Source organism: Rhipicephalus microplus, chromosome 1, assembly GCF_043290135.1.
Source record: "Rhipicephalus microplus isolate Deutch F79 chromosome 1, USDA_Rmic, whole genome shotgun sequence".
Lineage (NCBI taxonomy): Eukaryota > Metazoa > Arthropoda > Arachnida > Ixodida > Ixodidae > Rhipicephalus > Rhipicephalus microplus.
This window is the reverse complement of record NC_134700.1, coordinates 257988940-258061028: the sequence shown is the minus strand read 5'-3', so window position 1 is coordinate 258061028 and position 72089 is coordinate 257988940. Positions and strand designations below refer to the sequence as shown.

Genomic DNA, 72089 nt, shown 5'->3' with positions numbered 1-72089 from the left:
GGAATCATTATACACGAAAGTTAACTTCTCCTTTTCTTCTTACCTTTTTTTTACTGTAAAGCGTGCTCTGCCTTTCAACCACCTATATAAAGGCAAAGCAAACTTGTGAAAATTTTGCCATTTCTATGGATTGTTTTCGCCTGCATTGCGGCCAGTGATATAGAGAGATAAAAAAAGAAAAAAAAGGAGGTTAACCTGATAGAAAAATTAGTGCCTGAATCTCCCCACGGTGGGTACTCGAGTAATGTCCCCTGACCAAGAGTTGGCTTTTCCTGCCAGACGAGAACTTTTTCACTTGCATTCTAGTGACTGTATAGTATAGTTACCAAGGCACCTTTCAGAGTGAACAAAAGGTGCCGTTTGCGATAGCCGGCACTAAAATTACTGCACATTTGGAACAATTTCTTTAATGCTGTCTAATTTGATCATGTCCTAACGGCCCCAACCTTTGTCATATGGGATCATGTGGCTTCATCCAAACAAGCTGTGGGTACGTGAGGTTTAAGCCCGAAAGACCATAAAAGAATACGCAACCACACTGAAAAACTTTTTCGTCACTTAGTTGCGTTAATGTGGAAGCGTTTTGCACGAAAATTGATTCCCCTTTTCTTCTTTTTTTTCTTTGTTTGCTGTAAAGCGCTTTTTGCCTTTTAACTACTTGTATAAAGGTGAAGCAAACTTGCAAAAATTGCGTTTTATATGTTTTTGTTTGTATTTTGGCGAGTGAAAGAGCAAGAGAGATAGAAAGAAAGAAAAGACAGGAAGGTTAGCCTGGTAGGAAAATTGGCGCCAGCATCTTCCCATGATGGAAGCTCGAGTAAATGTCTCACAAAATAGTGGGAGGGCTATCTAGTGAATGTTGCGATGTGGGCATGTTTTGTGATTCGGGAATGCTTAATTCCTATTTCGTCTTTGTTATTCTTATATATTCAGTGAAGGAGAAGTGAAGGCAAGGAGAGCAAAGGTAAAGCGTGTCTTTATTGCTTGGGGCCGCCGTTGTATATTGGACGAAGATGAGACCCCCTTTACTGAATTTTGAACGCGCGCTTCAACACCTATATACAGACCACCTGCGTTCGAGCGAAACGAGATGAGGCACGAGGCACGAGGTATGAGACGAGACGAGTATGCGCAGTGGGGTTTGGACGGGGCCGACGCCCTAGACTGAGAAAATCTTCGCGTTTGAAACTAGTTTCTACTCTGTACAGGGGATAAAATATGGGTCTGGTTCTGGTGAATGAACGGGGTGACTACGAAAACACCTCTCAGAGCGAATGGAAGCTTTTATTTGCAATCGCCGGCTTTGAAAATACTACACATACGAAGCATTTTCATTAATCATAAAATAGTGTCTTCGTTCAGTGTGTGCATGCTTTAAATCTCTACCCGAATGACTATGAAACAATATGCAACCGCACCAAAAACTTTTTGGTGACTTAGTTGCCTCAAGGTTGAAGCGTTGTACACAAAAATCGCGTTCTCCTTTCTTTTCTAGTTTACTGTAAAGCGTGCTCTGCCTTTTAACGACTTGTATGAAGGCAAAGCAAACTTGCAAATACTTGCCACTTTCGTGGTTTTTTTGTTCACAATGCGGCGAGTAAGAAAGAGACAGAGATAAAAGGGAGAAAAAGAAAGGGAGGTTAATCTGGTGAAAAAAATTGGAGCCTGCATTTTCCCGTTTTGGTAACTTGAGTAAACGCCCCTGGCAAAAAGTTGACTTTTCCTGGCGGAGGAGGACTTTCCCAATTGCATTCCGATGATTAAATTGTGTAGTTACGAAGGCACATTTCGAAACGAATAGAAAATACCATTTGCAATGGCCGGCAACAAAATACTACACAATTAGAAAAATCTCTTCAATACTATATTTATTAAGTCTTAAAGGGGCCCTGCATGACTTTATGAGAATGGTCCGAAAACGCGGCCGATTGGTAGTAGAGGCTCCCGACAACGCGTGAGCCATATATTATAGCGCAGCACTTGGCCTGGAATTCACAATATATTATTAAAGTCAGCTAAAAAAGCTTACTCTTCTCTCGACAAATCATAGAAATAAGCTCAGTAAGCCCATCTATCAGCCATTGGCTTACTTGTACTTGGTGGGCTCAGTTGTTATAGAGACCGCCACGAGAGGCCGTCACTTGTCCACGCGTGCGTGCGCGATCGCACTGAAAAAAGTGACATATTCGAAAAGAAAAAAAAAAGAAAAATGGTCGAGGTCACGAAGCGTGAGTGACTTTTTTTTTTTGCTCCTGCCATCCCTCTTTGCTTAGCTTCCTGCGCCTCGTCGGGACGAGAAAAGACAGAATGTGGTTGCAGCGTGTGACAAATCTTCGTAACTCCACTTGTACTGGATGGATTCTTAAAATTTTTGCGGCGTTCAATTTCTGCGATGATACGCTTTTCCAGTGAATTAATTCTATGGTTACTAAAAAAAGTGTTTCAGGGCCCCTTTAACGGCCTGAACCTATGTGTCATATGTGACGATGTGGCTTCATCTAAACAACCTGTGGATGAATTCGTTCTCAGCCCGAGTGACCATGAAAGATTATGCAAACACAGCTAAAAGCTTTTTGGCCACTTAGTCACTCTAAGAGGGAATCGTATTACACGAATATTTATTTCTCCTTTTTTGTTCCTTTTTTGTTCAGTGTAAAGCGTGTTTTGCCTTTCAATCACTCGTATAAAGGCGAAGCAAACTTGCAAAAACTGCTATTTTAATGTTTTTTTTGCTTGCATTCTGGCGAGTGAGAGTGAGAGATAGAGAGAAGGAAGAGACATGGACGTTAACCTGGGAACCAAATTGGCACGTGCATCTTCCCACAGTGTCAACTCGAGTAAGTGCTCTTGATAAAAAGTTCACTTTTCCTGGCGGAAAAGGTTTTTCTCACTTGCGTTACGGTGACTGAAGATTCTGATTGCGAAGGTCTCTCTCAGAGCGAATAGAAGGTGCCATTTGCAATTGCTGGCACTAAAAATACTACACATTTGAAAAGATTTCTTTTATCCTATCTAAATTGTTCAAGTCTCAATGGCCCAAATTTTATGCCTATGTGACGATGTGCCTTTATCCAAACAAGCTGTGGTTGCATTAGTTCTCATCCCGAGTGACCATAAAAGAATACTCACGCACACTGAAAAATTTTTCGTCATTTAGTTGCTCTAAGGTGGAAGGCTTGAAGCGCTATACACGAAAATCGAGTTCTCCTTTTTTTGTGTGTGTTTACTGTAAAGCGTGCTCTGCTTTTTACCAACAAGTATAAAGGCAAAGCAAACTTGCAAATATTTGCAATTTTTATGGATATTTGTTCTCATTGCGGCGAGTGAGAAAGAGACAGCAAAGAAAGAAGAAAAAGAAAGGAGGTTAATCAGATAAAAAAATTGGTGCCTGCATCTTCCCGTTGTAGTAAATCAAGTAAATGTCCCTGACAAAAGTTGATTTTTCCATGCGGAAGAGGACTTACCGGTGAGTGAATGATGTGGTTACTGAATTCAACTAACAGAGCGAATAGAAGATTCCATTTACAATTACCAGCACCAAAAATACAACACATTTGGAACAATTTCTTGAATCCTACCTTTCTGTTCAAGTCTTAATGGCATGAACTTTTATGTCATATGAACGATGTGGCTTCATCCCAAAAAGTTGTGGTTGCGTTAGTTCTCAGCCCGAGTGTCCATTGAAAAATATGCAACTCCACCGAAAACCTTTTGGTCACTTAGTTGCTCTAAGATGAAAGCGTTATACACGAAAATCGAGTTCTCCTTCTTTCGTTCTTTTTGTTTACTGTAAAGCGTGCTCTGTCTTTCAACAACACATATAAAGGCAGAACAAGCTTGCAAAAAATTGCGTTTTTATGGTTTTTATTGTTCGTATTGCGGCGAGTGAAAGAGAGTAAAAAGATAAACAGGAGAAAAAGCTAGGGAGGTTAATTTTGTAGAAGAATTGGCGTCTGCATCTTACCACAGTGGGAACTCGAATCAATGCCTCGCAGAGGGGGGTATCTCGTGAATGTTGCGTGTGTGAGCATGTTTTGGGATTCAGTAATGCTTATTTGTTATATCGTTTTTGTTATTCATAATTATTGAATGATGAAAAAACGAAGGCAAAGAGTGGAAAATTAAAGTACGTTTTTATTTTTTGGGGCCGTCGTTGTACATTGGAAGAAGACGAGACTCCCTTCAACACGTGCTCCGCCACCTACATACACACCACCCGCGTTCGAGGGAAACGAGATGAGGCACGAGACACAGACGAGGCGAGCATGCGCAACGGGGCTCGGGATGGCGCCAACGCCGAAGCGCGACATCGCGCGACTAAGAAAATCTCCACATTAAAGTCTAATTTCAACCCTGTACAGGGGATGGGAAATGGGGGTTGGGTTCCGGTGAGGAAGTAGCGTGACTACGAAGACACCTCTCATAGCGAATGGAAGCTGTCATTTGCGATCGCCGGCTTAGAAAATACTACACATATGAAACACGTTCATAATTCCTAAATAACTGCTTAACATCTTAACAGCACGAAATCTTGTATTTTATGCAACAATATGTCTTCGTTCAGTGTTTGGATGCCTTAGTTATCAGCCAAATTGACTATGAAACAGACTACAAGGGCACCGAAAAAGGTTTTGGCCACCTTGTTGCTCTTGGGTAGATGTAGATCCTGAACTTATGGTTCACACCCATCATGGGTGATTGGCCAAGAATGGGGTAGCCTAACAAAAAGAAATATATATATATATATATATATATATATATATATATATATATATATATATATATATATATATATATATATATATATATATATATATATTTACCAAAAGGTTATTAACAGTATATTGATTTTTTCTAAATTAATTCTGACAAAAAATTTCAATGAATTAGTTTCTACTGAAGTAGCAATAAATGATTAATATGAAGGGATCTTTTTAATAGTTTACATTGGTTAACTGAGAACCGTATAAAATCGAGGTTATTGAGTAAATCATTTTGACTGTGTAATGAAATCTTGCATGGTCTCGCACACTTTCCCGTTGCTGTGTCCTAAGGTATGTGCACCTAGGGACAGTAAATTTGACGTTATCAAAGCTAATCCAAGGATTCGTAACAGAATTTCTAGTGATAGCTTTCTTAATCATAAAAACTTTCTATACGAGATCAAAAAGTGTTCCACAGTTTTCTTTCTTTTTTACAAAAAAAAACAGAGCAGACAGGAAGTCAAGGCTGATCTGAACAAATAAAATTTAATGAAGGAATATGACTGCGTAATTGAGCGATTAAAACTTCCAGGTTTCGGTTATGACATGAGTACGTTCTCAAGCGTCTTACTAGATGGTTGAAATCAAGAGAATTTTGTAAAGATGCTGTAGAGAATTCTCGCATCATAATTTGCCTCCGAAATCTGGACGCTACTATAAAGGCTGTTGTAGGGGTAATATTGATGGCTGGTCCGTCTAACGCTGCCTTCGCTAGTGCATCAGCTGTTCCATTTAGAGTTATGCCTTAATGCCCCGGCACCCATACTAAGTGCACCTGAGTTAAGTGATTCGGTACTAACAATTTGAATTTGCCTAATGCTTTAGAATTACCGAATGCCGTAAGCTCACTGCAGACCGACAAGGAGACCGTTATCAATATGACGAATTTATTGATAGTGACAGTTTTTGAAGCGTCAGTACTACAGCTAAATATTCTTCAGTGAAAATAGGTGGGAAATCTGGAACTCGGAGGGAAAAGGCCAAGTCTAGAACAGGGCAGAATATACCGATGCCACTCTTTTCATCCTTCTGGGAAGCATCTGTCGCAATGACAATCTGTGCTTGCATTCCTAGCAGGTAGTCCTGTTATGTAGCTCTTAACATATTATTCGGTAGAGTTTTAGCACTATTAGAGAAAATATCATCAAAGCATATTTGAATATAACTTGTCAAGCTACAAATTGAAGACACCTCGCTAAATTGCGCAGACAGTGGGTCAAGAGGATACTGTACAAACTTTACTTGAGGTTTTTCAAATCTGTTTCTTTACGCCGTGAAGGAGGTTCAAATGCCCTTAAGTACGTTTGCACAGCCAATATTCTGAATCTGATGAGGAGTGAGGCAATTCTAGCTTCCATATAAAAACGTCATTCGCTACAAATTTAGGTAGCCCTAAGCACATGCGCAGTGCCTGCTTCTCTAGAAAAACAAGAGGACGCAGCTTATAAGCAGGTGCCCCGGAGTATAAGACACATCTAAATTCTAGAATCAGCCTCAATAATGTGGTACATTGATAATAACGTGGCTCTGCGTATTCCTGATCTCCTGTTGCTTATCCTTCATAATAAGCCAACTGCCCGAACACCCTTTGCCGAAATATATTAATTCCTCGTTTTCTTCTATTTGCTTCACTGTAAATCGTACTTTGCTTTTCAAAGACTTCAGCAAAGGCGAAGTAATCTTGCAATAAAAATGCCATTTTACTGCATTCGTTTCAATAATATGTAGACTCCCATGGAAGATATGTTTGCGGGTTAGTTAACCCAGTAAGTTAGCAGCGTTGCTGTTTCTGCTAGCCGCTCGTTGTTATTCTTTAATGAAAGACTATCAACTTCATGAACTGGCACACGCCATCTATGTACGTCGTCCTTTTCTGCTTTTCTTACACGAGGTCACCGATTCATCCGGGGCCCGATTCTGGTAACTGTAATAGAGGAAAGAACAAGTACAAAGAGAGACAGAAAGCAAAAAAAAAACGAGAGGGAGAAAGTAAAATATAAAATTAAGGACAAAAATTCTTGATCGAAAATTCTTAGCAAGACTAGATTTGACCCGCACAACCACGATATGAAGGGTAGCGTCGTAACCACTTGGCTATTAATACAAGCTAACAATGCTTAACGTAGCCTTGTACAGCATGGTACGACAAGAAGCTGGGAACGGAAAATGAGGGTGACAGTGAAAATAGGGAGCGCAAGGAGGAGGGTAAGAAGTAGTGAATAGGATAAAGCATATCGTAGAAACAAACAAAAAATTAGACATAAAGAAATGAAAGACTGAAAAATAAACAAATATGAACATTCAAAGAATTAAATAGAAAAAAACCACCAAACGTCTGCGTTCCGCGCAGTTTGTCCCAGCGAAAGCTCCAAAAGCACACTTTAAGCGCGTTTTTAGTACTCTATGGATAGCTGCGGCAAGTCCACTTGCAGGGTACCCACTACGCCCTATATTATTGTGCAATAGGCAGTCCTTCCCTATGCCACCCTTCGTCATTCTTCGGAGAAGCGTTGCATTTGCTAAACACTTGCAAAAATCTTCGTGCAATCTTTTTGTGCTGTGGCTGACGACGATGAAGAATTATGCCTGTAGTGGGTATGCGCCTCATTCAATATACTATAGGTGAACAAGAACCAGCTTTTGTAATGTGTTGGATCATTGGACGACCCACTCTTTACGCAATTTGTGTGACGCTTGGTTGTTCCTTTGTTGTAGAAAGCTTAATTACTTTTATTAGCGTGATTCATTTCCCGACATCAAGCTTGCCTAAGGCCAGTTTTTAATGAGTTCCAAGCACCGGCGTGGCTCAGTGGTAGAATGCTGGGATAACATGCAGGAGACCAACGTTTCAATTCCATTGTGTCCCAAATGTTCTTTTCATTTACAGTTGTTTTTCTTATTTCGTGCGATAGTAGTTACGGACACCGGCGGCGGCTGCGGACAGCTACGGCGCCGCACGCGACTCTTATTGTGATGTCATACCAGCTTTCGCTGTAAAAAAAAAAGAAGCGAGAAACTGATATAGATACAGAAGGAAGGGAAAAAAGACAGAGAAGCGAGACAATAAAGAGAGAGAAGAAATAAAGAGACAGAGAGAAAAAAAGAAGGGCCCAAGTATAGCAAGAGAATAAACAGAGAAAGAAAGAAAGAGAGTGGGAGAAGATGAAGGATAGAGGCAGCCAGAGAGAGAAAATTAAAAGAAAAGAAAAGTAGGTCACACTCTTGAAAATGGAGGGAGACGGAGACAGAGTAAAAAAATTTAAAAAAAGGGACACAAGTAAAAAGATAGAAAAAAAAACAAAAAAGGGGAGGATAAATTTGAGAAAATGTCACAGCATATCCGTGGAGTCTGTATGTATGTGCATCTGTCCGTCCGTCCATCTGTCCGTCTGGTTGTCAATCCGTACACACCTGCTGAGTGAACACTCCAAGTACCGTCATCGAGTTCTCTAACGTCTCGCATCTTTTTATCATATAGAAGTACCACCATCTATTAAACACTCCGAGAACTAAACTAGAGGTGGCTGCCTGCAACTACATAGTCTAAGATGTAACGACCTATGCCTTAAGCAGCTTCACCCCTAAAGAAAAAGAGAAAACTATATTCGCACTGCTTCTGTTTCTTCAGGCTTTAGACAACTAGTGTGAAGCTGTCTTAATTTTTAGTAGATACTAATTGTTTCCCCCAAAGTAAACGTTGATGGTGATGAGAAATGTTTCTCCCAGTGTGGAAATTATCACCGTTTTTTTCTCACCTGGGGAACCACCAAGCCATGAGAAACTTCCACGAAATGCGTTTGGCAGCTCTAAAAACCTCCATTTTTATGCAATATATCTGAGAAAAATTCTACTTTTACTTGCAGTGTCAGTATGTTGAAGTACGTCCAGGAAGACATTCAGTACGTCTGCACAATTGTTTTTATGCATCACCCATATGCCACAACATTTCGAAAAGTTTGTTCATTACCAATAAACTTGTGTCATTCACTCAGTTTTTGACATGAATTAAGGAGATGTTAGCGCACAAATAAGGTACTGAGTGCTCATTATATTAGCTCATACTGCTTTCCAACATAAAGACCGTAACGTTCAAATTTATAAGTATAACAAAGCCGCAGCTCATACAACACACGACTCAACATAACCACTGATTCATCAAATAACAGTCAAAATAACATGATAAACAATCACATATATGTGTTTACACAATTTAAAAAGAGGTAAGGAAGAACAATTACATAGCATTACCAAATAGGCAAAGATAGTCAGCAATCACAATATTATACTGTGGAATGTTATACCAAAACAAAGCCAAAATGCTCTAGTAACGGCGAAAAATACCGGTATTTTCAAGAACAATTTTCAATAATTCGAAAGCGCACTTCGGTAAATCTTTTGATGGCAATGTGCTCAAATGATTCCTTGAACTTTGCAGTTCGGAGAGTAATGTCATTATGACTATTTATGTTGGCGTCTTGCTGTCTCTAGTCACGTGCATTCAAGAATGAGGTCATAAATGTCGTCATATACGAATCTATAAACTGTTTCAAGAGTTTCAGCCGATTCTGTGTAAAAACGTTTTAGTACATACACTACCTAAAAATAAACGGGAAATAAAGGTATCTGTACTGCCGCCTAAGGCCAACAGTATTTCAAATTCAATAAGAAGATGTATATAGTATGAAGTAGAGCTTTTAGAAATAAAATTCTACTCAAACATGTATTTATACACGTTGTGAAAGATTTTCTTTGTAGACTGCTGCGCAATTATTTTTCAATACTTAAATACAAATCATATCACCTTTGTGAGGTGCTTCTGCTGCTGGTTTTTCAACTTGTGTGTAGCCAGAAATGTTGCAGTGTTTTGCTATCCATTGATACATTATTTCATGATGCTTTTGATTTTATTTGTGCCTCGTAGGTCTGGTCATAATTGATACATTTGACTATTTAGGTACATAGTGATACTGGTGCACCTGTGCATCGCTAAATTTATCATTTGTGAGCATCTCTTACAGAACTAATAAAATATATAGCACATAGGATAGTGACTAGTTCAGCTGTTGTAGACAGTGTCACGCGAGATAACATAAATGAATCTGGCAGATTGAGGTGTTGTATACGAAATGTTGAAGTTGGAAAAGCTGGTGCACAGGAGCAGTCTCTATAGACACGTATGTAACACATATATCCTCTTTATGTCACGTAAAGTGCTAGCTGTTGGCCGGCTCGAATGAACATGTTATTTTGTTATGATCATGTCATTAATTGACACTTCGATTATTGATAGCGTGAGCAGCCATGAAGGATAATCAAAATCCGAATTTAAAATTTGTTCCTTATTAACATACTCGTGCTTTCCTTAACTTCTTAACTTCCTACAGGGTAGCCGGCCGCTCTGAGAACTGGCTAACCTCCCTGTCCTTCCTCCTTGCTTCCTCCTCCTCCTCTCAACTTCTTTATGAATAGAGCTTCCATGACTTAGTAATATTTCTAGAGCCAACGGGTTGTTTTTATGTCGTGCCTGTAGGCGAAAATCATATAGCCATGTTTCTATACTTCTCATGACGGTAAAGCGAGATTGGCGATATTTAGCATTACAATGAAGCTCGAAGTTACTAATGGAACCCCTAGACATATGTGTAATCACCTAACTAAACGTCATTGAAGTTTCCGTTCAGGCGTGCGCTAAAGGCCTTGTTGGTTTTCCGCAGAATATATTGTCTGATTAGGATATTGTGAACAGTGAATAGGTACGCTAATCTACCCCATGACATGGTAGCAATTATGCGTAGTACATTTACAGTTCTATTAGCGCCGATTTAGACTTTCTGCGTGTGTTGTGTCTAATGTAGCTGCCGATCAAGTATTATGACGAGAAATTGATGCGGTATCACAAAGAATAAAAATCGTTTTTCTAGGCAAAAATTGAAATTATTCAACTTCGTGCGAAAGGAACTGCAACACAGCACTTTTCGCTTGTAGCAGAACCATTGTTACTGAAAAAAAAATTGTTGATGGTATTTATTCCTCCTGGTAATGCCATCTGAATTAACTGAACGTCAATCAGTTCCAGATGACCACATGCACGGTTCATCTATATACTGTCAGAATCATAACTACTATGGCAGTCTTGTTGGTGAATAAGCCATGATATACTTTAAAAGAAAATAAAAGTTCTTTGGCAATTCCTGCTTTTGCGTCTTATTGTACACTTTCTCTTCGCCTATATGGTAAAATATATTGTGCCCTGATGAAAATTCAGAAGTACATTGCAAAGAGCTGCCCGACATTCAAAGTTCTAACAGGCTTAGAAGAATATGAACTTTAATGACGGTGTTGAATGCCCTCCTTATCTCCAAGTGTACCGTGACTATTACGTTACCACAGGTGCGTTCATGTTTCACATACGCTGCTATATATATTATAGAATTGATTGTGCGTATCCTGTTGTCAGAAACCTGTTAAATAGTTGGACAACACATTCGTCCCATTGAGCCTTCACTCAAGTAGTGCGTCAATCATTTTTCTTATTATCTTGCATAAATAACTCGTCAAGCTGAATTAAACAAAAAATTAGGACGCAAACTATGATGATGATATATGAAGTTTACTAGTGCAAGGGCCCCGTGATGGCCAAAAAGCGTCAGTGCGTGAGACAAAAGATCAAGGGAATGGGTTCGGTTACTGGCTGTAGAGGAGCCTAGAATTCCTCGCGCCAAATGTAAATAAATCATGTAGGTATTGAAATATGAGAGTGACTTGAAATGTGTGCGCAAAAGGCACAAAAGAGGCCCAAGAGAGTCTTTCCTGATTTCAGTATTGGAATAACTCGAGAGACTTTCCTAGGTTGTGGTAGAATTTCTTCTGTCCACAGATAAACATAAATGCATGAAAAAAGGATATTGTACCTCTTGGCTCAAGGTTTCTTTTCTTTTATAATATTTCAAGCAGTGTCATCCGGCTCATCAGAATTGTGCGACACCCAGCAACGTTTTTTTACAGTTGGTTTTACATATTTCTTGTTTCTCTACCTAATATACGGGGAAATTTACGAACAATTTGTTATTTTGGAAAAAGATGTAAAGACGCCTTTTTGTCGAAAAAAATTAACATTCATCTTGATTATTGCTTGCATTTTGAGAGTTGACTTATTCTTTGCACGAGAAAACGTCACTGTCTGGCCCCCCAAAAAAAGAAATAAATAAGAGCAATTTACTAGGCGTTTTCAACAGCTAAGCAATTACAACCAGTCGCAGAGAAAACGGGTGTAGGACCAATATAACGTCATCTCTTTTGTTTCATGAGAGCATGCCTCCCATAACGTCCGAAGAAACCAAACGTAAATGATTAAGTACGCGAAATCAGAAACATGAGAAGAGAAGCCAAGTGGTAGGACTGACTCGGTGGAATGAGGCCGGTGACATCGTCTACCTCCCGGAACGTCGACATCGCTTCGTGAATGGCCGCGAAAAAGCCATGTACTCCTGTGAGCGGGCAGCCACGACAACATAGCGTAAAGCTAGGTGTGCGTGTAAGTCTTCCCACATGCGGCGCTTCGCGTGTGTTACAGTGGTCTCCAGTTAGCAGAGTCTATTTATTTCCATGCCTGCGTGAAATATTCCTCCTGAGAGTTCCTGAGAGTTCCTGAGAGTTCTATATAAGTGGTACTGGAACAAGATTTTCTCTATGTAGTGTTCATATGGGTTATCGTGTTTTCAGAGATGTAGCGTGCGTCGGGTAAACACTGCGTACAGAAGCAGATGAATCGGCAACGCTACCCTAAATCAGCTCGATGAAGAAGCCAGGACAGCGTCTCGCTTTCGATGGTTGAGGTGAGCGTTAGCCGGGTTTTCAGACTCTTAAAGGATGTACAGCGAAACTTGCGGTGACCGACATATTCGGATGACGTCCTCACGTCTCCCCGCACGCGATGTACTGATTGGGAACAGATACTGCCGCAATGCATCGCTTCTAGTTCGACGTTTCGTGGCCTCTTGTGTGAGTGTTGGTCTTGCGATTGAGAAAACCGAGGTTAAATTTATGTTGCTTAAATTTTACATTTTCAACCAATACTTTGAAATTTGAGAAATGAAGTAGTTGTTCTCATCTACTATTGGGGATGATTACTCTTTTTCACCTGGCGGTTACTTAATGAAATATTTAAGAAAAATACAATATGCTACAAAATGCGCATTTAGAGGTTATCGTGTTTGCACTGACCACTATAACGTTTACAACAAAAACTTATGGTCACTTTCCAAGTATTTCACTCAATAGACAACAAAGGTATCGGTGTATTTTTATGTTAAAATACATTTATTGATTGATAATTGATTTATCGCGACCATGTCTAGAGTAAAATTCAGGCTTCTTCTGCTGTTGGGAAACAAATACTCCCCACTCGGCTCCCGAGACGCACCACGCGAGGTGGTATAGCAAAGTGGGAGAAGTACTGCCGCTATGCAAATAGCAGCAATTGACTTTCTGGTCGTTTGAAAAGGAAGTAAAGACGCTGGAGAAGTTCCAGTAAGGCTGAGAAAAACTTATACTTACACACTCTACAGAAGTTACACAAGTAGGGACATGAACGTTACAAAAAAGAAAAGAAAAGGGAACACTTTGGAAATCAACCGTCGTCTGTAGGGAGACCCTACGGCATTAGGCAGAGCCGATGGTGCCACACCTTAAACCCGGTTCAGAACGCCTGGCGGAATTTCGGGGCCTTTTATTCCCTCGGTGCTAAGCGCTTACACAACTCTTCGGCGAATCGCCGCTTGTTTGTCCTCTGATAGGAAAGTACACTTGGTCGATCAAAAACCCGCTACAAGGACGCCACCTTCGTGCACGTGAGAGCTCATACCCTCTCCCCATATGACACAACCAAAATGTAAATAAATCGAAACTAGAAAAAGTCGTAGAGACACGGGCAAGCTCCGTGGCGCACAGTTATCTAGACTTTAAGGTACACGTACTGAGGTTTGCGGCCATGGGAGCGGCTTCTCTGGTAACACGTCAACTTCTTGCCGACGGGGCAATAATCCGCCTGATCCACTCGCTTATCGCACGCGTTTCTACTTACGAGTGCGTTTGCAAGGATAAGCACGGAAGCAGTCGAAGACGTGCCATTTTGACAACGCGCACCAAAGACGCTGACTGGGCGCCCGATAACTGTGACGTCAGTCACTCTTTCCCATGTCCCAAGCATGCCCGCTTCCTAGAGCCACCAGAAGTAAGCTGGACCGGGGCGAAAGGTCGATGGTGTCAGCGATGTCGGAATGAATGTAGTCAAGGCAAGGTTCAAATTTTAAGAAAAACTGTGTTGTGCTAAGTTACAGGTGAATCGGCAGTGGTTACATGTACAAGGAAACTGGACTCGGTGCAGGAGCTCGATCGGATACGTCCGATGCCACTCGCGTCTCGGCTCGCTCTGCGACGCGTTGCTCTGCGGTCCCGGCTTGAATCTCGGCTCGTTCTCCCCTCTCTGGCGATGCGTTGCTATGCGGTCCCGGCTCGAAGGCTCACTTTTGTTTTAGATGCGGAGCATCTAATACTCGAGGCTTGTAGTGCGGCGCCGTCCGCAAGCTTCCTCCTCCTTCTTCCACCATCTGTACATCCCTTCCTCCTCTACACACCGCGCGTGCTTCACTCCTCCACCATCTGTGCACCCTTCCTCCTCTACACACCGCGTGCGCTTCTCCTCTTCACGAACATTCGCTAGCTGTATAATGTAGCGCGCATGCGCCGTCACGCTTCGAGAACATCGGCAGCTGACGCGCGCGCATGCGCCGTCGCGCTTCGAGAATATTGGCAGCTGACGCGCGCGCATGCGCCGTTGCGCTTCTCCCCCTTCTCGAACATTCGACAGCTGACAGTGCATGCGCCGTCGCGCTGTATATATACTCAAGGTCGGCGCTCGCTCGCTCAGTTGCCGCTCGTCGGTTGGTTTGTACGGCGCGTCGACGTCCAAGGTCGCGGTGAAATGAATTCCAACGAATCCACAAACACAATGATCGACGTCCCTTCGACCAGCGCCGCCCTTTCGCATACGTGTGTACGTGTTCACTCATTTAACACCCCCTCCTACAACCACGTTAACCAATTTAGCCATCGACCCAAGTAACTCGCAATTTAACACCCCATTTCACAACCACGTTAACCAATTTAGCCATCGACCCAAGTAAGTCGCACTTTAACACCCCGTTAACCAATTATATGCTCCGCATCCTCCTCAGTGTTCCCCCGAGGGAAGCTGCGGGCAATTTTTTTTTAATGTTTGTTGTACCAATGGGAAACCACGTCGAGTGGACGCGCTCAGGGCTCGAAGTCCACGTTAACGCAGTGCAGCGTTTCCCGAGCAAACACGGGGACGCTGCTGGAGAATGAGACGCTGCCGGAGAATTCAGCTGTGCGAACTCGAGTGCCGCTGACAACGGCGACCGCACAGTATCGCAATGCACACAACTTGCCGCCTTGAATAGGCGGCGAGCCTTTAGGCGCGTGAACAGAAAACGCATGCCGAACGTGCCGAGAGGCAATAGGGGGGGGGGGTCACAATGAAGTTTTCGTCCCTACCCCTTCGCCGTCCACGTGTGGGTTGTTTCCTTTGTTCTGGGTTAACAGGATCTCACAACACTCGGTAGTCGCAGGCGCTGCAGCACTTCACGGGGTGCCCTGCGGGTGCCGTAGTATCCGGTCAAGGCTAATCCGGTTGTACGCTTTGACTGAGCGCCGTCAAAGCAAAGGTGCGAGCCGGAGCAAATGCAGCACAACGGTTGACAAGACCCCCCAACCTTACGGCACTATGTAAATAAAAGTAAACTCAAACTGCCCTGTACCCACTTCTTACCGTGATCCTACACCTAGTGTCTTCGCTAAAGAATAAGATCGCTCTGAGTGCGGCAGGTAGACCTCCCGCTGCAGTTGCTGTCTGTTCGTGGTGTTCGACAAATTGATGCTTCATGTATGAATTCCGATACATGATACGCATACAAATGGCAAGCTTCACTGAAAATTCTTGCAGAAAATGTGACCCACAGGCCACAGAGTTTCGCTCGCTAGTTCACATGCGTCATGCAGTTACTGCAAAAGCGAACCTTGAGCTCTCCACAAAGCACCACAAACATGCAGCGGCTGTGTTAAAATATTGCACTGGTGATGACGACACTGATGAGTATCAGTGCGTTTGCAAATGTCGCTATGAAGCAGCTGCTCTTGCAGCATTAATTTTTATTTTATGCTCGCGTCCTTTGCCTAGTAGGAACAAGCAACCAAACCCGCACGGCGTGTTGCGCATTTGTCTTGAAGAAAGTCAATTTCACGTAGCTCTGCGCGGTCTAAAATAAATTACTTCCTTTCTCTCTTTCTCTCTCTCTTTCACATCAGTAGCAAGCGCTAAACCTCAGGCTCAATTTTATCGCCGCTCAAAAATAAGTGCTTCGATGCATTCTTGCGTTTTGTTGTTCGAAAGTGCTTTATTCTCGTGTACGAGACACTAATGGCTAGTTGAACTCAAATTTATGACCAAACAAAAAAAAAACACCTCTGCTCGTTTTTCCCTTCAGCGATAAACTTGTTTTGGCTCGGTTGTCGTCGCTTCTTTGAGATCAACGTACGAGTCCAGGATCTAAACTGTTTCTTGGGAGCGAGAGCAGGAGGCACTATAATATAATTTTCTTTTTTTTTCTCGTGCTTCATTTCAGAAAGAGATGACGCAAAGTATTGATGTAGCGGGAGAAGAGAGGCTAAAGCATTTTGCGAGAGCAGCATCAAACTCCGTCGTACTCTTGGAGATCGTGAACTTCACTGTGCAATATAGCGTGGCCGCTAGACATATCTCATCATAAAATTTGGTCATACCGTAGTCAATACGTAGTTTTGAGAAACTGTTTAAATCTGGCGAGACGTGCGAAGAAAGATAGAAAGTCGCTGTATCTTATTTTTCTGCGCTTCGACGGCTGACCAAACAGCACCCTATCGATCGGGAACGTTATATTGCGGATGCCTAACTGTCCAAAAGCGGCTTGGGACAACTTGTTTACTTATCGCACGGTGAGTGATTTCACGGTGGAAGCCGATAGTTGGGTTCGGAAACAAAAGGCACTCCTGCTCTTTTTCTTTATGGTGCACTTGGAACAGCGGAGAACCGAAGAGCGCCTAAGTCCTCGCTGCCACAGCCTTGGGGCAAGCTCGGCGCAGCCAGGTCAAACTGGCACAGTGGTCCGAAGTCACGTTGGGAGGACGTGCGCTAGCAACGCCTCTCTGGCTTTCGCCCTAAGCAGAGTTCACCGATCCAGAGAACCAGAAGAAAAGAAGGCAGAACGAAGGCGCAGACAAAAATTTAAATGGTAAAAGAGCTGAAGAGGAAAAGAAGGTGAACGCGAAAACGGTCTGGCCAACCTTTTTATGACACTGTTCGATCGTGGAAGCACGCTTTCGTTTTTCTTCTGCTTTTTAATTTAGACGTTGCGCGGATCAGTTCTGACGTTGACTGAGTTTGTGCGGTAACTTGGTTTTATTTAAAAGAGCACGGTTTACTTATATTTCGTCTGAGTCATTTCAGAGACAATTGTCAAGCATTTTTTTTTCTGCGCACTTGGTTCGCTTGCGTCTGCCTGCAGTAGTGGCGAGTTTGCTCGAAATGCGTCGCTGCTGTCGAAGTTTGTGTGCATGTTCGCATAAGATACGCGAAAAAGTTTCTTTTTGTCTTGGAATAGAAATTCGAGTAATTACGCTGTCATTTACGTGAGGTCAGATGTCTGCTGCGGTGCTATTTGGAATTTACCGACCTTCATTTAGTGACATCGTTTTACATATTATCACCTCACGATATCTTCACCACAGCATCAACACAGACTAGATACAGTGTGGGGGTATTGGAACGTGTCTGTATATATTAGACGAAAGAAAACACACATATATTAGCTGGATGCATGTTAGCAGTACTCTGAAGTGTCCAGGACTGTAACGTATGGGTGTGAACTTTAGCTGCACAATTATTAAATATTTATTGAGTATAATTTTAAATACTATTTGGGTTTCATTTTGAAAATTTCTACAAGTGAGTTACCTATCAGTGACTTCAGTTTTTGGGTATTCCTAATCATTACCATAAATGCCTAATGTCTTCACAGTGCACGCAAAGCTCTCTGCGTAAGCGTTCTTGCAGAACGTCCGAAACACACTCGCTATGGTACCCTATCCAAACTTGTTATGACTTAGCACGAGAACTTCAGACTCACTAGTGACACAAAAGTGCTCGGCAAAAGCAATTTTATCTGATTCAAAGTGTTGAGTAGTAGCGCGGCTTCTCACTGTAACTACCGTTGCGCGCATCGATTCCCAGATTCTAATTTAGCCGCACTCTTAAATGTAACGTAATAGCTACAGAGACAAATGACGAAGACAACGAATAAGGGTAGTTCGTCGCCCTCTGAGGGGCGAAAAAAGAAACATTGTCGTCGTTGTGTCAGACAGCGAATCGATCCGCGCGGTGCCAGTGATAAAGAGGCGCTGGGAAGACAAAATGAAAACCACCCGCTTCTTCCTCGGAATTCCTCGCTGAGCCGCGATACGCCAAACGGCAGAACGAAATCGGCGCCGTGGTCAGAGGGCATCGGAAAATAGCGGCGTCAACGGACGCGATCCCCACCCCCGTCTGCCGCAGACACTGAGGTGTTTCAAATTAATAGCGCTGAGGGTGACACGTTCGTTGCGCCAGTTGCGTGTTGGGCGACGAATGTGTCGAGATGGCACGTCAGATTGTCCTCGGCGGCCGTCGGATGGTGTCGGCGAACGCACACGAAGCGACCGCACGCCGATGACTGTGCTGCTTCGGAGCGACAGCTTTGTGGTTACTGGAGCTTTCGTGAACCGAGACCTTATTTTGGTAACTTTGCTACGTACGACATCGGTCATGTTTGGCTTGTTGTAGAGGTCAGTGAAATGAGATAACATCTATTACACATTGCTTCGTGACTATAGGTATAGCGTGACGCTAATACTGGAAAAGTGAGAGTATACAAAACAAGCGCTTGTGCCTGAATATTGTGTCTTCTTCTCTCGTGTTTGGCGCTACATTATCAACAACGTGGAACCGTGCAAACTTCTTAAACCGTCTACACTTCTACATGTACACATTAATCAGATATTGAGACATGTGCCATGGTTCCTTCCTTCGATAACGTCGGAAAAGGAGACGGGTGAGTGACGGACTACTGCACCTTAAATATTGTGTGCCCTTTATGAAAAAAAGAAACGAGATAGTATTCTTCGCAAGAATCATAGAAAGGGGACTGAATAGACGAGAAAAAGCGATTCTTTTTGAACGCATGCTTTCCCCATGCGTATTTAGATACCTGTGAAGGGTGTCTGCGACGCAGGTTTTCAGCGTATGTATTGCACATGCATGGCCTGGATGTTTCCATGTATTCGGTATCGTAAGCGTCGGGCATATGAGGATTTAGGTGATGTATTGCAGCTGTACAGTGACGCGTTTTCATAAATTTGCTTTCAAATTCTACGTGTACATATCTGCTTTTTTACACCCCGTACAAATGCATACTTGTAGTGCGAAATAGTGAAGCTAAATATAAACACACGTGTTTATCTTCTGAGGCCCCCTGGAATGGTATGAAAGAGATAAGATCTGATGCATTATTATACCACCCCCTTTTGTATTGTTAATTATATTCTGTGAATTCGCGCTGTTTAAAGTGGGGTACCTGCGCTTTAAAGTGGTCATTTATCTACGGAGGGTGGTAATATATGACATCATCCTATAAAGAGAAATCGGAGGTGTAAATATACCACTTGGTGAATGTAGGGGCAATGTTCGCATAGGAATTTTACCACCAAATCTATCTTTTCGCAGCCTGAACACACCTACTGCAATTACGCTGAGCCTACGTGGGTGTGCTCGACCCATTTATTGTATTCAAGCAACGATGTCTTGCGAAACTGAGTTGCAGCGCATTAATATACTTCAGGCTTCGCAACGTATCGCTCCCTTTACCGTGCGTGCGCTATCACAGAGACGTGGACTGCTCTGATATGGTGTAATCTGCATGATGGTGACGGGCACGTGTGGAGGTGGTAGCGCCACAGCCATAATACTGAAATTGTGGCTCTTATAATTACAGTCTCCTGCTGCATTAAGACAGCATAACGAGCGTGACGCAATAAAGCAATGTGCGATTAGTCTACGTGAGACAGTTAGAGTTCCCGGAGCTGTATATTTCTCGCGTTGCAGGAAAGTCTGAACTTGTTTTGAAAACTTCAAAACTTTTTTTTTACATTAAACTAGTATAGATTTGCTAATGATATGCCCACCATCAGGATCTGATTGTTTGCATATCATTAGCGAAGCTATACTGGTATACTATATAGCGAAGCTATAAAGGCTGAAATTCCCTGTCACAAAATATAATAGCATGAGTCACTTTTAGTAACACATGCATGTAACGGTGTACCATGTAAGGGCGCGTCACTTAGCCAGCAATCAAATTTTCCAGCTTTATTCCTTAAACGAAAAAAATAAAACAGCGAAGATATTCTAGTGATGTTTTACTTCTCTTTATATTTTTGTAGACTTTAACCACCGGCTTGTAGAAGTTCGAACGCCAGATCTAAAAGAATACATACAGGCCCCCAACAGAAGCACTTGCTTTTGTTTCAGGGGGTAATGTTGCTCCAAATTCAAACAAAACTTAATACTGGTTTTTATATTGTTACGCTACAACGGAAATAAAAGCGCATGCCAGCAGAACTGTCACTGACACACTTTTACGTTCAAATCCATCCGTAGCCCCGCCATGGTTGTCTAGTATCTAAGGCGCTCGGCTGCTGACCCGCAGGTTGCGGGATCGCATCCCAGCTGCGGAGGGTGCAATTTTAAATCCCGGCTGCGGAAACTGCTGTCAGCACGTCTGCTCAGATTTGAGTTGCACGATAAAGAACCCCAGGTGGTCCAAATTTCCGGAGCCTTCCACTACGCCGTCCCTCATAATCATATCGTGTTTTTTGGACGTTAAACTCTCCATAATATAACTAAATCCACTCGTACTAATACTCTCCTTGTCGACTGTGCTGTGCAATAGAAAGAAACACACTTACACGGGGCATTTAAAGCTTATGCCCATTAAACCACATTCCTCACTCTCCTAATTACTGATGAGCTCACGATCAGTTTTCGATCGTATATGCGAACAAATTTCTATGTAGTGTGGACACAATTCTGTGTGGTGTGGGCACTCGGTGTTGAAAAACATGAACTCATTGTGTTAGTGTTGTGCTATGTACATATGTATAGCCTTGTGTTTGTTATAAAATGTGTGATGTCGACTTTTGTTCAAGAGAAGAGGAGTAGCCGGCCCCACGCGTTGGCACCAACCTTTCCATATATACATTTATTTAGAAAAAGTGTCAAGCACGTAAATGTTTGAACCGTTCTCTTTCGAATTTTATATGTCAAGTTACTGTCTCATTCTACAGAATGATACAGCAAAAATCCCAACATATGACTATCTTTCACGATTAATTCGTTAACTGGACTTGCGCTATGAGGTGTGTCAGCAGAGATATACATGGCGAAGTAAGTCCAGTATATCTCTGCTGACACACCTTACAGGGCACGACTCCACGCCATGCACTTCACACTAAGTTCTCATTGGCGTCAAACCAACAATTGCAGTAGAAAGTGCCGTTTGAGTTTGTGTATGCGTTTGCGAGACTCACTGGAGGGGTGTGTCTCTTCGGTGCGCTTATCTGCGCGCAGACCGGTTTCAGAGCGATGAACTCGTCCACGCTTGAGAGCAGCTGGGCCGCCATTACGAATGAAGGAGCTGACGCGCGCGCCGCACATGGCGCAACGCTCTAATTATTTTCAACCAATTTGCACCAGCAACTTCGCAAAACTAACTCCGCTAACCCATGCAAACGTGCAAAATGAGCGTCCCTTGCGGTAAGCTGAAGCTCAAGATTAATACCTCCGGTGACGAAGCGGCCTGTGGTAGAATGCTGGCAACACCGTAACACATTTTCTGTGGCTTTTTCTTTTCAAGAAAATTCCAGCGTACGTTGAGGTATAAGGTCTGAACTTACTTTTCTAATAGGTATATTGTTACTTTGCCTCTCTTTATATTTAAAACATCAGCAGCAAAGTTGAACCTGCAGTCACAGCTGGCCAAAGAAAGATAGCACTTGGTGAATTAACCTATAAGCAGCATGTCTCACTGAAACGTGTTCACTTGGTGAAAATTCTGCAAGAAGGCCGATTGAATATACAAAAACACGTTATCCCGATACATGTCAATTCATTTAAAGAATTTTACATTTTCTCTTCTTTTTATTGTTTCACTTACTGCCATATTTGTAGTTTTTAGGTATTGCAAAACCAAACTGCAAGTGAGTGCCAGCGAAGTCTCAAGTTTCTTTGCACCTAAAGTGTTAGTATTTATGCAAGCATATGAAAAAAAAATCTCGAAGAGTTTCAAAAAATCGTCAGCGCAAAAAAAAAAAGGTGCACGACCACGTCACGTTTTCAAGTGACATACGCATCATCTTTTCAACGCTTTTGCTTCAGTAACGCACCGCCAACTGATTTTGAGGAAATTCTAAAGAATGCAAGAAGATATAATTCGGTTGCGACCTCGAGTAGACGAAGTCTGTCATATTGTTACGGGAGAATAACTTTACTTTATAAAACGAGGAATAAACTCGGTGGTGGACAAGATGGCGCCCAGTTGGCTCACAGATCTGACAACATCGTCCTCCTCTTTGTCTTCTTCGTCGTTCTCATCCTACCGTTACATGATTTCCCCGGCGGCTGGAGCACCGACCCGGTGCTAATCAGGAGGCACTGGAGTAATACGGTTTGAGTCGCGTAACATGCACTACGTCAGTGTGAGGGTGAAGGATGGCGGGGTCCGTAGGGGTGATTTCGTATGTGACGTCAGTTACTTGGCGTAAGATACGGTAGGGACCTGAATAGCGTGGGAGTAACTTCTCCGAAAGTCCAACGCGGCGCGAGGGGAACCATAACAGAACGAGATCTCCGGGTGTGAAGTGGACGTCACGATGGCGGGCGTCGTATACGCTCTTCTGATTGTCCTGGGAGTCCAGTAAGCGTCGTCGAGCAACTTGGCGTGCCGCTTGGGCCTTCATTATTGCATCACGAGCGTACTGAGACTTGTCATTTAGTCCGGCCGGCAGGAGGGTGTCGAAAGGTAGCGCAGGGTCACGGCCGAACAACAGAAAAAAAGGAGAGAACCCAGCGGTGTCGTGTCTGGAAGAATTGTACGCGAATGTTACAAACGGTAACGTAGTGTCCCAGTCGCGGTGATCGGCGGAGACATACATGGAGAGCATGTCGGTGAGAGTGCGATTGAGGCGCTCCGTTAGACCATTTGTTTGTGGATGGTAAGCAGTCGAGAGCTTGTGTTTAGTGGCGCAGGAGCGGAGGAGGTCATCAACCACTTTGGAAAGGAAGTAGCTGCCTCGGTCGGTAAGGAGTTGTCGAGGGGCGCCATGATGTAAGATGACGTCCTCCAAAAGGAAATCGGCCACGTCAGTTGCACAGCTGGTTGGAAGGGCCCGTGTGATCGCGTATCGGGTAGCATAATCGGTTGCTACTGCAATCCACCGATTACCCGCAGCTGACGTAGGAAAAGGGCCAAGCAGGTCCACGCCAACACGGTAGAATGGGTCTTGTGGGATGTGCAGTGGCTGAAGACGTCCGGCCGGAGGGGCATTTGGTTTTTTCCGTCGTTGACAAGGGTCGCAGGCTGCAATATAACGGCAGACGTCGCGGTACATGCCAGGCCAGAAGAAGCGCCGGCGAACTCTGTCGTAGGTCCGTGACACGCCGAGGTGACCCGCTGTAGGTGCATCATGAAGCTGGGCGAGAACAGTGTGACGCAATTGAATGGGAACGACGAGTAGTCTTTCGGGGCCGTCAGGACGCATATTGCAACGGTACAATACACCATCATGTATTTCAAACATTCGAAGGGAAGGGTCGGGCCTCTCCGATGTGAGCCTTCGGATAATACCGTCCAAGAAAGTATCTCGTCGCTGCTCGATTCCAATGTCATGAAACGCGGATAGAGAGAAAACGTCGATAGGAAGGGTGGTTTTAGAGGAGTCGCCGTCTGGAGGGTCGACAGGATACCGGGACAAGCAGTCCGCATCTTGATGCAGGCGGCCGGTTTTATACAGGACTGAGTAATCAAATTCTTGAAGGCGCAGCGCCCAACGGCCAAGACGGCCTGAAGGGTCTTTAAGGGACGAAAGCCAGCACAAGGCGTGGTGATCTGTGATTACTGTGAATGGCCGGCCGTACAAATAGGGACGAAATTTACCGACTGCCCAAACAAGTGCCAAACATTCCCGTTCGGTTATTGAATATTTTCTTTCAGCAGGCGAAAGAAGGCGGCTGGCATAAGCAACAACACGGTCTCGTCCTTGTTGTTTCTGGGCGAGGACTGCACCGATGCCATAGCCACTTGCGTCTGTACGAACTTCTGTTGGAGATGAAATATCAAAGTGGGCGAGGATAGGCGGAGACGTAAGCAGACACACTAGATTTTGAAACGCATCTGCTTGCTCAGGGCCCCAAATGAAGCCAGCGTCTTTTTTGAGAAGTTGAGTGAGAGGGCGTGCTACGTCGGCGAAGTTTTTAACAAAGCGGCGGAAGTAAGAACAGAGGCCAACGAAACTGCGAACGTCTTTGGTACAGGTTGGTACAGGGAAATCTCTTACTGCGCGTATTTTATCTTGATCAGGGCGAACCCCCACGGAATCAACGAGGTGTCCGAGGACAGAAATTTCACGACGGCCGAAGTGGCACTTTGCCGAATTGAGTTGCAGGCCCGCCTTACGAAAGACAGATAAGATTTTCGATAGCCTTTCAAGGTGCGTCGCAAAAGAAGGCGAAAAAACGATAACGTCGTCCAGGTAGCACAGGCAGATGGACCACTTGAAGCCGATAAGGTTGGCCATATTATTAAGGGCATAGCAGATGACGCCTTTCACCTTCTTGTGTTCAAGAATTCATCTACGGTCCACGACATTATTTCTGAATGCCGGCGCTTTGAAGAAGCGAAGAGCCGCCGTGTTCTCCACCAGTTTGCCCGGCTTCCAAACACGGCTGCAACGTCCACATGCGAAGACCCTCGCCTGCCTTCTACGGAAAGTCCCGGTGACGTTGTCCGTATTGTCCGTCGGGAAATAGAAGCCGCAGCTCCACTCGTGTCAGCTACCCCGCACCTCCACCAATGATGTTACGGGAGAATAACTTTACTTTATAAAACGAGGAATAAACTCGGTGGTGGACAAGATGGCGCCCAGTTGGCTCACAGATCTGACAACATCGTCCTCCTCTTTGTCTTCTTCGTCGTTCTCATCCTACCGTTACAATATGCTATATTTGGTTATTTAAATACTCCCTCCCTCCCTCCCTCCCTCCCTCCCTCCCTCCCTCCCTCCCTCCCTCACTCACTCACTCACTCAATGAATGAATGAATGAGTGAATGAAAGAATTAATCATTCAATCCATCAACGAATGAATGAAAGAATTAATCATTCAATCCATCAACGAATGAATGAATGAATGAATCAATCAATCACAGCGCAACGCTCTTTAGGCAAAGACTATCCATTTGATGCGAATGTCTAGTGGCTATCTTGCTTGACTGCGGACCCTATAGTCGTAGGTTGTGGGATCAAATTACGGCCATGGCCACCGGATTTCGATGAAGGCAAAATGCTTGGTCGCCATGTGCTTAGATTTTTTTTCAAGAACCCCAGGTGGTCGAACTCTCCTGAGTCCTTCACTACAACGTTTCTCACATATTGTGGTTTTTAAACATAAAACCCCAACAATTATTACAAACCTCTCACACAGCGTCTTCGCATGCAGGTGTCATGGATACGCCGCCGCGACTTCCATGTCCTCACGGTGGGCCTGACGACGTACACGGCTGACGACCGGTTTCAGTCTGTGCACATGGATCGCTCCGAAGACTGGATGCTGCAGATCAAGCGTATGCAGCCCACCGACGCCGGGGATTACGAGTGCCAGATCAACATGCACCCGCTCATCTCCTACTTTGTACGACTGGCCGTCTTGGGTGCGTAGGCATGCAAACGAACCTTCAATAGCGGGAGGAAATTATTTGTACATAAAATTTTCGTACAAAAGTGCAAGAGGCGCCTTTCTTTTCTCCAAAGTTTTTATATTTTTTTTGGAAATGCGAAAGTAATTATAAAATCGATTATCGCAGACATCAACTGTGGCTTTTCTCTTGCTTTTGTTTTTGTTTTATGAATAATTAACATTGCAGGCATGGTCCCGATATCGATATTATTGTTGTGTTCTTACTGGCTTGCTCTGAAGAGGGTGATATTTACTTTACGTTGGAAGTTCTGCTTCTATAAAGTAAGCAGTGAAAAAAGAAAAAAAACAGTGTTTACCCAGAGTAAATAATGAGCAACCAAAGAAAAATTTTGTTGCCAACTGATTGTTTATATGTGAAATTTAACGTCCGAAAACCACCATATGACTATAAAAGACGTCGTAGTGGAGGGCTCAGGAAATTTCTACCACCTGGGATTTTTTAACATGCACCCAAGTTTGAGCACATAGGCCTACAGCATTCTCGCCTCTATAAAAATTATTCTCAGCTGAAACTAGATTTAAAAATAACATGATAACATGGTTCATCTAGTTACCGGCCAATTTCCTTAACCAGCGTCTGTTCAAAAATAATGGAACATATAATTCATTCACAAATCGCTAACTTCCTTACCTCAGTTAAATTTTTTCACCCTAACCAACATGGATTCCAAAGGGGACTCTCATGCGATACTCAGCTTGCACTATTCATCCATGACTTAAGCGCTAGTGTAGACCTTAACATACCAGTTGACGCCCTTTTTATTGACTTTGAGAAAGCCTTTGACAAAGTTCCCCACAACCGCCTACTACTAAAACTCTCCCAATTAAGCCTTAACCAACTTGTCTATAATTGGATTCAGGACTTCCTCACTAACCGTCAGCAATTTGTTGAAGCTAACGATACGCCCTCTTCCCTTTCCAACGTAATCTCCGGTGTGCCACAAGGTACAGTTCTAGGACCCCTCCTCTTCCTAATTTACATCAATGATTTACCCGATAACATTTCATCTAACATCCGCCTCTTTGCCGACGACTGTGTAATCTACCGACCTATTACTAACGTTTCAGATACAATTACTCTCCAGCAGGACCTACTAAAGCTGGACGAGTGGTGTCGCAAATGGCTCATGGTATTAAATACTAATAAAACTGCACTTATTTCATTTCACAGACGCCAAAACTTACCCACCACTAACTATAATATTAATGGCTCCATAGTTTCTTCCCTAAGTTCCATTAAATATCTCGGTGTTAACATTTCACAGAATCTAAACTGGTCTTTTCACGTAAGTAAAATAGTTAACAATGCTAACAGAGCTCTCGGTTACCTTCGTCGTAACTTGCATCTTGCCCCTCCATCAGTCAAATTACTAGCCTATAAAACACTAATTCGCCCAAAACTAGAGTACGCATCCGCCATTTGGGACCCATTCCAAATTAACCTAAGTAAGTCCATCGAACTAATTCAAAACCGAGCAGTTAGATTCATCTACTCAGATTACTCGTATCATACCAGTGTTACCACCCTTAAAAGAATAGCAGATCTACCTAACCTTGACCTACGCCGTAAGGTTTCCAGACTATCCTTGTATCACAAAATGTATCATACGTTTCATTACAACTGTCCCATTCAATCAGCTCATCGTACTTCAGCCCGCACAAGCCACCACAAGGCCGTGTACCCACCTCCTGCATGTACCACAGCCCACCATCACTCCTTCTTCGCTCAAGCAGCCAGGGACTGGAACGATCTTCCTCCAAGTGTCATCCATCATAGCAACACGGATAGATTTAAAAATGCCATAGAATCATTGTTTTATTAACCCTATATTGTTTGCCCACACCCTCATGTAAAGCCCCCTGTTGGGTGGCCTTTGAGGTATATTAAATAAATAAATAAATAAATAACGCAGAATTTGTCCTCAGGACCACATATTGATATTCAGGCGTCCATTCGAAAACAGTTTTAGTCTTGCACGCAGTATATGGACTAACACATCGTTCCGTATAGCAACACATAACTTTGTCAGTAGGGTTAGTGCTCGAAAGCCGAAAAAATCTGTCTTCGCACAGAAAATCAGGGGAAGCCTAATTAAGTTTTTTTTTTTGCGTGGTACTGGCATATTGAATAGGCGATAGCACCTTCACTTTCTTTTTTTCTTTTTCGCGCGCCTATTTCGCTCTCCGTTTTCTTTCTCATCTTTCTTCCACATTCCCCTTTACTTTAGTGCATTCCACTTTCCCTTAGTGCATTCCCCCTTCCCTTAGTGCAGGGTAGCAAACCGGATGCCCTTACTTCTGGTCAACCTGCCCCCTTTTCCTCATATTATTCTCTCTCTCTTTTTCGTACCAAGCACTTGTCTAGTCCAGCATTGCAGACAGATCTTTAGGCAGATGTAGATAGTAAAGAGAGAAAGACATCACCTAACACATGAGACCCGCAGTCTTTTATAGTCCTCAGCTCTGGTGAGGTACTCGACGCCACTGTCACATCTGCTTGTCTAATCTCTCCCATTATTTTTCTCATGCGTAGGGTAGCAAACTGCTTGTCCCAAACTTGGTTAACAGCCCTGTCTTTTCTTCTTGGCTATTTCTTTTTCAGCAAAATGTTTACTTTTGCTTAAGGTGCTTTAAAGGCCACAGTCTCGTAGTGAAGCGTCTGTGCAAACTTGCTTGTTTCTTCCCAAATTTAGTTATGCTTTCTTTGCGTGATTTGCGCACTCTGAATTATATGCCCATCCTCTTTTTCATCCCCACAGTAGCATTTCGGAGAGTTGGATGTCAGCACGTTCTCGAAAAAAAAAAAATCTGTTTTTAAACACTAGTTACAGTCGAAGTTTACTGTCATCACTAAAATGTCCTCAGTAATACCAAAGTATGGCTTGAATACCCCCCTTCAATATTGCTTTATTAGCTTGTAGCAAAAAGGCAAAATTGCTGAAGACAGTGCTGCTTGCGGTCATTGCGGCAGCGATGAAACTATAGAGCCCGTTCTCTGTCACTGCCCTCGTTACAGCGTGCAAAGACGGCAACTAGCTGCTGTGTTAGCTCGCCTAGACGACAGACCTTTGTCTGAACTATCAGTGCTTGAAAGGCGACATGATTTGTGGGCTCACAGAAAATCGGTGAAGGCCTTACTGAACTTTTTGCGTGGCAGTGGCCTATTGTATAGACTATAACACCCCAGCCCCCCTCCTTTTTTTTGCGCGCGTCTATTTCCCTCTTCACTTTCTTTCCCATCTTTCTTTTCTTCCCCATTCCCCCTTCCCCTAGTGCAGGGTAGCAAACCAGGTGCTCCATTTTCTGGTTAACCTCCCGGCCTTTCCCTTATTTTATTCTCTCTCTCTCTCTCTCTCTTCTACATTGCAACACAGCTCATCGATACAGGCAAAACCCACCGATATCTGCGGTACCCAACATGTTTTGTCTGTTATTTTTATTACGTGATTTCTTATTCGGAAAATGTGCCACTACAGAAGTGGCTCTTCCAACCGCGAAAAACAAACACTAATGACTCATTCACACCGGCTAGTTCACACCGAAGGCGAATCAGCCGTAGCTGGCGACTGGAAGGCGTCGGAAACCTCCTCGCCAGACGGCTGCGGTGAAGCGGCTACTCCGATCGTTCGGGGAGCAACTTCTTTACGCCCACCGAAGCTATCCGCTTTGCCGTAGTCAATCAAAACGCCATGCAGCGGCGTCGCTGGTGTATCTTTGGGAGAAGCAGTGACAAGTGTGCAAAAGCGCCAAATACCGCACCTCCGAGAGCGCCGTACGGTCTAAATGGGTACGCTCACTTTCACCTTCACTCGCAACCTTAAATTAGGATTTAGGAGCCTATGAATTCAGCACGAAATTTGAATTCTATGCCTACAATACGTTTTCCGCAATATGTACCGCCCACAGTTCTTTCTAGTTTTCATTTTTGTTGCGTTTTATTTTTTCGCTTACTTTCAGTGTTTTCACTTTTGTCCAGTAAAGAATATCCTGCAGGAATGTTACTATAGTGCACCACAATGCCTCTTATCTTTATTTGCATTCCAGTCCAGCTTTATATCAACTGGCAGATTACCTTTAGGTAGAGTTATTGCATAATAGTTAATGACATTTGGCTGGGCTTACGTTGGAAATACTTCATCATCCTTGGCATCATCATCAGCCTTACTACGCTCATTGCAGGGCAAAGGCCTCTCCCATGATTCACCAATCAACCCGGGCTTGTGCTTTTGGTTGCCGCGTTATACCTGCGATATTTTTAATCTCATCGGACCACCTCACTTCTTGTCTCCCCTTCGTATGTTTGCCTGCTCTGGAAATCCAGTCAGTTACGCTTAATGACCAGCGGCTCTTCTGCCTACATGACGCGTCCCCACCCCATGTCCATTTGTTCTCCTTGATTTCAACTATAATATTCTTAACACCAGTTCATTCCTTGACCTACTCCGCTGTCTTCTTGTCCCTTGAGGTTACACCTATCATTTTCCTATCCATCGCTCGCTGCGTCGTCCTCAATTTAAGCTGAGTCAATTTTGTTAGCCTCCAAGTTTAGTTTTTGCTGCCTAGGTAAGTACCGGCAGATGCAGCTGTTATGTACCTTCCTCTTGAGTGTTAGTAGCAGATTACCATTCCTAATTTGACAATGTTTGCCAAATGTGATCCAACCCATCTTAGTTTTCTCTATAGTTCACTTTCATGGTTTGGCTCCGCGGTTGCTACCTGTTTTAAGTAGACATATTTCTTTAGTACTTCCAGGATCTCTCCACTTATCGCAAAGTGTTGTTTTCTGCCGATACTGTTGCACGTCACTTTATTTCTGTGCATATTAATTTTCAGGTCTACTTTTCTGCTTTTCGTGTCCGGTTCAGCAATCATGAGCTCTATTTGTATTTTGAGTTACTCATCAAGGCAATGTCATGAGCGAATCACAAGTTACTAAGGTACTCTCGATTAACTCTTATCCTCAACTCTTCCCAATCTAGGACCCAGAAAACCTGCTTTAAACACGCGGTGAATACCACTGGAGAGATCGTGTCTCCCTGACTTACACCCTTCTTTATTAGAATTCTGTCGCTTTCTTTATGGAGAATTATGGTGGCTGTGGATCAACTGCAGATTTATTCCCGTTTGTTTATGTAGGGCTAGACGATATCCTGATTCCGCATTGCCTGCATTACTTCTGATGCCTCGACTGAGTCAAACGCTTTATCGTAATCTATAAAAGCTATGTATAGGAGTTGGTTGTAATCCGCGCAGTTCTCTATTTCCTGATTGATAGTATGAATATGGTCTTTTGTGGATTAGGCTGTACAAAATTCTGCTTAGTCATTTGGTTTATTGATCTCTATAAATCGCCAAGGTTCTATTAGCTATCATTTTTACCAATAGGTTGTATAGAACAGACAGTAACTTACTCAGCCTGTAACTTTCAAGTCCCTGATGTCTCGTTTTTTATGAATTAAAAGGATGTTGGCGTTTTTCCAAGATTCTGGTATCCTTCCCGTCATGAAACTCTTCGTGTATAAAGTGGCCAGTTTTTCTAACGCAATTTCTCCGCCATCTTTTAGAAGGTTCGTTGTCACCTTCGCCTCGCCAACGGCTTTGCCTCTTTTTGCCTCTTTCCCAGTCCTTACTGTCGTTATTTTCCCTGTCATTACTGCTAGGATGTCGAATTCCTCTGTGGTGATATTGATTCTTACGATATCATCCTGGTTGTTTCGGCTTCGGTATTTCTGTAGAGTTTTTCCACCACCTCAGCTGTACCATCTATATTGATTATGACTTTGCCTTCCTTGTATCTTAAAGCATACATCCGATTTTTGCCTATGCACAAGCTTGCCTTCGCAGGTTTTAGGCTTCTGACTAAAATAACTTATATAAAAGTTTTAACACCATTCACATGTTAAAAAGAACACGCAAGCACTACTAACCACCAGCCAGGCATAAATATATATGTATGCTGCACAACAGCTAAGAAAGCCTAATCGAAATGCTACCGCAAAAAGCACGCTTTGAAAGCGAATGCATTAATTTTATCCCAACTATAAATCCTGTCTAGGCTTCAGTTTGATGAATAAATAAACCATTGCCTCCAAATTGATAATGGGTAGATTCGTAAACTTTGGAACCTAATAAGTATTATTTGCATACGCTACAAGGGGATTCGAAGCAGTGCAAGATGAGAAAAATAAATGATAAAAAATAAAAAAAAACGTGGGAGTTTCAGTAGAGCTGTTCTCGCTTACTACGCCTTGCTTATTTGCATTGTCGGAGACCGGCTTCAGTCGACACTTCTACTGTTTGTAGCCCTGCACACTCTTTAGTACGAGAATGCACAAAGCAGGGATATTGTACCGCGATAAGAATAGGATCCATTAGAACACTCTCTCAAATGCTAAAAAGTTCAGAAGATGTGCCACCCGCTTTGCTTCTCCACTAATGCTGGTGAAGAAAGCGATGAGTACTGCGTTTGTCCCACTTGTAGACTTCCGCGCTTTCTGTTTGAACTTCAGCTGTCCATTATTCGTTTGGAGCGTGTGCTCGCGTCTGGATCTCGTTTACGTTTTGAAGTGCCTAATGACACCATCAGAGCTCTAGTTGATACTTTTCATGGGCGAAGGCCTTTTTTGGTTTTTTTTTTCGGTTGTTTGTTTTACCATGACGTGTACCAAGGCGCCTAAAACCAAGCAGCACGCCTAAAGAAGGAAGTGTGCGACAGCGTAGAATTCGAGTCAGCTGCACAATCACTCACCCCGCATTCTCCATTGTAAAGAAACGCCCTGGCCCAGTTTCAAAAAGACGTCGTCCTCTCCGCCCGCAAACTTCACTCTCATTCCATTTGGAGCATATAGCATCTCTGCAGGATCAAACAAAGCCTCCTCCTGCCGCGCCGCAAAAGTGTTTGCTCTCTCTCTCTCTCTCTCTCTCTCTGTACTCCGCCCCCCTACGATCTAACCGCTCATTCCCTTTTCAACAAAACGACGAGAGTCCGGAGCGGAAGTAGATCTCGACATGATAAACAACTTCTCACAGTCGAGACAGCGAACATGGTCTGGTAGTCTTGTACCGCCTTCCGGCGTCTCGCTGGCGAATACGACGGAAACATGCCTTCTCGCCCCTCCTCACGCCATGTTTTACACGTTATGTATGATTACGTCTGTTACGTGCTTCATTGCGATGCAACCTTAGATATCGTAAGCGTATTTCCTTACCCTACATTCGGCTCTGTCATTCACTTTTCCGTTAATGCTTTCATGCCGTCGACGCTAGTTCCGCTTGCATCAGTACATAGGCCAGAAAGGTAATTCCGCCTCCTCCGAACACGTAGTCCACTTCGATTGATTGCCTCGATAGATGAATACAAGCTGCTTTGCGGAGCACTCACCGTCACTGGCGCAATGTACGGCAATGCAATATTAAAATATTTACCTGCTTCACGAGATACAAGAAGGGGGCCTGCTGCGATGAAAGTGACAAACTGAAGTTACGTCTATTGATCATGTTTCATTCGGAAAGCGGAGGAAAGCTGTGCCTCGTTTCCTCGTTTTGTCGATTCGACCACACGAATATCTTTTAAGCGCTTGACCGCTTGCGCAGCTCACTGACAGCCCGTTCGTGCACTGACCGCGCAGCGAAGGAGCGTGGTATTCGACCATTTTCGAGAGTTAACTGGGTGCTCACTCGACTGGTAGTTTCTGATTCAAGGCGTTGAATTGAGTATTCGGGATTTGAAAGCTGAGTCCAAGCAGTGGTCTTCCAGATCTGTGAGCGTTAATGAGACTCCTTCGAAATGGCGATAGTTGCTCGACTATACATCACCGCAGGCCAACGTACGAAGGACTGGAAGCACTTCGAGAACTCACCGCTCGAAACGGGGGTGGATTAGCGAATTTGGCACGCTCGGCTTGTCATAGCAGCGGCCATCCGCTCAAATTGTGATGCCGAATGAAGAAAAACAATATGGGGGTGGGAAGGTAGAAGTGAGCTAGATCTCGAGTGAAACAATATTAGCATTCGGAGGAGGTGTTTAATTAGTTCTCATTGTATAATGAACGCTTTTGACACATTCTCAATCATACTATATAAGATCTTAGCAAGCTTAATTACTCCTCACGTGCCTGGGTGCCTTGTTTTGCATACCATGGTGAAATTAAAGTTGTTTAAATGGCTGAAAATATAAGACCTGGAAAAAAGAGAGGAACAGAAAAATGAAACTTTCATTTGTAGTCTGAAATAACTATGTAGTGATGAAGTCGAATAAGACGACGTTTCATAAACCATTTTAAAAATTTTACCTTTCTGATGATATGGCTTCTTTCTTGATGAAAATCTGCATTAGTGAACTTGAATTCAACGTTCATATAATAGCCGACTTCCAATATGTGATTCCACATTTTCATAATAAAGCTTGCTAGCAACAGCTAGACTTTTCCTGCCTTCCTAAACCACATGTTGTTTTTAATTATTCGGGAAATACTTGTGAAGAAATTCGTACTCAAAATCCCGTTAATGAATGCGATGGCGCTGAATGGAAGACATCGACAGTCCTCCCAGTTGTTCATGTTGCATCCTATTTATACGCAAAATGTTTTCAACTCGAATCGAAGCCTCGGCCGTTTTCAGTGTACCCAACAAACAAAATGGATTGTGTGGTGAAAGACATGTGCAAGAATTTGCTGCGCAATCTTGCTCCAAAAACACACACGATAATTCGTTGCGTGCCGATCGAACATAATGTATAAAATTCCGCTGTCTGGAAATGTCCTACAACGGGCAAACAGGCCATTGCCTACATGATCGACTGCGAGAATATGCATGCACCTTGAAGCATGAAAGGAGCAGTATGCTGATCTGCTTCCTTGAAGGTGTGGTTGCGTGCCACATTTTGACTAAACAAGTGTTTTGAAAACATGCAGGAATCATTGCAGTCGAATGTTCACGTGATTCATGCACACAATGACTGATATGTAAGAATGCATTCCGTAGACTTGCTGAGAAAAAAAAGGTTGTCAATTAGCTTTACACTGACCATAATCTTAACTCATGTGCCGTTAAGGAACACCTGTCTTCATATAATTTATTTGTTTTTGTTTTTTGTGTGGTTGCAGATTTCGCTACGGCCAAATAAACTCGTTCTTGTGAGTCAGCGCTTGCATAGTTCCATCACTTTTTTTTTATGTTTCGTCCCAGCACTGTCTTTAGAATTTGAGATGTTTCTGACATTACGGAATGTTTCAAAGGATGAAGTACCTTAGGTGAAGGCTGCATCGTCGTCTGCTGCTGCTACTGTCGTGATGGTCCATGCGCTTAAGCGCAAGAGAGACACTGGGTTTTCTCACCAAGAGACAATTCGCTCTCTCTCGCCACCACCTCATCGCTCGCCGCGTGGCGAGGGAGCGCGAACGGCACGCGTTGACTTTTAAAACTCTCCCAGCACAACCATTCACCAATCATCCCGTATATATAGGCACTTGTTCTTGACCTGCAAGGCTTTACAGGTTTCACAATTTTGTGTGCAGTGTGTGCGTTATGTGCAATGTGTACTCGCTCCTCTCTCTCTTTTGTTTCTCTCTACTTCCCCTCTCCCCGTGCAGGGTAGCAAACTGAACTTTGTCTAGTTAACCTCCCCACCTTTGTGACATTTTTTTTCTCTCTCTTGAACTGCAGCGTAGTATCGGTGGGATATTTCTCTACGGTGGATATTTCTTGTGGTAGACCCCGGCATGATACACTTACACGTTAAATAACAAAACACCCTTCAGCATCTACTATGAGCCACATTTAGCCAATCATGTGATTGCGTTAGTAGCCATGGCAAGCTTCTCAACAAGAGAGAAGAACACGAATAGAGAAGGCATTTATCTTAGTTTGTGCATCCTTGGTTCTAAATCAGAAAATTGGTTTTTCGAAGCTAACCCATTCACTGCTTTTGCAACTCTAATTCATTTCATATGGAATTGCTGACTCTGAAAAAATTGAGAAGTGACTCACGATGTCTTCTGTGTATTTGAGATACCATGTAATTGACATATGAGAGCACTTGGCGATGAAGTTTATTTGTGCACATTATTATTATTTGATAAGCGTATCCAAAACATAGGAACACCCAGGAAATATGGACAGAGAAGGCTCTCAGCTGATACTTAGAGGAGCACTGCCCAATTTAACTATTTCGGGAGTACAGAATGAAGAGGAAAAGAGTATAAGAGGAGAAAAAAAAGACGAGAAAAATTGTGAACATTTGGATAACATTATGTAGAAACACGATATTACTAATAAAGCAAACACCCCTCCTTTAGATGAACCTGTGTAGGTCTTTAAACAATTATGGCAACTTGGTAAAAGCATGAACAATTAAATGGCTTCATAAGGCTTGTTAGTAAAACATTGCTTCTGGAAGGAAAAACCTATTCCCTTCCGCAAATAGATTAAGAAAGCGTAAGTAAAGGGTGAATATAATGTACAACCTTTTAGATAATAAAATGGCTGTTAGAAGCATAAATAAATGAACAAAAATAAAGAGGAAGTAGACAAGCCTAAGTGTCGTGGGTATTTGAACAGCCAAGTGAAGACGAAGGAAAGGTCAGTTAGTAGGGCAAAGTGTAGACGAAGTATCATGAAAACTTGCTGCGTAGCCTATTCTTTAAAAAATAATCAGCAACATTATCCAAACCAAAAGCACGCAATATAAATCGGACTACCATGACAGTTCAACTAACTTTTGCGAGAAAAATGTTGTTTTGCTTCGACTATAGTCACAACAATGGTTTTGAAGGACAAGCTATCTAGACTTTACGCGGAGAAATGCTTTTGCTGCACGCATGATCCCATCAGTGTCTCTGACATAAATGGCAAAACTGCTGCACCTGACAAAAAGCCTCGCTCTGTCTTTTACATATCGCTAGAGAGAATAAAATGAGGGAAAGGCAGGGAGGTTAACCAGAAAAAGGAGTATCCGGTTTGCTACCCTGCACTAGGGGAAGGGGGAATGGGGAAGAAAGATTGGAAAGAAAGCGAAGAGGGAAATAGACGCGCGCGAAAAAAAAAGGGGGGGGGGAGCTGGGGTGCTACAGTCTATACAACAGCTACAGTCTATGCCACGCAAAAAGTTTAGTAAGGCCTTCACTGATTTTCTGTGAGCACACAAATCATGTCGTCTTTCCAGCACTGATTGTTCAGACAAAGGTCTCTCGTCAAGGCGAGCTAACGCAGCAGCTAGTTGCCGTCTTTGCACGCTGTAACGAGGGCAGTGACAAGAACGTGCTCTATAGTTTTATCGCTGCCGCAATGACCACAAGCAGCACTGTCTTCCATGCCGATTCGGAAGGCGAAAGCTTTGGTGAAGGCGACACCAAGCCATAGTCGGCAAAACACCGTTGTCTCGACTCGAGAGAGTCCATACGGAGGCCGGAGTCGACGAGACGTGTCTAGTCTACGCAGTCGCGTGTGCCGTAAGCACTCCGTGTTCCACGGGGATTTTAATTCTGCATTAGCGATTTTTCGGATGGTCATTGCAGCATCAGTCCTTGAAAATGGTATAATATTTTCTTCACAATCTTCGTGTGCTGATCGGGCAGCTGCATCGGCATGTTCGTTGCCCAATATGCCGCAGTGACTTGGAAGCCACTGAAACGTGATTCTGTGTCCTTCGTCGAAGAGGTGGTGAAGCAGCTCTCTAATTTCCAGCACTAGTTGTTCATGAGGTCCCCGGCGTAAGGCAAATATCAAACACTGTAGTGCTGCCTTAGAGTCCGTGAACACGCTCCATTTCTTGGCTTCTTGGTGTTTAATGACTTGAATTGCGCTACGTAGAGCCGCAAGTTCCGCAGCTGTCGATGATGTCTGGTGGGATAAACGAAACTTCACCGTTGTCGCTGTTGCAGGAAAGATCACCGACCCTGCAGACCCATCCACTTTAGTTGAAGCTACATTAACATTGAGGCCCTTTGCAACAACTTCCTGAGTAACGGTATAGAATGCTCAGAGATGGAGAACCTCCTAGTTTAGTCTGGCTGTCTCGTCTGTAAGGAAACACGCTAACATATATACCAACCGATCAAGAGATACTGCTGTGAAAGGTTGCAGCATGAACTAAATGGTTGCCACAAGCGCTGTTTATCTTCTTCCACCAGTTCCACGTGCACGGATCCTGGAGGCACCGGAGCTGTTCATCAACAGTGGCTCGTCGATCAACGTGAGCTGCGCGATCGAGCACAGTCCCGAGCCGCCAGTGTTTGTGTTCTGGTACCACAACGACCGCGTTATCAACTACGACGAGACGAAGGGCGGCCCGGGCCACATCTCGGGTGCCAAGCGCCCTCCTGACGCGTACGTCAGCAGCCTCTTCATACGAAACGCCCGGCCGCAAGACTCCGGCAACTACACCTGCGGCCCGTCGAACGCCGATTCCACAAGCGTCGTGGTGCACGTGCTCAACGGTAGGTGTGTTTTCGCGAACACAGCGTGTTTTTCATTGCGATCTCGTTGTTGTTGTCTCTGTGAGCGTAGCTTTGTTTGCTTTTTGCAGAATTCGAGCACTGGTACTTAAGTGTCCGTTGCCGAGCGTGTCAGTCATTGCCCAGCTTACGCGAGATGTAGCCTGGTCAGCCATGTAATACTGCTTGCGATTTAGCTATACCAATTACGGGTTGACACATGACGGCTCTTTTCGATTATTCCTTGTACCCCGTTTAATACATTAGGTGTCACGCATTGAAACACATAGAATAAGTTCGGTCAGCGAAACGTTTAAGTACACGTGTCTCGCCCTTGCATTTCGTCTTTGTAAGCGTGGTCGCTGCGATTGGCTATAACTGTGAGCTAACGAAACTATTTATGCAAAAACCAATAAACAAAAACAAAGAGACACCAAGCGATCCGCAACAACCATTTACAACCGTATGAATAACGGTGTTCGTTGTGAAAACATGTATATTTTTTACTGAGCCTGAAAACGCTAAAAAAAAAGGTCACATTATGAACGTATGGTAAAACCATTGAGCTATTTATTTGCGCGAATGCATCTCCCGCAAGACCTCCCTCCGCCTGGCGTTGCATCTGATGTACGAAACGAAGAATAGGAAGAGATCTCAGGGTAAACTCGGTAAATTGCACTTTGACGTAACAAAATGAATAATGCAGTCTCCACGAAAATCATCTATAACCAATTCAAAGTTCGTTCATAATAGTCGCTGTCAGTTAAGATGAGCGAAGGACACCATCGGCCAGAACCTAAATGACTTTGCATACCATCCACTTTTTCTTCTTTTTTCACATCAAAGTCTTCTCTCCTCTTGCTTTCTTCTTCTTTTCTTTTACTGCCACGCGATCCCGCAGGCGAGAAAAGAGCCGCCACGCAGCACGACTTCTCGCCATCGCGGGCCCTGCTTCCAGTCTCGGTGGAGTTGAGGCTGGTGCTCTGTTCCCTGTTCACGACGCTAGGCGTCGCCCTCAGGCTCACCTCTTCTTGACCGTCCTGCGTGACCAAACTCGCCATGTGTCTACAAAGCTTCGTCACTGTCCATCCAAACTCACAGACCCCCAAGAGAGGTGAGCCATCGACGGCCTCTTATCGTTAGACTCCCTGCAGTTCATTACTTCTTTTCCCCCAGAGAAGCGAAGATGGCTTTTCTTCGACGCTAAAGAACCGGCTGCATACGGGTAATGAGGTAGCCGCAGTGATCTTATTTTCTTCTAGGCCTGTCATCTCGTGAAAGAGAAGACATGCTGTGCGCCACGTCATCACTATTTGACTTCGAATTCGCAGACTACAGACCTAAAACTTCCAAAAATAAAAAAAAATACCTACGCAAGAAGTAAATAAAAAACGACATCATTTTGGGGCCCTAATTTCAAGGAGTAAGTCGGGCTCAGCAAGAAATATCTAAAGGCACTTTGGTTCAATACATACTGGGATATAAAAAGGTGTACGTAACACATAATGCAAGCAAACCAGTGTTTTTTTAATAATCGTAATAAAGTAGCATTACTTTACCCACAAATGTCTTGCTAGAAGGCACTTCGCAGTGGCATTTCAGAAATCGAGCATTTTTTTCCGACATATCTATGGAGGTGAAGTTTTTTTTTTTTCTTGAGCATTGCGTTGCCTATACTACTCGCACAGTATTGCATTGATTATGAACGAATACTAGGTAGTTTTGTAACGTGAAAATGTTGAGACAGAAATAATATAACCAGTAGAGTGTAGGCTCAAGATGACAAAGCGAGAATGTACATACAAGGTGCGCCGAACCTCGTAAAGAAAGGCAGGTTGCTGGGTGTTCTGCTTGCCCAGCGGGAATATTTGTGCAATTACTTCTCTTCCACCACACTTTGAGAACTAAGAAGAAAAAAAATGTTATTCGATTACCCTTGCGAAGAATGCCTACCACGCAGATTTTTTAAGCAGTTTTATTTTCTTCATGTTGAGAAACTGCAGCAAGGTAGCGTTAAGTCACACAGACTTCCCGTTGCCCTATTGTTTCTCGGTGGTTTTTGTCATCTTATTTTCTCGTAACGTGCATTAACTAGCCCAAAAAAAGTTTTTACTGAAGTATATTACTTCATATAGAGCAAGCCCTAAGTTATGCTCATCTCTTCCTAATTCTGATGAAGCTTTGTCCTTCCGCCAATTTCACGCCGGGGCTTTGCGTCGTCTAACTTTCTTGTAACATGCACTTACTAGCTCAACAGCAAGTTTTGCTAAATTATATATCTTCAGTATATAGGGAGCTCTAACCTATGCTCTTACTAATTCTGATGACGCTCTTTCACCTATTCATCGCTGGTAATTTGCGTCGTCTAATTTTCTTTGAATGGCAACAGCTGGCTCAAGAACAAGTTTTACTAATGCAATAAAACGTCCAATGAGGTTGCGCTTTGACCGAAATTCACTACTGGTACTTGCATACGGTTCATACATTCTAACTTGTGGGGACGGCAGATTTGGGTAGCCACTAAAAATTTAAAAGAAGGTTTTTGTTTTTTGTCCAGAAGCATGAAGGAAAAGCTTGCCGAACTGACATTATTTCGGATCTCGGAAGTCAAGCAATGCCACACTATGAACTTAGGACAGTTGTCACTACGTATTTTTGTCTCCTTCGATCAGGTTTCTGTGCGCACTGGTGATGGAAACCTTTGTGCGAGCTCACTTGGTTCTCTCGCAATATTCTGGTTTTGTATTTTGAGTGCCACCGCATTTTCTGTCAGTAGACGGCAGCGCCATTTTCAATGCCACCTTCTTATATTCTGAGACATTCTAAATTCGTGCCTATACACGTCTCCTGAAGACCCACTTCAGAGCTCAGACGTTTTTTTAATCGCCATTTCGTTCTTACTTCAAGCCTTATTTGTATCATGATGAATGGCGCTGTCCTACTTGTGTCGCCGGCAGAAAGCAGTGCGGCCGAAGTGAGCGCCGCTGATTTTTTTTATGCTTAAAATGATTCCTGGGGTGGTTCACCGCTGGCTTCAATCAGGAACGCTCTATTTTACACTTTCGAGAACCGTGCGTTTCTGTTCACTCTACCGCGGTGAAAGCGAGCCCGGAATTTTTCTATCAAAAGCCGGTTTTCTTAGCTGTGCCGTAAAGACGCTCTTCTATTCACTCTACAAATGCTTATTTTAGTTCATTAAGTTTCACCCATGTCACAACGCGTGCCTTTGAGTATTTGGTCACTGCAGAATACAAACAGACGTACAACCTCTAGGGAACCTCTTGCGAGGAATAAGGATGGGCCTATGGCTCTAGATGAGCAAGACCTTGGATGCCATTAGGCATTCTCTTTGAGAATGGGCAGCATCTTCTGAATGGTACCTGATCTGAACATGAACATGAAGTAACTATTATTAAATGAGGTAGGACATTTATGCTGACATTCTTAACTACTAACTTCCAAAGGTAATATTTTTCTCCTTAAGTAGCACGCAGATAAAGCTGCACTTGGTGATATTTTACAATTTTATACCAAAGCCACAAGCTTTGTTATTTTATTATTATTGATTTCTTTTATTCTATCTTTAGCTTACAGTGTTCTTATACCACTCAGAATCTCAGAAGAAAAAAAACATAGCAGAATAGCGAAATGCAGCGCAATCAGTTGGTAAATGAAAGTTTCATAGTGAGTAAAGGGTTTGTGTTTTCAGCTTCCCAAGGCCTCGGGTTAGCGTAACGTTTTACCGTTAATCTGCAACTGCTAATTGCACTTACGAAAAACCAGTGTAGGCCAGTTAGTATGACAGACTTCAGATGAGTTCGGAAAAATAGGAAACACGAACGATTCCTTTTCGCTGTCAATAATACTTTAGTATCGACATGGTATTTACTAATCGGCCGACTGACTTCCAACTGTGCAACTGTAACAAAATGACACAAAAATATTTAGATGTTTGAAATCCGTGCCAGCTGTACGAAAAATGCAACACATTCTAATTATCGTGGCAAGACGTTTTTAATAACGTTTTATTAGTGTTACAGGAATGAGCCGTCCAAAATCTATGATTACGTAATGTATAAAGCAAAACTGAATGAATGAAGAAATCACCATTGCGAATGCTTCACTTTCCTGATGCGGTGCTCATCTGGGTTAAACAGTGACGATTTTGAGTAATCGCATAAGCAGCCGCAGTGAGAATATTAGGGCTTATACACACAAAAGTTCATTTGTTCTTCGGCCACTGGAAGTTCAACACAGGTATGTGGCCCCTGTAACAGAGCAGGAGGCATAAGAAATATTTCAATTATAAAACAAATATAAATTGGTTGGATAACAAAACTGAAGTTTAATATTACACGCACCAATGTTACATCGCAGTGACCCTTTAATTGCATTTACGTAATGAACTTTGTCAAAACAAGCCGACCGACGTTTGGACGGTTTGGTGTACTTTCGAGAAACCCAGACAGCGTGAACAGAGTCCTTGTGCTTTTCGTCTGCCACAACAGAAATGTATGTACGGCTGTGGCAGCATATTCTCACGAATCAATGTCAGTATAGTTACACTTCGGCAAAATACCTACTGACTCGTTCGCGCGTACTATGTGGCTGCACTTGTTCTAAAAATAGGCAAAACAGCATCTAACTGCCAGTCTCTATTGCCGACATATTCCGTAGGGTAAGAGACAAGAGCTGATTCATGTTTAGGTATTATAAGAAAGAAAAAGAAACATAGAAAGAAAGAAAGAAAGAAAGAAAGAAAGAAAGAAAGAAAGAAAGAAAGAAAGAAAGAAAGAAAGAAAGAAACAGCAGTTGGTAGACTCGAACCAATGTCATGCGCTGACGTGAGCCGCCTTGTAGTGATTTTCTTCATCCTATGGGTTGCTCCTGCATTGCCCGCCTTTAAACGAACAGCCGATTTTCGAACGCATTTCCGCCTTTTCAAGCCTTCCACTGTGAAAGACATTCGCGTTCCAGCAGCGGCATCGCGAAAAGAAGGTCACAAGCAACTCTTCTTCGGTCGTGCTCCGTTTTTACGTCATTACTGCAGCAGCTCCTCCCTATTTGCTCTCGTCTCTCGCGTTTCGCCGATTCCTACTTTCGGCGCCGGGCAATGAGGCCTTCCCGATTAAATTTTTTACCCATTCCTTCTGCAGGCATCGATAAATCGTTTTCGAAGTACCAGCAGACCAAACGCAAGCCAAGGCAGACACGCCAGGATAGCTTGCGGCAGCGGTGCTGACCTAACAGGACGACAAGGCCGGGAGGATATCGCGGGGAACACCGAGAAAAAACGGGGACTGAAGTGAGGGTGGAAGTCGAGATGTTAGGGACATTTTTGTCGGTTCTCTTTTTCTTCCTTTCTTCCTTTCGGCTTCCGGACGCCACTTTCGTCTGGCGGTGGTCAGATTTCACACCGTTTTGGGATGAGCTCTTTCCTTTCTTGGTCGAGTGCCTTGTATTGGAGACGGTATCGAATATTGTTCCCTAAGGAGAGCCAGCGCTGTCAGCTGTTCCTGGTTCTCCGTGGCTTTATCGTTTGTACTTGACAATCTCTAAAAATTATTCTTGGTCGTTGGTCATCATTCGTATTTTACTAACTTCTGCATTTACTACAATTTTGTGATCCGTAGTATTTCGCAAAATTAACCAGCGTAACGTGATAGTACATGAGCTTCATTTCGGTTGATAGTTACACAAGAAAAACTTCATACTTCGTATAAAAACAAATTAGCGGGCATATATGGAATAAACGTCGTACGCAATAAGTAGCAAAGTAAAATTTTAACCCGAAAGTGTTTTATGCCGGTGCCCACCATGGCTCCACTGACGTACTTGCGTCACGGAAGTGATGTTTAAAAAATGAATAAGCGGTTGCGAATAAATAAACCAGAAGGCAAGCACTCGTTGCGCGGAATATAACCAGCAACCTCGCAATTCTCAGCGCGTGGCGTTAACCACTACGCCACGAAGCGTACGTCACTTCGAGTGCTCATGGCAAGCCATTCATATACAGCGTACACAATTTGTCAGTCCTCAGAGTGCCAAAAATTCAGCACGTTTTCGTTATCAGTGGCGAGATGGCAAGGCGGACTCGTGCTGGGCGCGCTCAAAAGGTCGTCGCCTCCAGGAAGAGCCGCCTCCACGGAGCGTGGGCTCTCTTGCTTACGCGCTTATCAGACTCGTAATTCGGGGAGGACGGAGGTCACTTTCGCATGCTGCTGTGGTTACTTTTACGAAATAAGCACGCTGCGGACGCACGACGTAGAACGAAGTGTGACGGTTATTCGTGCTTGTCCTCCGTATATTTGTGCGCTAATTTCATGCGTGTTTCTTTCTGCTTAAACAGTGCGCTCTAAAGGTCGAGCTGTGATCGTTGTACGTTCGCGCTCGTCTTGTATATGCTAATTTCGTAAGTGCTTTCTGCTTGAGCTGTGCGCTGCAAGTTTAGAGCTGCTTGCCCGTTGTTATCGTGACTTTGCAATTTGTTGCTTTTGCGGAAACAATGCACAACAAACCTTAACTACCTCTGTAAAGACTCCTTTTAATTTCGTGTTATACCGATTTCTGTATTGGGGGATCAGCCACGTTTTGTTTTCTTTCCCTGCCAACATTATATCGAAACCGATACAAGACATTGGCATCTGCGCCGTCAGGTATAAGAAAGTCACCATACACTGTGCAGTTTTCACCAAACTTCAGAAGAACAGAGCAGCAAAAACGCATAAGAAGGTGATAGAGAACCACGTCTATGTGCGATGATGTTGAACATCTGCATCATTTCTTACTGCCCCCGCTCATCATCTTGCTCATTCTGTTTTTCGATGAGGCAGCAGCCGTGGTGTGACGGTGGTCACAGTTCTCGACTGCTGCCTTGAAAGTGACGGGTTAGGTTCCTGCCGCGGCCGTCGCATTTCGATGAGAAAATTTTGTGGAGGCCCGTATGTGTATATTCAGGTGCGCGTTAAAGCACACCATGTGATAAAGAGTTCCGGAGGCCTCCACTACGGAATGCCTCACATTGACATTATGGTTTTTCGCAAGCATATTCTCAACAATTATTACTTTTTCTTACTAATGAGAACACAGTCGTCAGCACCACTGTATTGTTTTTAAACATATTCTTTTAGACAATGTACACGACGTTGAAAAATTATGGCACCACTTAATCTAATTTGATTCCCACAGATGGACGACTTGACGGTCCGCTACAGCCCACGTAGGTGCTACGCGTACACTGGCTGCATTGCACAACACCACGCTCGATTTAGAACGAATTTTGGTAGATTATGAGGAATACGGGGTTTGTGTGATGTTTTTTTTTTTACTCAATGGGGCATTTCACGCACGTGCACTTATTCACCGTGCTGCCTTTTCCCCTCTCTCTTTTTTTCATAAAACCTATATCCCGTTTTGTTTTACAGCATGAAATAGTGAACCAGATGCTTTTGTAGCCTACTTCTCAATGTGCATTGTTTCCCTTTTTCTCATTTGTTCTTTTATACCTTTCTTAACTGGTAATGCTTTCTCAGAGGTTATTTCTATCTTCTGTGAAGCGACGATGGAAGGAAACTGTTCTTCACTTAAGGCACCCGTTCGTTTTGAAGTTTCTACTCTTTGAAGAGGCTTCGGCTAACTGAAAGCACAGTGTTTCCAGTAAAAAAGAAAAAAATTGAAAGTGGGTCAAGGTCCCTTTCTTTTTTTCAATTCTTGCACCTGTATTCGTCTTTGTTAGCACTTACATGAAGGTAAAGTCGCAACGCAGCTTTTGCTCGGAGCCTCCTTTGAACACGGAGGAGAACGAAAACGGATTGCCACCAACTTCGATGAATGCCCCTCGGCTCAGAGGCATTAGCGCGGCCATCGCTCGAGATTCCCTATACAGTTCGGAAACGGAGCACGTCCCGTACCAAACAGACCATAGAATAGATCTCATTATTCGGTGACCTCGCTCGCAAATCTCCTCGTTCGAAAAAATTCTAACTTGTGTATCTGCTTTCAAATGCACTGTTTTCGTTCTGTGCCGCACAGCCTTGCTAACATCTTAAACTATACAACGATACGCCGAAGAAAGAATGAACAGGACGATGAAGGAAAATCCCTAGAGGAAAGCAATATAAGTTAGTGAGAACAAACTGACAAGTTTAGGCTGAAATAACTCTTTGCGAAAAGTGTGCTCTGCACGTTTCCATCCTATCTACGGCATAATCCCGAAAGAGGAAGAAATCCTACTGGCACTGCAGTCATTGCATTAGTCTACGCTATATAGCTTGCTGTATCTTTCAGTGCTCCATCACCCACCTCATTGTAAATGTTTTCTACTGGCTGAAATGGGACCTCTTACATCCCTTCTTACTCCCCACCCCCTCCTTCAATACCTTTAGTTTATCTTCCTCATTCCTCTCATTCCTCGCCTTTACCAACCCCTCGGTTCCGTCTCCGCTTCTTTTCCTGATATTTTCGGTAAGACGCCAGGGCAGTCTTTTGTCGTATGCTGGCCGCGTCGAGGGGTCCTCCCAGCCCTGGGCTGCGTTTAGAGAAATGGCCCGAAAGCCACGGTGCAAATTTGCGGCCGTCATAGCCACCTTTCGCTTGATATTCTACGGTCGTCGTTCACAGGCCCTTATTTGCAAGTTCAGACCAGCAGCCGGCTCTAAAGCAACCTCCTCTTCTTACCCCGTTCGGTGTGTTGTCAATGCATGTGAATTGTTGTTTCCCAGTGAAAAGAAGGTCGGTGGCGAGGCTTCGCAAAATGTTCCGTGCCCTGTGAACGAGCAATGCTTTTGTTCCCCGCTCTTCCCTTTGTTTGCCCTCGCTTTAGTTTTTCATTCATCATTCGTTCAGCGAGTGCCCGCGGCGGCTCCGTAGTACGCACTTTGAATAGCACTGGAAACGAACTCTTCATTTCGAATAGCGTGGCAACCGCTTGGATCTCTCAGTGTCGTGACAAGAACATTAAGTAAAAAAGAAACAAATAGGAGATGGTGACCTTCTTCGCTTTCTTGTTTTAAGAAAACTTCTAATCATCGTTCAGCCCGTTGAGAAAGAGAACAGCAAGCAGAACGGCTCCAAAGTAACGAGCAGGACTATAGTAATGAGATACTTCAGTAGCATCTAGCTGTCGCTGTGCAGAAGGCGCGTGTCAGTACCTACGTACGCTAGTTTTTCTTTCTGAGTGAGGGATGCATTTTGTAGCAGTCACGCTCAGGAACGTGGCGGGTGAATTGAAGTTGCGAAAAATTATTAGCAGTTAGGAGCACATGCCCGAACGAATACAGCAATGACGAAACTTAGAACATGGTCCAACATTTTGAAAGAACTGTAGTGAAGCTCCCGCATCCGCTATTCCTACGTTTACGTAAAAAAGAAAGCGGAGCAAATTGTTTTAGTACAAGCTGATCTTTTAGCATACAATAAATGTTTTATTCATGGCCAAATAACTATGGAGACCCAATCGTTTCTTTTCAGGTGTTTTAAGCAGCATACCCTCAGTAAAGAGTGCATTTCACACGTCTTTGGGTTAGTAGTGTGGCTACGCAATTCACATTTCTAACTATTGACCTTCTGTGGCTAAATGAAGCAAATAGTAAAACGTCAGCAAGCAGGAAATGTCCTTGAAATTAGTGTTGACAAAATGATTTGTCTTCGTTGGAGCAGCAGATCATCATCTTCAAAGGCGTTTTCAAAACGATATGGGCAAGCCAAGAAAACCCAATTGAGACAGCTGCAGCAACAGCCATGCACAGCAGTGGTTCCCTTTTGAAGGTTTTTCTGAAAGTGGTAGTAATGAAGAAAAACCGCACGTTGTGCGTAACTATGATGGCCATTGATCTGTCGCAGTGTTACTATGGTGACCAAAGCAGTATACCCTCGGATTAGGTCACTCCACTGATGGAGTGGAAACATCCCCTATGAAGGAATAGCTTCCCGCTGGGCACCGTGCGTCTATATTTGGGAAACGCAGCCTAATGAAAAGCTCACCTTTCATTTTACGCTCTTGTACGGGCTTTTTTTTCTTTTCTACAGCAGCAACTTTCATGCCTTGCAGCATTTAAATCCCATATCCTGAAAGCTTCATAAAAAATGAGAGAGACAAGACAAAATTAAGGCGTTTATTTATAGTGTCACCGCAAACAATAGGTATCGCTGCCACTGGAGATTAAGTAAGATAACTAACCCGCACCGTACCCCCCCGCAGGACCTTGTGGTGGCTATGGTGCTTCTGTCACGTCACCGTAATTTTACCCGGGGCATTAGAAATGCACATTACTGGCGTTATATGTAGGCTTTTCTAGCGTGACTGTAGCTTTCAAGAGCCTACGCATAAAATCTTTTCGTTCAGCGAATCAGTCCAAAGTTGTGCTCCGAGCGACTGATTTCACCTAGGTTCCTGGGATTTATATAATTCAAGACTGACATAACTTTCACGTAGCTTTTTTTTTTACTGGAGTGGCACTGATACATTCACCACGATTTCTTGGGTATTTTCTTCAAAAAATGGAATTATTGTAGGTGATAAGAACGAAAAGCCTCGGTAACGCACGTAGCTGACAGAGGAAATGATACCAGTGAAGGCTTTTGCGATTTTCGCCCTACAGCACAAACTACGTGGGTTTCTTCGTGTGACATTCGATGAAACCAGAGAAATTGCCTTGTGGCCTGTCAATCACAAGCTGAACGACGGGCTGGCCGGACGTCTTACCCAAAAGTGAGGTCACATTTTTGCTACCTTTCTGCACTCTGAACACGAATTCATGCCTATGTATCTCGCTCTATACATTCAAAGATTTCGCTGTAGTTTTGACCTATTCTGCAGTATAGCTTGCTTTTGGACCAACGCGCGACTTCATTTTTGTGATTTATATGTTTATATGTTATATGTAAATATGTTTCTTGCAACTTTTACTCACTTTATCTACGTCGGACACCACAAAGATGTGAGGAGAGTTTAAAAAAAAAAGAACAATGAAAAAGCCATCCAGCGTGGAAAAAAGCAAAGATAAAAGAAGCGGCACTTCAATTTCGGCAAAGCGAAATCGAAATAAATAACCGAAAATTATACCTCACGAGTGGTTGCACAATATTGGCTCCAACGTTTCTTTCAGCACCGACATATTCTTCGCTTTTTGTTATACTTTTTCATATATTTCTTGACCTCTGCGTCGTGCTGCAAGCTTGGTGCAAGATGTTTTCGAAGTACTTTACTGCTGCTTCTACGGGGTGCCTGAGTGGCTGACGTTCGTTGCAATAGGAAGCGGGGAATACGACAGCGTAGGCGTGTGGGGATCGCTTGAGCGAGGACACAGAGGAAGGAGAATAGCCATAGCAATGTGAGTGGTACGGACTCTCATGTGAAACATCTGGTGCCGGCGTTTTTGTGAGCACGTTATTACACGGTATTCGCTGCGTCTGTGTGTTCGTACCTCGCTGCAGCGAACTGAACGATACTCAGTTCGTCTCTCTCTCTTTTCCTTATTGACGGCGGACGGCCGCTGGGAGCAGGGTGACTTCGTGAAGCCCGGATCGCGTGTGTCCCGACTGTAGAATATGCGATTGATCGATTTCGCCCAGAGTGGTTTAGAAAGAAGTATATATACGACGCTACAGCCTAGTAAACGAGGTTTATTCAAATCATGCGTTTCAATTGTATATAACTGCCATTTTTTTGCGGTTTGCGTCACCTCCGAGGCCAGTTTTCAAGTTATCTTAGTTCTTTTTTTTTGGCGATAACTTTTCATTCCACTTTTATTTTTTTAGTTGGTATATTTATTGTTGAAACTTCAATACTGCCGCTGTATTTAGGTTACAACAGTTGGGCTGCTTTAAGATTTATGTTTCGATGTGTCAACGAAATGATATAGGGGAAATAGATTTGAAGCACGCTATCTACGACACTTGCGCGCACTTTGACCCCACCAAGGTAAGGCTGCGAAGTACATGCGTGACAACTGGGACAATCAGACTACAAGTTTAGTATACTTCTGTACGCTATCTGGCAATATTATATAGACAGAAAAGAGCTACGATTGCGTAAAACGCACGCGGCTACGTTTCGCAGAAACAGCAGAACAACAGGCAGTTACTCATTCTCGGTAAAGATGTCGAAGACATACGCCAATGTCTGCCATCTCTAAAACATGAGGTCAGCTTTATTTCTGTTTCCTCGTTCGCAAAAAGCTATAGGATTGAGCAGATGAAACATTCGCGTCCATATACTGCGCACGAATTTCTTCTGCCTTGTTTTACCTTACGCAACATTTTCAACAAGGCGCCGAAAGGCGCCATTCAGGAAGCTGCCTGTCGATGGGTAAACAAGCAATACAAAAGTCGACATATTGCACAGCATCGCTGCTCCTGCTTTTGCGGCGTCGGAGCCAACGCAACACAGATGATGAATGAGGGTGGCGATTTGGGCTTGTTGGTATGGTTGCATGATGATGGACGTGTTCGTTGTCTGCGCTACCATCCATCATCATACAGATGATGAAGTCGGTGAGCGGGCAATACATAAAGAGTGCGGGCGAGCACGCGTGCCGCGTCGGCATTCTCCTGAATAGAGGCGGTGACTGCCTGTATACACACGGATTTCGCAATGGTACGCGTTCACTGCCGGCGCTCCCGTGAGGGACAGAGAGCGTTCGATCGCCGCCGCGCTGCCCGAGAACGCATTTCGAGGGCGAGCGCGCCGAAAGTGCAGCCGGCGAGCTCTGCACATCTTTGGCGAGGCAGAAAGCGATGTAATCGCGAGGCTTAGCAGTATTGGGAAAGCTTGTACGCACACGCCTGTCGCCATTCTCTTTTCCGAGCATACACATGGCGTAAAGAGAACGCTGACGATACGGCGACAGCGAAGAAGACGAGGAGTAAGGAAAGAGCACGCATCGGTGCACGAGGATTTCACGTCCCGCGGCATATCTAAGGGCGCCCTTTTCAGCTGGTGCGCGGTCCAGTGCCCTCACCCTGGCCTCTAATCTCGCGCGGGTATAGACTTCTCTTTGTGATCTCCGGCATCCTTCATTAGTTTAATCCCTCGGCCAGAGAAGACCGGTGAGGCCGGCATCGCTCCTTCCACATCCGGCTGCCTCCATTGATTTCCCATCGCGTCCGCGGTTCTCGTCGTCATCCGACGCTCCGTGGTGCGCGCGTGGCGGCGCCGGCAAACGCTCTTCCTCCTCAACTTACTCGTCCCTCGTTTTCTCGGCGTGGCAACGTGCCCGACGCCTTTTTCCGTCGCTTTCTTCGTGTCCCTCCTATTCTTCATCTTCTTCGCGATTGTTCCTTCTTCACGATCGATCCCTCTTAGTTTCCGCGCTCATACTCTACGCTCGCCATCCCTATCCGCCAACCACCCCTTTTGTCTCCTTTCAGTTTTTTTTTCTTTTGTTTACCATATTTCATTTTCCGTCGGCCATGTGTCACTCGTGCGTGCCGAGCGAGAAGCGAAAGTTGTTTCCTCATTTTCTGGGAAGCGGTTATTATTCCCAGTTTCTCGTTCCCGTGTCCTCTTCAAGCCTTCCGGCAGACATTATTTTGCTGCTCCTTTTTTTTTCACGGAGAGGCCCTTTTGTGCCGGTTGGTGCGAAAGGCTTCTACCCCACCCCTGCCTCTTTGTCGTTTATCTCTAAAGGCAATTGTGAGTAATGAAGAAAGGCGAACGCGCATAAAAGGAAGTTTATTTATCGTGGGGTAAAATGAAAACGAAGAAACTGTGTGGTGACGGTAACCAGCGAAGCCACAAAGATACATAAACCAAGGCAGGAGAATTCGTTTAAGTTTTCTATAACCAAGAATGACATCCAATTATGAACCTTGCTTACAGACGCTGGCATCTTGGCGCAGCAGGCCATTCTATTTGGCAGTTCATGCGGACGAATAAAACGCCATAGAGTGTAGGGGATAGCGACAACAACAAGCTACGAATTCTTTCAAGTGTTTCACAAGATATACGTTAACTAAAATATAGGGCCCGGGTACTAAACGTTTTTCGTACGCATACTTCGTTGTTTTTAAGAGCGCGCGCTGAATGATCATGCCTGTGAGCATCATCGTGATAAACGCAGCCAGCCATTCATCAACATTTCTGAAGGTAGACGTGCACAAATTCTGAAGATCAAGGAAGTGAGACTCATACGTTTTTTACTCACGCATCCGAAAAGCACACTAGATTTGTGCTTCTCGCGATCCACACACGCAGTTTCGATTCATATCGCAGCACCAGGCCTCCAGCTACGCTTTCTTAAGAATGCCAAAGGGGCACATCAACCACGCTAAATTGCAAGCTTCTCTCAAAATTAGAGCTTCGTGCCGCAAGAGTATCTCACCCAAAGAAACGCGACTAGAGACAAAGAACCCCTGCGAAACTTTCGCGAATGTGGTTGTACTTATACACGTAAATACACTCTCCCAAAATTGCAAAAAAATGGTTTTATAGAGGGTTGGGGGGTACGCTACCTGCTTGGTTATGCCAATGCTTAGTAAGTGCAGACGCATCGAATGCTTTCGCATTTTGACCAACATTTAAGGAATAAAGGAAAGAGATGGCAGGGATGTTAACCAGTCTCGGAGGACTGATATGCTACCTTACAGGGGAGCGACATTGAAATATTGTGCATCAGTGACGCGGAACTGTGGGGGAGTTGCAGGCTTATGAGAAATTGCATGTATCGAAATACTCGAAGACGCAAGGAAGTTAGATTCACTACCCGGCAATGCCTTGAGTTTAAGATGCGCTGTGTTTTTCTAATCATTCGCTTACACAGTCTGGCATCGAATAGGTTCATGTGGAGTATACTACGCCAGAGAAGTGCTCGGAACTTCTGTAGCACCGAAATATTGAAAATGAAGCCCAAGCAGAGTCAAAACATTTCAGGTGCTGTGGTTCGTATCCTGCAAACTGTCAGACATCTGCTCCACTTTACTCAATGGGTGCAGGCGTAGAATGCCAGATTTCCACGCAGATGATTTGGCTTAAAAGCGCATCTGTACATAACGAAATCTCATTTTTAACGTCGCTTGTTATAGCTGTATTAGTTTTCCTTTGTTTCTTGAAGGTAGTTTAAGTCCCTACGCACTGCTACTAAAGGTAACGTAAAATAAAGTCGCATTTTGAATCTCTTATTGGCGAAAATCTTTGAGGCCATTAATCGCGTTTCTGTTGAAAGTCTTGAGGTGACAAGGCAAATAATAACTCTCAGTGTGAAATTTCTTCAATTTTGCTTCCCGTCATTTTTTGTAGTAATACGTATACAGGAACTGAAGCTAGTTTTAAGAGACAAAAGAACAACACTACAGCTATAATAAACAGTATTAACAATAAAAACTGACCATTTACTACTACGACTCAAACCAGGCCCTTTCGAGACGGAAATGAGTATTCTAAAAGAACGCCACTTTGGCGGAGCTGCGCACAACCTTTAGGTGACGACGCATTGCAGGCTACGGATGCCAGTGCTGTGACTTAACCCTATTCGGGCTTCACGTTTTAAAGCTCGTTCGAGCCCTCTCCTGTTTTGTACACTCTGATTTCTGCGCAAAGGCTAGTTTGTCTTGTTTTTTGTTTGTATAGTCGTCTGCTGTAAGCGTAATATGGGCTGTAGTAGCCACACATTCAGACACTAGTAAGATTTATAAAGCAACTACGAGTCCGACAATCTTTCTCTTTCTGCAATAGTGTTGGTATTGGTTGCCAAATGTAACAATGGACTGAGCACACAATTTCGCGGTTACGATGAGCACACTTATCGTTTGCAAGACAACTGATTCATGCAAATTAGTTAATAACAAAGGTAGAGACACAAGTAAGCCTCGGCTTTAAAAAAAGTTTAGCGTATCCAGGAGAGCCCCGTTTTTAGACCCGCCAGAGGAGGTTTATTTCCGTGTTTTTCTGAAGACTCCTTGTTAACGCGATTATGGATAGTCTTTCACAGGGACAGCTGCAAGCCACACCGCTGTAAGATTCAGTGGTAAGTGCTAGCCTCTTCTCGTATGCTCGTTCTAGTTAGGTCAGTTCAAACCACTGTCATGCCACCCCCTTTATTATGCACTGCATATAGCTAAAACTGCTGATAAATCCTAGCTCAGCCTGGGATCACCAGGAAAAAGAGGGAAGAAAAAGAAAACGCGCTCCAAATGCACGATCTATCTGGGCGGCTCTTATAAAAAGAAAAAAAAAAAACTAGTGAAAATATGCAAGCACCACTACGGCCAGTAACAACAAGCTCAAGTATAACAAGTGCTCGGGGAGTTACCCTAGTTCTGAAAAGAAAGGGAGGAAGGAAACAGAGAGGTGGAAGGCCGAGAGGAGCTTAATCAGAGCAGTGTCTGGTTGGCTACCCGCTGGTATGTAGGGAAAGAGAAATGGAAACAAGAGAGAGAAATGATAAAGAAGAATAAAAAAACAAACAATCAATTCTCTGATGCGTCAGAAAAGTTCTTCACAGACATTGTGAGATGTCATGAAACTGCGGCTGCACGTCGCCTCGGAAGATGCTTCAGACAAAAAAATGGAAAAACATAAATACGTGAAAACTAAAATGCAACGCTATCAAATGACCACCTCGCTATTCGAGTATAAAAATATTGATCGAATCAAAGGAACGCCCTTTACTTTTCTCATTATTCAGTAGATCTTTTAAATTCGCCGCCTCCCGTCCATCACGACCGCCATCCATCAAGAGCGTCCAGCCTTTGTAGGCAAAAAAAAAAAAGGACAAACATGGCAACGTACTACCCGACCCGTTTTTTCGATGCCCCTCGCTCTTTCTTTCCCTTTATTCGCTGTATTTGTGTACGGATGCACATTATCATCTCCCGCGTTATAAGCGGCCAGGGGTGAGTTATGTTATCCTCGTTATTGTATCGGAGGGTGCGCTTTCAACCCAGCTGCCACCAGCTTCTGACAGGCGGGGATTTCCTTTCACCTGCATCTCGGGCAAGTTGCGCACTTCCCTAATTCTTTTTTTTATTCTTTTTTGTCCACGCAAGCAGTGGGTGGCGCTCGCGTGGCTATTTCGGCAGCGCGTTCTTCCCTGTTGACTTCACGGGGAGACATGAGGGCCGTCCGGAAAGTAAGCGGAATGGTGGAATGTTCGGGGCGAAGGGACGTGCTAAACCTCGCGCATCCAAAGTAGACGCCAAAAAGGGAAATAACCCAAAAAGAATGAGAGGTCGAAATAAAGCGGACCAGGGCAAAGGGGAAAAGGAGGGAGGCATAAAGGCTGCAATGGAGCTTAGAGAACAAGCTCAAGGTCCGAGCAATGTGCTCGGCAGCAAGTAGGGAAAACAAAAAGAAAGTATAGGCCTAACGTGGCGGCACCGACGGCTCCTCCCTTCTTGAGGCAAATTCTCAAGACTCGGGTGTAGTGAGATCGAGCAGAAATGGGATTCCACGAAAATCTTTTCTCCCATTTGTTCTACCGCTCATATAAAAGCAGCCTATGGGCCGGAGTATAGGTATTTGTTTTGCGCCCACTGCGCTGGTTCTCCAGCGCCTATATCCTGGTAACTGCAGTCGTAGCGTGCGCTCAGATATATGTATGAGACGCCGGCATCTTCCACCCGAAGCCTTTTTCCCTTGCCGCTCCTCGAATACAGACACCCATAAAATCTACGACGAACGAGATCTAGTGGCCCGGAACGGTGGATTGAAAACGAAGAAGTAAGTGAGACTTTTTGATAGAAAAGAATGCGAAACTGAGCCACATTACCGAATGGCTCTTTTCATTGACAGTCCCGAAATACAGATAGAGAAATAAAAATCAGCGTTTACAACAGCATCAGCGGGAGTAAGTGTCCCGACGATGAACGGAGCGTTTAGTTTCGATGCAGCCGAAACGAAAAGTGCAAACGTCTAGTTCGTGCCTGCACTCGGCTTTTAAAGTCCGTGGTTCGATTCAGGTGTTATGATTCCTAGAGATTCGTCGGTAATATGGCAATTCAGGTCCTTTCAACAGCGTTCAGTCAGAGGAAAATGCCGTACCTTATGCTTTCTGGACATGCGGACAGTTTGGGTTTTTAGCGGGTGCCACCATTCCTGCTCGCCACTATTGATAGCCTCTCGAAAGATCGCTGAGGTGCGCATTAAGTTCACGGCTTAACCACTACGGACGCAACGAATCCAGATGGAGTGCTCTAAGCCGCTTGCTGATGAAATGTACAGCGGTGTGAAGAAGAACGTGCTCACCATCCCAGGTATCTTCCTCATTTAATTGGTTGGGAAGAGAGCAGAGTTCCTGTTCCCGTTTCCAGCTTCGTTTTATGTTGGCACTGCGCCGACTAGTGGATTGCGCAACCTGACTATTCGCCGAACTAACCCGAGAGCTTTTGCAATCGGATGGGCATTATTTTGGCCTAACTCACCTGACCGTCTGCCTGTTGCAAGTATTCCCTGTGGGAAGTAAGTGTTCTCACAGTTTCGCGCTGCGCGGGCGTCGCATGATGCGAATGCAAACGCACCGAACTGCGTTTCGAAAACTTGCTCACTTCACGCTGTTTTTTAATTAAAATATTCTACCTTCCTCAAATATTTTACATCTTGCCATTCAGTATTCGGGTATTTTGTAATCCGCTAGACAACTTGTTAATGGTATTTATTGCGAGCAGCCCTGTAAGCTTTATAGCTGTAAAAAATTGGTCGTGCGTTTTTTTTGTTTTTTTATGACTGTTAAGCTACAGCAAATTATAGTTATTGGGTTGTGAAGACGAATGAGAACATTTCTTGACATGCTCAGTGAATTCATGCGAATCAACCTATGCGGTCATCTTTATATGTTCATTTGCTGTAAAAGCTAACGCCAGGATTCTTTTTTTTTACATAAAGTTTGGGACCATAGATATTTTTTTTCTAATGCCTTAAGCGTATTAGTGCACGAATTTTTCAGCCTTTCTAAGAGTCCGTTGAATGTGATTCAGTGCCTTTTCTCGTTCAAATCTCTTTTTTTCTACCGCACACACAAGGCGGAAACCAGTCGCTCATCTGGTTGTTTTTCCAACCTGTTCTTTCCTTTCGTTTTCTCTATTTAAATGGTAAGGCTGTGCGGCTTTGTTGTATAGTAGTATTTGTATAGTTATAAGCTTGCTAGTTCTTTTACTCGCGCTCTTGTGCAAGTTGACTTACTTACAATCATGTGGCTTATGCGGCTTGACATTACGTCACAGCCTGTTGAAACGACCTGTCGATGAGCTCATAGCACGTGACATCACGTATGAAGTTATTGTTTTGTTGGGTACCTTTTTTATTCTTCCACATGGAGCTTATTAAGCCATCTTTATTGTTCATTGCTTCCGCGTTAAAAACAGAATGCAAGGTACGATCTGAAAGCACCGACATTTGTACGAAATTGTGTAACAGAATTGAATAGCATGGTAACACTAACGGGCAAAATATGAGCTACACTAACGAGAACTGGCGCTATTGCCGTAATGAATGGAGTGCTTATCAAATTATTGAGCAGAAACGCAACGAAGAAAAAAAAGTAAACATGCTCCCGCAACCTTCAGGTAAAAAGAAGGAGTGGGGTCAAAACACGGTTAGCTCTTCGTCTCATTTTTGCTACCTCTTCTTCTTTTTTTCTTTCCAGGTCTGTCCATCTCAGCAAAAGCTCATATGGGTTGCGGGGTGCCGTTCAAGCGCATCCAATCATTTCCACCCCAGCGTTCTTGCAGTGTCGGTGTTTGTGCGTGATGTGATGGAGCGACTGAGCACCGGTGGTTCGTCCGGCCTTGCTAGTGGCGCACGGGAACTGCAGTGCACGTTGCAGCAACTCAACGGAGAGTCACCAAACAATGCTCGTTTGGCTGGGACGACTTCGTGACGCCACGTACGAAAGTGTGTGCGTCCGCTAAGTGGACTCGCTGGAAGCCGCGTACTATATAGCAAAGTGCATCGGCTGTGAACCATACATAACCTGTGCGTCACGCGTTTCACCGGCGACAACGTACATTCCAGGTAGCTCGGACTGTGCGAAGCGATTCTTTCGAGCCGTTTGTGGCTTCTGAGCCGAGGGCTCTTTCTAGTCGTTAGTGATGAGTCAAAGAAAGAAGTGCGGGACTGCGTTGAGCACTCAGGGCTCGGTGTTAGATACTTGTCATGAGCGTGTTAACTTCTTGTCTCGTTCGTTTCATTAATTTTACTCGCGGAGAAACGGGAAAAAAAGAGAAAGCCATTTCGATATGTCGGCTTGATTCATCAGCGTCAGGCGTTACCACCAGTATTTTAAAGAAGCCAACAAGCTACAAGTATTTTTTTTTTCTCTTGCAGAAAAACATGTGCTGAGCCGTTTGTAACAATGATACTTCCTTTTGTTGCCCTGACGCAACAAAGAGTAAAATAGGTCAGCATCAAAATGCTGTTTTTGGGCTGACACTATTCATTTTATGGCTATTCGTTCCCACTACTTTAATTGTTAATAACTTTCCTACGATATTTTATTTGGAGAATCATTTTGATGTCCCTGCTTGCGTTCTCAGCTGATTTCTGCCATAACGAATAACGTCCCTTACACGAGTGCTTTTACGAAGCACATCAAAAACTAAATCCGCCATTGCGTGTGAACGTGTTTTGATTGATCGTATGAGATAAAAAAGTGCGCTGTTATAGTTTCTTATCGGGACAGATAGGCTTCTGCTGATTATTAGAATAAGCTTTGCATGGCACAATACGTTCCACATCGTGGCATGGAATCGGAGGTTGATGATATCGACCAGCATTATCAACGTTCCTACTAAGTTTTCGTCGTGACTAGTAAAACTTAAGAACCAACTTGAGTGGAAGGTTGACGGAGGAATTAACTTTTGACTTGCGATTGAGTTCAGGAGCTGGTTTTAGTGGTAGTGAATGCTCGAGGAGATGATTTGTTCCCATTATCGGCAACGCTCCTTGCTGCAATCAGAATTTAACCCACTATTGGAAAAATTTTGTCTTGCCCAAACAAAACATTACCAAGAATCAATGGCAGAGAGGCCTAACTGACAAATAGAAGGCCCTCACCTCACATCATTTTTTCCTCCCATAATGCTGTCCAATTTCATTTGTTCTTGTAGAAGACTCAGAGCCGGCAGTGTTGAACTCACGTGTAGCACAACCGGATTTTTTATTTTGGCAAAGTCAAGTGAGATGAGGTTGTTCTTGTGTAAATAAATGTCTTGTTCTTCATCGTTTGCCTCATGTATGTACTATAAGTACGAACTCGTTCTGAAACTGTTGGAGAACACTGGTTAAAAATCATGTTTAACACTTGATGTAAAAAAAGAGTTAGTTAAGTAGATGTTGACTGTACATACATCATCACACATTTTTGTCAAAGGAATAACTGTTGAGACTTTGTAAATAAAGAATGATATGTTGACAAACACTTTTGGCTACTCGATCGTCTATTTGTGCGTGCATGCATCTTTTTATTAAATTACGTAAGTACATCTTTGTGCCTGCGTACACCTGCTCGCCAGCCCATGTCGAAGTGCATGTAAATGCGTGTTAATCTATGTGCCTATAGGTTTACCTGTGTATTTAAATTTCATTAGACGATGTTTGCTTATCGTACATATTGTTAACACCATGTCATCATTATTTTTTATCTAGGCAAGCGTCATTCAAGTAAGAATCAACCTTGTCACTGCAGACGCATCGCTGAATGGTACTTTAAGAGTTCGACGAAGAGCCTGTTCTGGGTGTGAAGCCCCTTGGGGGCCCGGCTTGTCATGTCGCCATGGTGTGTTGTGTTGACATTCCATGGTAAACCTGGTATGTGCCCCCAAATCGGGCTAAATCCTACTCGACACCAGTCTCCTAGAATCGAATGAGCCAACGATCCTTCCAATCAACGCCCCTTTTGTTGCATTTGACGCCAGTGCAAACGAGTGCTCCTCAACGAGAGCCATCGGTTCACCTTCGTCCAGAGAATGGTCCTGATGCGACGCCACGTGAGGGTTAGGGCTGCTTGCATAACATGTGCGTCCGAGCGCGTTCCTGCAGTGCTACGATAAACTTATTTCCCTCTCAAAAATCTTACGTCTGTCAGATTTCTTCCTTCGTGCTCCTTCTTTGTGGCTCTAAGGTCCCTAACCTTATGTAGCTCGAAGCAATGGCGCCACCACCTCACAGCGCTCGCGATGCAGCAGCGTCACAGTCACGCGTCCCCGTTTGACGCCTGCAATGTGCCACGATCAATTTGATATTGATTGATATGTGGAGTTTAACGTCCTAAAACCACCATATGATTATGAGATACGCCGTAGTGAAGGGCTCCGGAAATTTCGACCACCTGGGGCTCTTTAACGTACACCCGAATCTGAGCACACGGGCCTACAGCATTTCAGCCTCCATCAGAAATGCAGCCGCCGCAGCCGGGATTTGATCCCGCGACCTGCGCGTCAGCAGCTGAGTACCTTAGTCACTAGACCACCACGGCGGGGTGAAGGGTCTTATTACGGACACCTTATGGAAGGAATCCACGACTCTGCAGGAAGGCTTCGGAGTCGTGCAAACCCCACAAATCAATCAATGCAGGAAGGCTTCGGTCCACTGAGAAGATGAAAGGGAGTTTCAGAATAGCGCACTGTGAGCCCTTTCGGTGCAGTCACTGCCACGGCGCATGCGTCGTACGCGAGCCGCCTTTCGCGGCCCGCCCGCAGAAAATTTGAAATAGCGGGTGGCGTGTGCGGCCTGCGAACGCTGGTGTCGAGGCGACGTGTAGTTTGCGAACATTTGAGATTGTGGAGGCGCTAATGTGCCTAGATTGTTCCCTAGGAGGGGCAAACGTTATTGTAAAACTCATATGGTGCCTTCTATGCGCGCAATGCCTGCAGCACCTGCGAACCTTATTCTAAAATCCCCTGCCGTTCGAGATAGCAAGGTTCCTATAAGCCTTACGAAGCCTGTCGTCGGGTGCTGGTGGTGACTGAATGAAGATGACCATGTTTTTCTGAGTCTGTTAAGTGCTGCGGGGTGATGTGACGTACTTCGTTAACTGAATGTTTGCGTGGCGTACAGCTGCAAGCTCTCGCAATGGCACAGTGCAGTGGGCCAAACTGTCGCCAATATTGATAGTGTGCCGAAGGTTCGAGTGTTGTCATTCCCGAAGGACGACTGGAAAGCGAAATCAGAGCGTGCCATTCGCTGGTATGACACCCATATGCGTTCTTTCCGTGATTTAAAGGTATGTGTTTGTCTATACTACTTGAATTTCAGTTGTTTTAAAGACACCAGCTGTAGCACGTTTGGTTCCTTCTGTAAATTGGTGTCGCGTACGCTTCTGCCGTGACGATAGTTATAGCGCGAGAACAAAACGACGACACAGAGACAAGAAGGACACGAAATACACGTGTCCTTCTTGTCTCTGTGTCATCGTTTTGTTCTCGCGCTATAAGTATCGTCATGCCATACCAACTAGCCCAAGCTGCCACGCTACTTCCGTGTTAGCGGAAGCCTTAACATTAGCAACCTGATCATCGCTGGCGCTCATACTCACACGATAATGTATCATCCTGGTATAGTGTGCCAGTAACTGCATAGAATTCACGTTAACCGGCTTGAAATGCGGAGCGAAAAAGTCGTTTTACGTTCCGGTGCTCGCAACCGAAAGACATAAAAATAATGCAATAAACCCGCGTGGCAATATACTCCCACAACAGGCGTTATTCCTTGAGGGTCGGTAAATATGTCGCTATGTAATAAGTCTGATCACATTGTCTACAAAAGGGAATAAGTGTTTGTGCGTGGTGGCATGCATTTATTGTTTATACTGGGTAACATTTTCTACCACTCCTCCGGTCATTTTTTCGCGGTATTTTAATTATGAGTCAGTCTCGCCAGTACCTACGCCTAATGTATTTCTCTGAAATATGCGGTGCTGCTCTTTAGCCAAATTTGTATGCCTCTATACACCTCAAAAATTTTTCTGTTTTATAGCCCTCAATAAGGCGAATCTGAAGCACAAAGCCTGTGATAAATTGCTTTCTTAAACGCTTTTCACCTGCGTCGGCTCCACTTTAAGCCAGATTACTTGAAGATGACTACAAAGTACACCGATACAAGAACAGGCACAGCAGTACAAGTGCGCTCACTTAGCATAGAAAACTGCAGACGTTTAGCGAATAAACACGAACACTTTCTGTGAATGTTCTGGAAAGTGTGTGTGCGTGTGTGGGGGTTTCTAAATAAAAAATAAGATTTACATTATTTATATCACCACTTAATTGGGCTACCAAGCATTGCTCTTATAAATTGATCATGTTTGATAGCGCACAATTAAGCCAGCGCCATAAAGGGCTCAATGAAGCTATCGTATGTGTAAAACTCGCTACGAACGTTTTATTTTGTTACGGCAGACGATGGTGACAGTGACTTCAGTCTCCCAGGCGCGCTCTTTCGCTTAAGGCGCGTGACGTCATAGTGGCACAGAGCAGGCTTGAAAATTGGACTTGGTAAGACGGTGTGGCCTCCCCCTTTACACTTTCTTGGCAATCATGTTATGGCGGTGGTGGTTAAAACACACTATCTTGGCAATCTTGTTATGGCGGTGATGGTTAAAACATCTATTATAAACATCACGTCGGGGAGCGAGATTCTGCAGACACGCGAGAAACCAACACGTTGTATTCTATAAACAGAATCGCGTTCTTTTAGGGGTGAAGCTCATTAGTCCATAGGTCGTTTCCTTCTCCGTATGTAGTATGTAGCCACCTCCAGACTATGACTTGATCAATAGATGGAGTTGTGTGTGTATGTCCTCAGGAATAGTATAACCAGATGGCGTTAGTGGTTTTCACAGCATACCCACGGAGTGAATGATAACAACTAGGGTGAGGCCTTCGACTGTCTGCCCGTCCGTTCGTGCTTCCGTCCGTCCGTATGTCCATTCATCTGTACTTCCATTCGTCTGTCTGGGCTTTTGTCCGTCCATCTGTTGGTCCTTACGTGATTCCATTCATCCAAGCGTCTGGTTGTCCATCTGTCCGTGCATCGACTCTACTGTTCATCTGTCCGTGCAGATGAACGGACGGGCAAACGAACGGAAGCAAGAACACAGAGACGTTTTGCCCCACTCATCATCACTCACTCGTGAATGTGCTGTAATTTCTTCAGGGACGAACGTCCTTAAGGCGTGGCTTGAGCGTCCTGTCGTAATCATATGTAGCCACCTCTCGTTAGTTCTTGAACCAACCGTAGAGAGTGGTGCATGTACCTATATAACGAAACGTATATAAGCTGAAAAATGCAGATGGTACGATACTAGAGGTGGTTACTTGTAGTAGCATAAATAATAAATATCACAGCATATGAACGGAGTGACAGAGCGTCACCAATTTGCACGTCCCGGACGGCTCCGGACGGCCCCAGACGCCGGCGCCGCATTCGTTTTTTCTCGGGGACCAACTGGAAGCTCCGCCCACTGTTCCGGGATCACTCGGATGCATGTTCGTTTTTCGCGTGCCTGGCGGCCTGAGGGCGGCCCGGGACCGCCCGAACAATTTCTTTCGGGTTTCTGGCAGATGACAGCGCGGTGCGCATGCTGTGCGGCCTTCTTAGGTTAGACACGGGAAATTTTCGATGCGCTCTTGCTCTCTCTTTGCTTTTCTGTCCGCTTCTCGCATGTTTCTGGATTTCGCATTGTTAGTGCACCCAGTTCTTGTCATCGGTGTTCTGAGCCACGTCGAGCATGTGCGTATTCCCGAAGTTCGGGCACACACGCGTTATACTCGCTAGGAGAAACAGCGGTGGAACGACCGCGCCGGTCTACCATGCGCACGCGCTCGAGTAGTTCACTTACAGTAAGTTGCATCACAACAGATATAGGTATAATTCACTACCTAACTGCTGTTTAGGTTGCAAATGAGTCAGCGTTGTGGCCCGTGTTTCAGCTATGGAGGGAGCAGACGGCATAGCCAGGCATAGCAGACGCCACAGCGGATGCAGTCAGCGCGAAGATGGCCCGAGGCCGCTCGGGCTGGCTCGGGACTTTTCGATCACGTGCATGTGACGTAGTCACCTGTGAGTCGAGGCGCCCGCGGGCCGTCCGCGAGTGATCTGGGACTTGGTAAATCGATGAAGCTCATTGATGATGAGTGCGCCAAAGCATCCGTCAGTCGACCCGCTCTTCTGTCCGTTCGTCCATCCATGCGTCCACAAACTCGTACATTCGTCCATGCGTCCATCGGTCCATCCGTCCTCCCGGGCGTCCATCAGCGCGCCCGTCCATCCCTGTGTTCATCCATGCATCTGTCCGTCCATGCTTCCATCCACGCGTCCATCTATCCATCCGTTAGTCCGTCCATTAGTGCATACGTCCATGTCCGTCCATCTATGCGTTTGTCCATCCATGCATCCGTCCGACCTCTCGTTCATTCATCCGTCCATCCGTTCATCTGTGCTTGCGTACGTACATCCGCCCGTGCGTCCGTATATCCGTCTGTCCATGCATCCGTCCATGCGTCTGTTTTTCCATAAGTTCATCCGACCATCCGCCCACTCCACCCAACTTGTCGTCATTCACCTCGCGAATATGCAGTAATTTTTTTGTCTTGCGCTTTGGTTAATGTCTGTGCAGTTCGACGCCAGGCACGACCGATGCTACCGGCGTTCATTGGTGTGCCCTATCGGCCACCTGGCACCTTCTTAATCTATTCAGAACGTCCTGGCAAGAGCTAGCACGTTAAAGCCTGCGTAAGTGGCTCTGTAAGAGCCGCAAAGCGCAAACGTGGTGTGCACCCCCCCCCCCCTCTCACGCTGGTTCGCATCGCCACATGGTTCCATTTAGCGGGAGATGGGATAATTTTTTCTACGCATAATGTATCTTTTGTTTCTTTCAAACCTTCCATATATGTAATCCCCTGCCATATTATACCCCTGCTATTTTGACAGACAGACCTTTATGAGTCATATTTTTGTGAAATTAAAATATAGCATATCTCACGTACAGCGGGAATTGATGATAAGCGAAGCAGGAATGAGAAAGGTTATGTCGCTTTAAAATCAACACAATGTTACGAAGTGGAGGTAAATGGTGCCATACTGACTTCCGTGTCTTGATTATCATGTTTGGACGTGTCGTTTACCTTCGTCATCTATTCCTGTCACGTGATACCAAGTTTACTATATGGGGAGCTAGCGAAACACCCGCGAACACGCTATGAGCGTGGTATGTTGTCATGTTCTTACATGACACGCGCGTCAGGATTATCATGTTTGCACCAGTCATATTGTCACGGGGGTGAAAGAATGAATGAAATAAATATATTTACAAAATATACAGGGAGAGTCAGAGGCATCTGCAGCCAAGATAGAAGAACAGCAGCAACAACAACACGAGCACGGTCGCTTGCATCGTCTTCGTCGTCTACCTGATGCTCTCTCGTTGCCAATGTCGTGTAACACATAACCCCCCGCTGCTGGTAGCGCCGTCTCGGTGCCTAAAGGAGAGTAGGATCATATGCGGATATGTACGGTTTGAGGCGGGTCACGTGGACGACGTCACTAGCGGGTGCGGACGACGATGACTGACTGTCCAACGAAGCAATCTCGTAATTGACATCGGTAAGCCGGCGTAAAACCGTGTAACGCCCCAAGTAGCGAGACAGGAGCTTCGAAGAGAGGCCAACGTGGCGGCATGGTGTCCAGAGGAGGACCAATGAACCTGGAAAGAGGAAACTACTCTGTGATGGCTATCGTAGCGGGACTTCTGAGAGCGCTGCGAGCCAAGAAGACGTTCTCGTGCGATTTGGCGGGCCACTTGAGCCCGAGCAGTGGCATCCCGGGCATACTCTGTAACCGTTTGCATAGTTGATGGGGGAAGAGTCTCGAAGGGTAACGCTGGATGGCGGCCGAACAATAAATAGAAGAGGGAGAAGCCAGCGGTGTCGTGGCGTGACGAATTGTACGCGAATGTCACATAAGGCAAAGTACTATCCCAATCAAGATGATCTTTGGAAACGTACATGGAGAGCATTGTTGTCAATTCTCGATTTAGGCTCTCGGTAAGACTGTTTGTGGTTGATATGCCGTAGTGAGCTTGTGACGCTTCGAACACGAGCGAAGGATGTCACTTACTACTTTTGAAAAAAATGAGCGACCACGATCAGTCAGCAGCTGTCGAGGAGCGCCATGGTGAAGAATTACGTCATGAAGCAAGAAGTCGGCGACGTCAGTGGCACAGCTTGTCGGTAGCGCTCGTGTGATAGCGTATCTTGTGGCGTAATCAGTGGCTACGGCTATCCACTTGTTTCCAGTGAGAGAAGTAGGAAATGGTAGGAAATGTTACACGAAATCGGCAACGAAAGAGCATCAGAGACGACGAAGACGATAAAAGCGACCGTGCTCGTGTTGTTGTAGCTGCTGTTCTTCCATCTTTGCTGCAGCTGCCTCTGACTCTCCCTGTATATTTTGTAAATATATTTATTTAATTCATTCTCTCACCCCCGTGACATTTGGTGGAGGTGCTGGGTAACTTGTCGCTCAGCATTAGAAACGCGATAAGGACGTCGTCAGATGGGGCTGGCGTTCTCAGTGTTAATCCTTTGAGTTACAAAGGATGTCTGACACAAAGGGCAGTCATCAAAATCAAAGATGACGCGGTAGGATTTCAGCAGGTGCCGGATGTCAGCTGTCTGTGCTCGAAGAAGGTCCGGAGCGATCATCTTGTCGATGGTGGCATCCGCTGCGCTCTTCGAGGATGAGAACGGAACAGAGGACGAAAAAGAATCGGCAACGAACGCCGAAATGGCAGCATCTATAGAAGAAACTTTTACCAAAGTCATACCATCTGGGATAACTTGAGCGCACCAGCTGAAGTTTAGGATCGGAAGAGATGCTGTATTTCCCGTGACTGTCAAAAGTGTGTAAGGCACGGCAACATTTTTGGCCAGCAGAACGTCAGCAATAGTTGTCAACATGTAGTCACCATCGGGAACAAGAGGGACAGATCTCAGGTTCACGTAAGTAACGGCTTGTGGTGCTAGACAAACGTGATCTGCAGAACACAGACTGGGTTGAGCACGGTCGCTTTCATCGTCTTCGTCGTCTATGATGCTCTTTCGTTGCCGATGTCGTGTAACAATATATTTCGTCATCCATTGACGCCACGTAATACCGAATTCGGTGTATGTGGAGCAAGCGAAACGGCCGCGAGCGCATCATGAAGGGCCCAATATATTCCGATGTAGCTTTGACGCGCGCGCACGCTGGACACAGTGACGCTACGATAGCAAAACGCGAGCACTCTATAGTCTCACGCCTGGTGCGATAGGCGTCCGTCGGCGCGGCCCGACGGCAACCGGCGCAAAATGCAACATGCTGCATTTCGTGCCAATGCGTTACCCAGGCAACACTGCATCTCCCTCCTCTCGTGACGGATGGGCGCCGGACGCACTGAAACGCGCATGCGTCAAAGCAGCGCGGCGCGCGCCTACGAGTATATGGAAGGACTGGCGCCTGGCGTCGCAACGCCGGCGTGTCGCAACGGAATGAACGCCGGCGAGCACGCGCACCGCGTCACGTCGAAATGTGTTGGCACCTTGACTGTGGTATGTAGTCATGTTCTCACAAGACACGCATCTCATGATTATCATGTGTGCACTAGTCACATACCTTCGTCATCACTTGCCGTCACGTAATACTATCAATCAGGTAATAGAGAAATGCACAAAATATAGCCAACCACTCTACATAGCCTTCATAGATTACGAGAAGGCGTTTGATTCAGTAGAAATATCAGCAGTCATGAAGACACTAAGGAATCAAGGTGTCGACGAAGCATATGTAAACATCCTGGAAGAAATCTACAGGAGATCACCTGCTATTATAGTGCTTCATAAAGAAAGCAATAGAATACCAATCAAGAAGGGTGTAAGGCAGGGGGACACAATCTCCTCAATGCTATTTACCGCGTGCTTACAGGAGGTTTTCAGAGGCCAAGAATGGAAACAGTTAAGCATAAGAGTTAATGGAGAGTACCTTAGTAACCTGCGCTTCACCGATGACTTTGCATTGCTGAGTAACTCTGGGGAAGAATTACAACTCATGATCACAGAGTTAGACGAGGAGATCAGAAAAGTAGGTCTTAAAATAATTTGAAGAAAACGAAAGTAATGTACATCAACCTCAGAAGAGAACAGCGCTTCGAGATAAATATTAGTGCAATTGAAGTTGTAAAAGACCATGTCTACTTAGGACAGATATCAAACTCGGAGCCGAACCACGAGACTGAAGTAACTAGAAGAATAAGAATGGGTTGGAGCACGTTTGGCAAGCACTCTCAAATCATGACTGGTAGATTGCCACTATCCCTGGAGAGGAAGGTATATAACAGCTGCATCTTGCCGGTACTAAGCTACAGAGCAAAATCCTAAAGACTTACAAAGAGAGTTCAGCTTAAATTGCGGACGACGCAGCGAGCAATGAAAAAGAAAATGGTAGGCGTAACTTTAAGAGACAAGAATAGAGCAGCGTCGATTAGGGGACAAACGGGGGTTAAGGATATCATAGTTGAAATAAAGAAGAGGAAATGGACATGGGCCGGGCATGTAGCGCGTAGACAGGATAACCGCTGGTCTATAAGAGTAACTAACTGGATTCCTAGAGAAGGCAAGCGGGTTAGGAGAAGACAGAAGGTTAGGTAGGCACATTAGATTAAGAACTTTGCGGGTATAAATTGGCAGCAGCAAGCACAGAACCAGGTACTCTAAATCGTTAACAACTTTTTCCAAACAGAACCTAGTTGACTGGCGAAACATGGGAGAGGCCTTTGCCCTGCTGTAGACGTAGTCAGGCTGATGATTGTGATGATCATATACACCAAATTTGGCAAGTGTGAAGCTTGCGAAACGGCCGCGAGCGCATCATCATGGTGGCATGTAGTCATGTTACATGATACGCATGTCATGATTTTCATGTTAGGGTCTGTCACTTGTGTTCGCCATGCCATCATGATACACCCTACCAGTTTTGCAACATGCCATGTGAAAGAAACCACCATAAGGGCTGGCGGAACATGAAATGTAAATTAAGACAGTCATGATAAACATGTCATGATTTTCATGTAATGAGTAGCCAAATATGTCATTCATACAGTCATGTTATGTCATACCAAGTTTGGTATGAATTACATTGTCGAAACGACCAAGAGAGCTAAAAGTCATAGATAGATAGACAGATAGATAGACAGATAGATAGATAGATAGATAGATAGATAGATAGATAGATAGATAGATAGTGTTACGAAGCGCGCCTCCGACGACGTTACGAAGGGCGCCTCGAAATCTCACTGCTGCAACCACTGTTTCGAAAAACAGCGACGCCAACACGGTCCCGAAGGCGCCACTGCTTCGAACTCCGCAGGGAAGGTCACCAGCCGTTTGGTAGCGTAGGTTTCTCAGCTCACGACTGCTTCTGCGCAGAGCTGAGAGACGAGCAGATGAGACGACGGTGAGTTAAACAAGGTTTATGTACAGCATATATACAGAGGCGTTACAAATTCGGCACTGGGGCCGACAGAGAAGCGAAGAGCCGAGCTCTTCTCTCTAACACATAGCTCTACTCTCAAATGGGTCTGCTCTCACATAGGACTGCTGCTCGCGACGCGCCGCAGGGCTTCTTTTATATTCACCGGGTGGATTCTTTGAATAACAAAATGTCCAACCAGAAGCGCCGCTGCACATGAGGTCAGACTCCTCCAATGGGGTCGCCGCTGGGCCGCGTCATTCTTTCTCATCGAATCTGGAGAGGCTGCGCTGCAGGTGGCTGCACCCAAGGACGAGTAACGTCGCCAGGCATTGCGTCAGACCCCCCAGACAGGAAGGCGCCGGTTGTTTACTTGACGGGCTCACTGGCTGAGATGACTCACTGCACGTGCGCGCCAGAAAGGCGCCGTCGCGTGTTGACGCCGTTGAGTTGTTCGCGTCAGGCGGGCTCACGGGCTGGCCTTGACACAGATTTCCTTTTTTCCGAGGCATGGACGTTCGCTGCGGACTGGCAGGCATAACAATAGATAGATAGATAGATAGATAGATAGATAGATATATAGATAGATAGATAGATAGATAGATAGATAGATAGATAGATACGCTCAAAGATGCCAATGTACGCTAAAAATGCCTCGCATTAAAAAAACATCGCTTGATAAAGTATATGTACTTTGGAAGTACAAAAAACATCGCATGAATCCAAATAATTCTAATGGAGGCGAAAATGCTGTACGCCTGTGTGCTCACATTTGGGCGCCCGTTCAGGAACCCCAGGTGGTCGAAATGTCCGAAGCCCTCCACTGCGGCGTCTGTGATAATCATATGGTGATTGTGGAACGTTAAACCTATCAATTACCATCAAATATTATTTTGACAACACACGTCAAAAAACGATAGTCCACAGATAAATATGGTATGATGCAGAGCGTTCTTACTTAAGTGCCCGGAGCGTTTTTAAAATTTACTCACTACCAAGGTTCATGAAGTATAATATTTAGGCGCGCCCTTAACAAATGAGCCTTACAATCTCACTATGCATTATACGCGGGCATCGCGCAAAGGTTGAAGCATGGAGAGTTGGTAACATTTCATTTCTTTTGTTTCCACAGCGCCACATATGTTTATAAGTAGACGGGTTGCGAGAACGAATACTGCATATAATTAATCAGTAATATATGAAGCCATCGACTGATGGAAAAAAGTAACTCGCGGAGAGAGCACCTAGTATCATCCAAAAAAGCCACCATGTTTTAGGAACGCGCTCATTATTACCTCCACGCCCGTCCAATTATTCAAACGTATTGTTCAACCGTGAGACGCGAAGATGCACCAAAGACACACGTCACAGAGCTTATTTATCATTTTTATGTCTCTGATTTTCGCGAGTCGGCTGAGTCCTAAGAACTACATTTAGCCTCTGGTTCTGACACTGCCCGACAGGTCTTTTGAATTGGCTTTCCGGGGAAACGCTGCTCACTTAAAGATGTTTCCATTCGCTTAACGTAATAAAAACGAAATCGGCGGTTAATGCATACATGCTCGCGATACTCTCCGCCTGCGAAAATGAACGAACCTTCCCACGCAAACAGTTTCCTGGAAAAGTACAGTGAGCAGGCAAAAACAAAAAAAGGGACCCCGAAAAACCAACATCTGATTGGGCGTACTCTGTTTCGAATTCAGGAAAGTGAAGCCTCCGTAGGTCTTTCAAAAGAAAAGGGACGAAAAAGTCGAACGACTGCCTCCGTGGCCCTCAAAGGAGCGCGTGCTCAGAGCGCAAGAAAAACGACGTTTCCATGGAGACGAATAGGTCCAAAGCTTTATTTACTTTGGGCTTTTGGGACGTCCAAAAAGCAGACCCACCGGCGACGAGAAAGCTCGCTTCTCTTTCGAAGCTCATTTGGGCTGCTTGTAAATTATTCACCAGGGTTTTCTCTTCGGATCGCCAAGGCCCCAAGTTTTATTATCGGCGCAGCGGGCCTCGCCGCCGCATGCGGTGACTCTGGCTTCATTGCGACAGCATGTGGATGGCCCGTGGGGAATGATTTTTACCGCAGATGCTATTAGGAGAACAGCCACGGCCATGTGCCGAAAACCAAATTTAATCTATTTCTTCTTCTCGGTGCCATACGTGCGCTGTCGTACAGACGAATTTCCAGCTCTTCTCGTTGTTCGTGAACTGAATTTCGTCGTCTAGTCCTGGTTTTTAAACATAGGGTGGCATAAAGGAGTACTGCAAGTAGTCAGTGAAATTTGTGATAAAGCAGGGGA

General features: G+C 44.6%; 1 protein-coding gene across 1 annotated transcript; it reads left to right on the top strand.

Annotated features, from left to right (window-relative positions):
- Positions 1 to 25674: 25674 nt before the first annotated feature.
- LOC142767253 (zwei Ig domain protein zig-8-like) lies at positions 25675 to 59719 on the top strand. The gene is made up of 4 exons (XM_075868548.1): positions 25675 to 25891; positions 38067 to 38372; positions 39271 to 39483; positions 57947 to 59719. Exons 1-3 carry the CDS (start codon positions 25675 to 25677, stop codon positions 39402 to 39404), a joined length of 657 nt encoding a protein of 218 aa, XP_075724663.1. The 3' UTR covers positions 39405 to 39483; positions 57947 to 59719.
- Positions 59720 to 72089: the final 12370 nt, after the last annotated feature.

Bases quoted from the DNA above. Each gene is read 5' to 3' on its own strand.
- LOC142767253 (XM_075868548.1), top strand. From the start codon at position 25,675: ATGCAGGTGTCATGGATACGCCGCCGCGACTTCCATGTCCTCACGGTG. The intron at 25,892-38,066 runs GTGCGTAGGCAT...TTCTTCCACCAG, and splicing joins TGTACGACTGGCCGTCTTGG to TTCCACGTGCACGGATCCTG. The intron at 38,373-39,270 runs GTAGGTGTGTTT...GCGATCCCGCAG, and splicing joins CGTGGTGCACGTGCTCAACG to GCGAGAAAAGAGCCGCCACG.